Here is a 69,663-nt window from a genome sequence, read left to right as displayed (position 1 = left end):
AGGGTGAGGAGAAGGAAGAGGAGAAGAGATGATGATGAGAAAGAGTAAAAGAAGAGATGAGGAGGAGAAATAGAAGATGGAGGATAAGAAGGAGGAGATGGAGGAGCAGCAGGAAGAGATGAAGAAAAAAAGACAAGGAGGACAAGGAGAAAAAGCAAAAGGAGGAGTAGAAAGAGGAGAGAAACGAGGAGGAGGAAGGATACGGAGTAAAAGAGGAGGAGGTGCAGGAGGAGGAAGAAAAGATGGAGGAGGAAAAGTAGAGAAAGGAAAAGGAGGAAATGCAGGAGGAGAAGAGATGATGATGTTGATGAGGAGGAAGAGGGGGAGGCATGAGGAGAAGGAGATGGAGGAGAATATGGAGGATGAGGAATCGTTGGAAGAGAAAAGAGAAGATAAAAGTGGAGAAGAGGGAGAGGTAGGAGGAGGAGGAGAGGGAGCAGAAAAAAAGGAGATGGAGAAGAAGGAGAAGAAGCAGCAGGAGGAGGAGAAGCAGGAGGAGAAGGAGGATGGAGGAGAAGGAGAAAAATGAGATGGAGGATGATGAGGAGAAGTAAAAGAGAAGAAGGAGGAGAAGAGGTAGGAAGAGTAGGAGGAGGATGTTTATGAGTAGAATGAGTAGGAGATTGAGAAGGAGTGGAGAAAGAGGAGGATATGGAGGAGGAGGAGAAGGAGGAGAAGGAGGAGGAGGAGAGAGATTAGGAAAAGGAGGAGAAGAAGCTGGAGGAGGGAGGGAGAAGAGAAGGAGGAGGAAATGGAGGAGAGATGATGATGTTAAAGAGGAGGAGGAGGAAAACAAGAGGAAAGTGGAGGAAGAGATGGAGGAAAAAGAGGTGGAAGAGGAGAAGTAGGAGGGGAAGGAGAAGGAGGAGGAGAGTGAAAAGAACGAGTAGGAGAGGCAGGAAGAGAAGGAGGGAGAGGAGGAGAATAAGGAGGAGAGGAGGAGGGGATGATGAGGAGGAGAAGGAGAAGAAGGAGATATGAGGAGGAAGAAGAGAATGAAAGAAGAGGAGATGGAGGAGAAAGAGGAGAAGGTGAAGGAGGAAGAGACGGAGGAGGAGGAGAGAGAGGAGAAGGAGAAGATAGAGATGATGAAGAGGAGATAGAGTAGAAGGAAAAGTAGTGGGAGGAAGAGAGAAAGAAGAGGAGGAGGATGAGGAGGAGATGGAGTAGAGATGATGATGTTGAATATGATGAGGAGAAGAGAAAACAAGGAGGAATAGGAGGAAATAGGAGGAGGAGGAAGAGAGGATGGACAAGGAAGAGATGGAGGAGGAGGGGAGGAGAATCAGAAGATGGAGGAGGTGGAGGAAGAAGAGAGAGATAAAGAGGAGGAGGAGAAGGACAAGGAGGAGAAAAACTAGGATGAGGAAGAGGAGGAGAAGTAGAAGCAGGAGGAGTAGGGGGAGAAGGAGCAGGAGATGGAGGAGGAGGAGAAAGAGGTGAGATATTCGGAGGAGATGGAGGAGCAAAAGGAGGAGGAGATAATGTAGGAGGAGGAGAAAGAGAAGATGGAGGAGGAGGAGGAGGAGAGATGAAGATGATGAGGAGGAGAAAATGAGGAGAGGGCAGAGGGGGTGAGGAGGTGGTAAAAGAGAAAAAGAAGATGGAAGAGGAGGAGGAGAAAGGGGCAGAGGAGGGAGATGTAAGAAGAGGAGAGGAGATGAAGAAGTAGGAGGAGGGGGAGGAGGAAGAGAAGATGATGTTGATGAGGAGGAGGATGAGAGATGAGGAGAGAGGGAGGAGAATGAGGAAAAGATGGAGTAGGAGTTAATGAAGGAAGAGGACTGGAAGAGGAGGAAGAGGATATGGAGGAGAAAATGATGATGATGATGCAGAGGAGAATCAATGAGGAGGAGGTGGAGATGGAGGAGAAGTAGTAGGAGGAGAAGATATAGGAGGCAGAGGAGGAGGAGGAGGAGATGGAGGAGAGTTGATGATGAGGAAGAGGAGAAGAGATGAGAAGAGGGAGGGAGAAATAAGAGGAGATGGAGGAGGAGAAGATGGAGAAGGAGGAGGAGGCGCAGGAGAAGTAAGAGGAGGAGGAGGAAGAGGAAGAGAATGAGGAGGAGGAGGAGGTGGAGGAGAAGAAGCAGGGGTAGGAGGAGAAGGAAAGGAGATGGAGGCAGTGGAGGAGAAGGAAAAGGATGAGAGGAGGAGATGGAGAAGAGGTGATGATGATGATCAGGAGGAGGAGGAGGAGGAGGAGACAATAGGATAAGGCACAGGAGATGGAGGAAAGATGATAATGTTCATGAGTAGAAGGAGGAGATATGTGAAGGAGGAAAATGAGGAGAGGGAGGAGGAGGAGGAGAAGGATAAGAATGAGGAGGAGAGAAAATTATGAGGCGGAAGAGAAGGAGGGGGAGTTGAAGGAGGAGAAGGAAGGGGAGATTAAGGAGGAGAAGAAGGAGAGAGATGAGCTGGAGGAGGAGTAGAAGAAGCAGGAGGAGGAGAATGAGGAGATGGAGGAGAAGGAAGAAAAGAAGAAAGGAGAAAGAATGAGATGGAGGAAGAGGAGGAGCATGAAGAGGAGGAGGAGGAGAAAAAGTAGGAGAGAAATGAGCAGGAGGAGGAGAAGAAGCAGGAGGACGATGAGGAGGAGATGGAGAAGAAGGAGGAGGAGGAGGAATGAGGAGAAGTAGAGGGAGGAAATGAAAGAGTAGGAGATGGAGGAGAAGGAAGGGAAGGAGGGGAAGGAGGAGAAGAAAAATGATGATGAACAGCAGGAGGAGAGGGAAAAGTATATGGAGGAAGAGATGAAGGAGGAGGAGGAGGAGGAGGAGGAGGAGGAAGAGATGGAGGAGGAGAGAGATGAGGATGAGGAGGAGGAGGAGGAGGGAAAATGAGATGGAGGAGAAGGAGGAATATGAGATGGAGGAGGATGAGGAAGATGAGATGGAGGATGAGAAGGAGAAAAGGGAGGAGAAATAGGAGGAGATGCAGGAGAAGGAGATGAGGTGGAGAAGGAGGAGGAGGAGATTATGGAGGAGGAGGAGGAGAAAAAGATGAAGGAAGAGAAAGAGGAGAAGATAAAGAAGAATATGGAGGAGGAGAAGGAGGAGGAGAGGGAGAAGGAGCAGGAAGAGGAGGAGAGGAGGAAGAGGAGGAGATGGAGGAAGAGGAGAGAGATGAGCAGGAGGAATATAAGAAGAAGTAGGATGAGGAGGAGGAGTTGGAGAAAGAAGGAGGAGATAGAAAAGAGATGATGATGTTGATGAGGAGGAGATGAGAAGGAGAAGGAGGAGGAGAGGGAGAAGGTGGAGGAGAAGGAGTTGAAGGAAGAGGAAGAGGAGAAGGAGGAGCAAGAGAGGGAGAAGCAGAATGAGATGGGGGAGGAGATTGAGGTGGAGAAGGAGGAGGATATAGAGGAGGAGGAGGAGATGAAGGAGGAAAAGGAGGAGAAGGAGGAGAAGATGGAGGAGGAGAGAGAGAATGAGCAGGAGGAAGAGAGATGAGGAAGAAGGAAGAAGAGGAGGAGATGGAGGAGTAGGAGGAGGAGAGAAATGAGCAGGAGGAGAAAAAGGAGCAGGTGGAAGAGGAGATGGGGAAGAAGGAAGAGGAGATGGAGGAGTAGGAGGAGGAGAGAGATGAGCAGGAGGAGGAGAAGGAGAAAGAGGAGGAGGAAGAGGAGGAGGAGGAGGAGGAGGATGAGATGGAATAGAGATGATGATGTTGATGAGGAGGAGAGATGAGCAAAACAGCAGTATTTTATTCTAAATTTAATGAGTTAATTTTAAGTGACAAGTAAAAATTTTATATATATAAATTATGAGATGATTAATCAAGATATTCTTCTTCTTCTTCTTCTTCTTCTTCTTATTATTATTATTATTATCGGCTGCAGAAGGAGCACAGAGCCTTACACATGCCAGGAAAGCATTCTACTACTGAGATAAACTCTCAGACCCCAGAATAATTGCCCTTCGCCCTCCCTCCTCCCCCCTCTCCTCTCCCCCCTTCTCCTCCTCCTTCTCCTCCTCTTCTTTTTCTTCTTCTTCTCTCTCTCTCTCTCTCTCTCTCTCTCCTGGGGAATTGAACTGAGAGGTGCTTAAACACTGAGCCACATCCTCAAATCTTTTTATTTTTTTTTTTTTTATGTACAGACAGGGTCTCGCTGAGTTGCTCAGGGCCTTGCTAAATTGCTGAGGCTGGACTCTAACTCAACATCCTCAGCCTCCCAAATCACTGGGATTACAGGCATGTGACCACACCAACTCCCTGCAGAATACATTTATTTCTAACTGTGAAAGGTCCTAAAGAGCAGGCAGTTTAAATACCATTTATTCAATAATTAAATTATAAAAAAAACATTTGCCATCATGTGAAAAAGTTCTAGCAGTGTATGTTCAGAAGAAGCCAAGTTAGTTGCCAGGGAAATGTCACTGAAATTAGGAATGTGCACAATGATAAGTGACCTGCCGTTTGCTCTCAATAGGCTGCTTCCTAAGCAAAACACTAATAGATTCCACCTTCCATTCTCCTGGATACTCAAATAACTACAATTAGCCTCTTTTTCAGTATACAGATTTTCTTTTCTTTTCTTTTCTTTTCGTACCAGGTTTAAACACAGGGTTGCTTAACTGCTGAGCCACATACAAGCCCTTTTATTTATTTATTTATTTATTCATAAATTTTAAACAGAATTCTATTAAGTTGATTACAGCCTCGATGATTTGCCCAGGTTGGACTCACACTCGTGATCCTCCTTCCTCAGCCTCCAGATTTGCTGGGATTAGGGGTGTGCACTATTACAACCTGTTACTACACATTTTTATTTCTTTAACTGTTTCTTAAGACTTCAAAAAATTGACAGAAACACCCCCAAAACAGTTACCCCTATGTTAACATCTTATATTAGCATGGCATGTTTGTTACAATCCATGAAGCATTTCTAAATTTGGTCCAGGGGTAACTCAGATTTCCTGAGTTCCACTGGTGTTGATTCTGCTTCAGGACCCACCCACCTCCACGAAGGTAGCATGTCCCCTTTGGCTCTTCTTCATCATGACATTGCCTAGACTTCCTCATCTTTGATGACCTTGAGAGCTTTGAGGATCACTGGAAAGTTAGGCTATAGGATCTCCCTCTACTGGAATTTGTCTGAAGTTTTTCTCATTATCATCCTGGGGTCGCTGGATTCTGGTAGAAGATGAGAGAGTTAAAGGGAAATTTGCATCCCACAATGGCAAGGGTACATGTCAACATGACCTGTCACTGTTGACCTTGACCTTGATCAGCTGGAAAAGAAAGGGTTTGTCAATTTTCTCCAATGTAAAGTTACCAGCATTGGATTCTTTTTGGGGGGAGTACTGAAGATTGAACTCAGTGCATTCAACCTCTAAGCCCCATCCCCAGGCTTATTTTGTATTTTATTATGAGACAGGACCTCACTGAGTTGCTTAGCACCTCACTTTTGCTGAGGCTGGCTTCAAACTTGTGATCTCCCAGACTCATCCTCTCAAGCAATTGGGATTGCAGATGCACCAGCAGGAGGTTTTTTTTTTTTTTTTTTTTTTTTTTTTTTTTTTTTTTTTTTTTTGTTATTGTTGTTTGTTTGTTTCTTTTTCTTCCTTATTTTTGATAATTTTATTTATTTTTTTTGTGCTTAGTGACTTGAACCTGCATGCCAGGAGAGCTCTAAGTCACATTCCCAGCCCCCCAGCAGATATTTGAACTAATATTTTTTTCTTCACTCTAGTAAAATGGTGTTCATGTTCATTGAAAAATAAAATAAAATGAAACCAAAATAGGGCTGCTTCTCCTCCTCTGCCTCCTCCTCCTCCTCCTCCTCCTCCTCCTCTCCTCCTCCTCCTCTTCCTCCTTCTTTTTGAGACAATGTCTTGCTAAATTGCTTATGGCCTCACTAAGTTACTGAGGCTGGCCTCAAGTTTGCTATTCTTCGGCCTCAGCCTCCCCAGCCACTGGGATCACAGGTGTGTGTGCCACTCTGCCGTGCTTAGCAGCAGAGCATTGGAAAGATTTCCCTCTGAATATCTGAGAAGAAAGTGCTCTCCCCCTGAGCAGCACATCCCTGCTGGATTTCTAGACCAGATCATTCCTGAAGCAGTAGATGAAGGGATTCAGCAGGGGTGACATATGGTGTTGAAGAGAGCCACTCCTTTGTTGAGGGTCAGGTGCCCAGTTTGCATGGGCTTCAGGTACATGATTATGCAGCTCCGTAGCTGAGCGACACCACCAGCATGTGGGAGGAGCAGGTAGAGAAGACCTTGCTGTGGCCCCCAGATATGGGCAGGTGCAGAACAGTGCGAATGATGCAGTAGTATGACAGAACCATCACAAGACAGTGCTGACCAGGGTGCATATGGCCACCAGGAAGCTGACCAGCTGCAGAATCCTGGTGTCATCACACACCAGCTCCAGCAAGGGGGTGCTGTCACAAAAGAAATGGTTGAGGATGTGGGGACCGCAGAAGTGCAGGAAGAGCATCCAGGCACACAGCACCCCAAGGACCAAGACGCTGGTGTCCCAGCAGGCCAGCACCAGCTAGCTGCACACCTGGGGCATCATGAGAGTGGGATAGTGCAGCAGATGGCAGATGGCCCACTAGTGGTCCCCAGACATCACAGCCAGCAGCAAGGACTCCACTGTGTCCAGAATGAAGTAGAGCCTCGTTTGCATAAAGCATCTAGCACGGGCAATGGTCCTGTGACCAGAGAGGAGGTGGGCTAGCATCTTCAGGGTTACTGTGGACACGAACCCCTGCTCCATCAGGGAGAAATGGTGCAGCAAGTAGTACATAGGAGTGTGCAGGTGGCAGTCGACCAAAGTCAGGGTGATAATGAGCAGGTTGCCCAGCAGGGTCAGCATGTAATGACCAGGAGCACTGTAAAGAGAAGGAGCTGGAGCCCTCACACATATGTGACCCCTAAAAGCTCAAAAGTCTGCACGGCAGTGAGGATGGGTTCATGAGGTGCCATTGCCCTGGCACCAGGCTGGGGGTGGCTGCTCTCCTAGCCTGGTCCCTGTCTTTGCTCTGGCCTGTCTTTAGTCTCTTGGTCTATGTGGCTTTTTGGAAATGCAGAGACAGTGCCTATCCTGTTGCTCTGTGGAGATGAGACAAGTGACATTTATTACAGTGCTGGTCATGGTGTGAATGCCACAGAAACGCTGGCTTATGTAGCCCACAATGACATCACTACAGGAAGTAATACTTACTTTCATCATGAGAGTTGGCTCCTGCTTCCTCCAAGAAGACTGCTCTCTGATGAGTAAAAACTGGGTGTGGCGCAAATACCTGTCATCCCAGGGACTCAGGAGGCTGATGCAGGAGGATCACCAGTTCAAAGTCAGCCTCAGCAAAAGTAAGGCAGTAAGCAACTCAGTGAGACCCTGTTTCTAAAAAAAATACATAATAGGGTGGGGATGGGGTTCAGTCATTGAGTGCTCCTAAATTCAATTCACAGCAACCCCCGGCAAAAAGAAAAACAACAATAAGAACCACAAAAAAGAGAGATATAATGTGGGACACCAACAGGAGACACATACATACTTGAGCACTGTGTAGTAGTCACATTAAAAGAAACAGGAAAGCCAGGGGCTAGAGCAAACCCCTGTTATCCCAGGAACTTGGGAGGCTGAGGCAGGAGGATTACAAGTTTAAGGCCAGCCTCAGAAACTTAGCAAGACCCTGTCTCAAAATAAAAATAAATTCATAATTAAATAAAAATAAATTCATAATTAAATAAATAAAAATATTCAGAGGTGTAGCTTTGTAGGACATGGCTGGCTGCCCACTTCCCGGTCTTGGGGCTGCAAATGTGGCTGGGATGGATCCTGGTGATCAGCCAGGAAGCAGTGCGGTGGTAAGTGATGGAAGAGGTGGACTACCTCCAGGATAGGTCTGGGACTCTCCCGCCCTCGTGGACAGCCTCGTTCTTCCCTTACAGACTATGGGACAGGTGTGCACATGAACTCGGTCCACCCTCTGACCTTTATCCTGATTGGCTCCTGAGCAGTATATAAGCTGTGTGTACTTCCTCAATAAACGAGATCCTGCTTCGACTCCTCTCCACACGTCTGGCACGTCTGACTGTCCTCCAGCGAGGAAGGGCTGTGTGCAGGCTGCCAGTCGACCTTTATCTCTCTTGGCTCGTCTTGGTCGGGGCATGCTTTCCCGCTTCTCCCACCAGTCAGGAGGAGATGGGGGGCAGAAAGCCCAACATTAGGCACCTGAACAGGGATGCCAAAGCCAGACACCAAACCCGGATGCCAAAGAATATCGGTGAGCCAAGCCAAGTGAGTTTCAAGGTAAGGGTGTCCCTGGAAAGATGGGGCCATCTTATACTAAGTACAACGACCCTGACTGGGAAGCCATTGTTAAGGAGCCTCTTGGGTCACAGCGAGTCAGTCCTCCCGCTGCCCAGGAGGAGAAAGATTTAAAACCTCACTCTGACAATGGCCTCCAAGATCTTTTTGATCCCTGGCCTGGTCCTCTTGGTTCCACACCAAGTGCCCCTGTCCCGGAACACGTGGTAGAGAGATGGGATGGGGAGTGGCCTTCGCCATATTATCACCCCTCTCACCATGGAAATTCTCCACCCTCTCGTGAAAACCAGGAAAAGCCCGGGAAAGCCTCCATCTTATATGGCTTTCCCATTAAATGCTAACCCTGGGCGCCATAGACTGGCCTTATGGTATCCCTGGGAGGCCCAAGGTTTTAAAGAACTCAAAAAGACCTTCTCCGAGGATGGACCTAATTCACCCTGGGCTGAAACCCTCCTCCAGGGTCTGGCGCACCAACAGTGCACCACCCAAGACTGGAAAGACTTACCCAAGGCCGTGTTTCCTTGTCCCCTGTCCCTAAAGTGGTTTGCTTTCTTTAATGAGGAGTGCCACGCTCAGGCTGAGAGGAAACAGGCTGTAAACCCCCCGGTTCCTGTAACTTATGGGATACCGTCGGGGTCCAGTGGTCAATTTTCCACAGGCCTTCAGCAGGCTGCTATCCCTGCCCCCTACCAGGAGCAGGTATGGGCTTTGGGGCTGGCGGCATGGAAAAAGTTGGAGGAAGGCCCCTCAGAGCCCCCGATAGCAGGAGTTACTCAGAGGGCTACTGAGGATCTTGCCACCTTCATCAAGTAGGAGGAAACAACCCTCCAAAGAAAATTCCTCCCAAGGCCCTTTCGGGACCAGTTTGTCAAGATGCTGGTCTGGGAGGGGATAACCACAGACCACAAGCTAGCCTTTGCGGGATGAAAAATAAATCTATGGGGAAGTGGATAGTGGCCCCTAAGGATGTCGGTACTCAGGCCCACCAATCACAGTCGTTGGTCAAGGCCTTGCAGGCCCCAATGGCTTCGCTTGCTGAGGCCCTTACTACTGCCCTCGCCTCTTCCAGTGGCAACTGGAGAGGGGTTTGTTATGGGTGTGTTCAACAGGACCACTTCAAGAGAGTGCCCTATAGGACAAATAAGACCTGGTGCCCTGCAGCGATGTCCCTCAGACTGGACCAAGGGGCAAACTTTGCCTTAGATGCCTTGCTCTCTGTGTAGAAAGGCATTCCATTGGCAGAGGGATTGTAAGTGCAAATTTGATGTTATTAAACTAATAACAGGGCACCCTCCAGCTCTGTCAGCAAGAGGAGGCACCCCACATAGTGGCCTGCCTAGGGTCCACTGGACAGTCCCCATAATCCGGGGAATTAGGCCCAAAATTGACATCTTTAAAGCAGGAGAAAAGTTCCGCTGCTTGATTGACACTGGAGTGGATCTGACAGTATTAAAGAAAGAGGAGGTTCCCCCACTATGGAAGCTGATTCCTGGACCTCAGTTATTGGGGGTGGGAAGCGATACAAGGTTTGGAGAAACCAAGGATTGGCTCACTTGGAAGGATGTAGATGGAAGTCAGGGAGGGGTACGCCCTCTGGTGGCATCTGGCCCGACAGCTGATCTGAAGGAACAGGATATTTTGCGGGAAGCTGAGGAGATCATCACCACAGATCACAAAGGGATATTGATGATATCCTAGAGAAAGAGGAGTGCCAACAACAGTTTGGCCCATCAGTCCCCTTAGCGATTACCGGGGGATTCACTTTTTGAGACATTGAGGCGGAACACTCCTGCAACCCGTGTGAGGCCTCACCCCCTATCCTAGAGGCCACTGTTCCTACCGTCCCCGACATTCAATGGCTTCAGGCCCTCCAGTGTGGGTGGCACAGTGGCCACTTCCCCTAGATTAACTACAAAAGTTAAAGGAGATAATATCAGAACAACTGACCCCAGGGCATATTAGGGCCTCCCTGAGCCCTTGGGACAGTCTTGAAGTTGTCATACAAAAGGCCACAGAAAAATGGAGAATGTAACAGGACTAAGAAAGGTTAGTGAGAGGATGACTGCCATTGGTACCCCCTTGCGAGGGCTACCCTGGATCCCCTCCATCCCTCAGGATTTGACTCTCATGGTGACTAATATCAAGGATTTCTTCTTTTCTCTTCCCCTTGATCCTCAGAACTGCGAGAAGTTTGCCTTCTCCGTTCCCTCTGTTAACTTCCATGGGCCAGACCAAAGATATGAGTGGGTGGTGTTACCCCAGGGCATGGCTAACAGTCCAGCCTTTTGTCACCATTATGTTTCACAAGCCCTGCAACCTCTTTGGACGTGATTGGACGTGATTCTATATGTTTACATGGATATTCTATATTTTTACATCATTATTGGGGAAGCGGACACCAAAGCATTAGGCTCCACCTATAAGACTCTCTTACAGAAGGGAGGATTACATATATCTAATGACAAAGTCCAGACCTTACCCCCTTTTAAAATTCTAGGGGCTGAACTTAAGTTGGACTCTGTCTGTCCCCTTAAGCCTCCATGACTTTTCCAGTCATCCTACACCTTGGTGGAATGACACAAACTGTTGGGCGAACTCAACTGGTTGAGGTTCTGGCTTCACCTGCCTACAGAAGACCTGGTTCCACTTTTCGACTCTTTAAGAGATAAAGTCCCCACAGATGTCATCACAATGACTCCATCGCATCAATTGATATACCAAAAGACTCAGTCAGCCTTAAATACAGCACAATTGGCTCGCTATAGGCCCCAATGGCCCCTCAGTCTTTGGATCCTCCCTGGCTTGGAGCTTTCTTTGGCCACCATTACCCAGTTAGGTGATCTCTTCAGTGCATACATGCGTCTGTGGGAGGGACCCTTAGGGTCTATATTAAGTTAGGCAAAAACCCAATTACTCCTCTGATGATTCAAGTCCGATCCTCGTTAAAAGAGCGGGCTAAGCCCATTTTTCTGCAGCATCTCAGGGGACACCAGGAGTTACCCAAAATCTTGACACCGGGGAACCAAATGGCTGATCGATTGGCTACCAATGGGACTATCGTAGCTAATGCTCAGGCTCAACAGAACCTTCAGATGGCTCAAAAACTTCATAAACTTATGTAAACTGGAGAGGGCTACATCAGAGATTTCCCCTGATTCCCATAAAAGATTTAGAAAAGATCATAAGGACATGTAAATCATGTATGCCATTTTTACAAGTCCCACCCTTTTCAATCTCCCAGGCTCAACCCCAGGGGCCTCAGACCTAAAGTCATCTGGCAAACCGATGTGACCCACGATGCATCTTTTGGAAAATTAAAATATATATATTTATGTCTATAGATGCATATTTGCGTGCTTCTTGGGCAACTGCTCATTCGGGTAGAAAAAATGAGTGAAAGCCATTTCCTACAATGTTTTGCCATTTGAGGATTACCCCTACAGGTTAAGACAGACGATGGGCCCTGCTGTGTAAGTGAATCATTCCAAGAATCCTTCCAAATTTGGAATATTAAACACACCACTGGAATACCATACAATCCAAAAGGTCGAGCTATAATTGAGAGGCATAATAAGACCTTAAAGGACCAATTAATCAAACAAAAAGGGGAAAGGCAACCCCCATGACCAATTAAGGACAGCCATGCTTACATTAAATATGTTAAATTTTTCCAAAGACCAACTTCTACCTGCTTTCCAGAGACATTGGTCTAATCAGACACCTTATTTAAAGGTAGAGGTCTGGTGGAGGGGCCCTCTTCCTGGATCATGGTGCGGTCCTGATCCCCTTGTTAGTGCAGGGAGAAGATTTGGGTGTGTATTCCCGAATGGGGAGCCAAGTAAAATTTGGGTACCTGCTAGAGATCTAAAATACTGTTCACCAGAACAAAAATGATTACCCAAGAGCACCCCCTCTTGAGGTAGGATTCTTTATTCTGTCCTTAGGAGGAATTAAAAGACCACTATGGATGCTTTGCCTGCTTGTGACCGGACTCCTTATTGTCTCCCTCATGGCATTCATAGTGGCCATGGGGAGGGGAACTGGACTTGCTGGCCCCAGTGCACCACGTGGTCAGCACTACCACCCAAGGAGGAGGACTATGCCTGTTCCTACAGAAGGAGTGCTGTTTCTCCTAGTCTCCTCCACTTTCTCAAGATCCAGCCAGAGCTGTTCAACCGAGGGTGGTCTGGCAGCAATATGCCACCTTACAAGATACTGACTGTGAACCCTATGAGGGTGGCCACGGCCCCTACCGGGATGTGCAGATATAAGCTGGGAGCAGAGCCATTTCCCTTCCTTGGGGCTTCCCATTGGGCCTGATCAGGCCCTGCAGGTAGGATGGCCTGAAGAGATACAGTAGTAGTCAGTGACGGGTAAGATCCCCAGAGGGAGACAACATAAGACAGGCACACTCTGAGTAAGGCAAACACCTGCTAATAAAACAAAAAGGGGGAGATGTAGGGCAGGACTGGCTGCCCACTTTCTGGTCTTGGGGCCACATATGTGGCTGGGATGGCTCCTGGCGATTAGCCAGAAGGTGGAGCTGTGGGTGATGACAGAAGAGACCGACCACCTCCAGGATAGGTCTGGGACTCTTCAGCTCGTGCCCTCCCTTATAGACTTTATAGACTATGGGGTGGGTGTACACATGAACTTGCTCCACCTCTCTGACCTTTATCCTGATTGGCTCCTGCGCAGTATATAAGCTCTGTGTACTTCCTCATTAAATGAGATCCTGCTTTAACTCGTCTCCTTGGTGCATCTGATTGTCCTCTGGCGAGGGAGGGCTGGGTGCAGGCCGCCAGTCGACCTTTACCTCTCTTGGCTCGTCTTGGTTGGAGCGTGCTTTTCCTACTTCTCCCAGTGGTCAGGAGGAGACAGGGGGCTAAAAACCCCAACAATTGAGGATATAGGATTTCTCGGCAAAAGGTGCAGCGCTTTCTCTCTCTCTCTCTCTCTCTCTCTCTCTCTCTCTCTCTCTCTCTCTCTCTCTCTCTCTCAGGTTGTTTACTTAGGGTTCCACATTTCCCTGGGGGAGAAGGCTATCACAGCCAACAGAAAAGGCCTTATTGAAAGCCTTCCTGAACCAAAAACTAAGGAGAAGATTCTCTAATTCCTGGTCTGGCAGGCTATCTGACGGCATGGGTACCAAATTACTCATTACTTGCCAGACCATTTTATGACCTAGCAAAGGGGAACAAGCATGAGCCCTTGTTACTTTCAGCTGCACCACTCTTCAGAACCCTCCAGAAAGCCCTCTTAGAAGCACCAGCTCTACAGCAGCCATTTGTTAATAGGCCTTTTACTCTCTCTGTCCATGGAAACCAAGGGCAAGGCTTGGGGGATGCTGGGACAAATGTATGGGTCCACCTTTGCTCCGGTGGCATACCTCTCAAAACAGTTAGATCCAACGGTCCAGAAGACAGTTGGCTTATCCCCCCCCTTGACAGCCACCCCAATGAATGGCTCCTTATATTCAACCATTTGTGTTTCCAGAGGCCATTCATGGTCTTCTCCCTGGAGAAAATCCATGTCTTTAGCGCATGGATATGGAACCTCCTGGCCCACTTTCTCCAACCAACTGACCTCCCTCCCTCTAAACAACGCCCCTACTCAGCTGGAAGTAGAGAGAACGAGTACAGAGCCCCAAAATCAAAACAAAAAAAGGGAGGAATGTTTGTAAAAATGGTACCCAAAGTGCTCCTCTTTCAGGAGTTCAGCTCCATGATGCACTGAATGGCGTGAACTACCACATAAGTGGTGCGAACCATCACCTCCAATCCCTGAAGTGGCAGGAAGTGTGACCTCCAACACCAGGAGACTCATACCCTGTCCTGCCCAGAGATGGACTCTTGGCGCATAAAGAAGTGATAGCCCATGGGGTTGGGGATGTGACTCAAGTGGTAGCGCACTCTCCTGGTATGCATGGGGCCCTGGGTTCGATGCTCAGCACCACGTGAAAATAAAGAGATTGTGTCCACCTGAAACTAAAAAATTAGTATTTTAAAAAAAGAAGTGACAGCCCAGTACCCCTGCACCCCCTAACCCTGCGTTGAACCCATAAACATCAACACCCTGCTCGTGCTCTCTGTCTTGCCTGCTTGACTCCCTTCTCCTCTGTGACCGGTCGCAGTGGTCCCACTAAGATCTTGGACAGGTAAAGGTCTGTTTGGCTTCTTGAATTGGTGGAGGTTTTCCATCTATCCTTTCAATCACCAGATAACTTCATTTGCTAAGAGGGCATGGAGACAAATGTTTTCCCAGACCAGTCTACTTTGACTAAGACAAAACAGAGCTCAGAAGAGTCCTTCTTCAACTTTGGAGCGTGCTGTACCAAGCAGCTGCCTGGTTGATTGGGGACCCAGGTGCATGTGCGTTTCTTGGTAAGCATCTGGCATTGGAAAACACACATAAAAGTTGCCACGACATCCCCCGGGTTCAGAGGAAAAAGGGGACCATCTCAGAATCTGTTTGCCTTTGTGCAGAGGTCGGCCCAACTCAACTGCAAAGTTTCACGCTCCCCACAGCTTTAAAACTGGGACTGCAGCCCCAACCCCAGCCAACGCCATTCTCGCAGGCTTTATTTTTTTAATATTCATTTTTTAGATGTAGATGGACACAACACAATGCCTTTGTTTTATGAGGTGCTGAGGATCAAACTTAGGTCCTGCCCGAGCTAGGTGAGCACTCTACCACTGAGCCACAATTGCAGCCACATTACAGACAGTTTTTAATTGTGGGAAAAAAAAAAAAACAGCCACATGGTGCGAGATGGCAAGTCTCAGCGCAACAGGGCAGGAACTTTCCAGTTCATGCTGGCCATCACCCCAGGTACCACAGGCTGAATTTTGGAGCAAAAATAATTTGAAAGCTGCCATCAAAGTATGACCTGGAGTGATTTATTCTTATTTTTGTAGTGAGCTAATAGTCACTGTAAAATAAGAATATGACATTCAGCTTGCTGCTAAAGACACACGAGCCCAATTAATAATGTGACCCCGGGCTGGGGATGTGGCTCAACTGGTAGCATGCGTGCAGCCCGGGTTTGATTCTCAGCACCACATATAAACAAAGATGTTGTGTCTGCCGAAAAAACTAACTAACGAAATAAATTCTCTCTCTCTCTCTCTCTCCCCCTCTCAAAAAATTCCAAAAATAATAATAATAATAATAATAATAATAATAATAATAATAATAATAATAATGTGACCCTGTGGCTCCATGGACAGCTCAATTGACACCTTGATTTCAAGTCACCAGAATGAGTGTACTGGGCCCAAATTGTCCAGCAGGAGCACCTCCTACTGGAACTTAAAACTAATCGTAAAAAATTTCAAGGAATTGTAGATACTGGGGCATATAAATCTGTTTTGTTTCGCTGATTTTGGCCCAAAACCTGGACATTACAAAAGGTGCCAGCCAACATAGAAGGCAAGGGGCAGGATTCTCAGCCTGCCCAGAGTGCCCAATATCTTCGCTGGGAGGACCAAGATGGAAATTTTTAACTCTTATGTATTAAACACCTTACAGGTAAATCTGTAGGGAAGAGATACTCCAAGAAGCTTTGGATTATTATTAGTAACTCCAAATGCTATCAGGTCATTGGAGGAATTTCATCAAGGGTTTACTCCTAGGGATAGTGGAAGAAATTTACAGGATGGATATCTACTTAGGACCCAGTCTTCTCATCAGAGATTAATTAATGCACCCAACCAAAATTTTTGGCAGGGGCCCTGACTTTTTTCCTTGCCCAAACGACAGCAGAAGAGGTCACTTGGCTCATAGAAGAGCCAATTTGGTTTACTCAGTGGCCCCTGAAAGGCTAAAAACTTAACATAGCTCATATGTTAGTCTAAGAGCAGCTTCAAGCTGGTCATTTAGAGCCAACACTCAGCCCTTGGAACACACCCATTTTTGTAATTAAGAAAAATCAGGTAATTGGAGGTTATTACAAGACCTAAGGGCAATGAATCATGCAATTCAACCTAAGGGGCTTTACAAGCTGGGCTTCCTTCTCCCACAGTGATTCCTGTGAACTAGAATTTGATAGTAATAGATCTAAAATATTGTTTTTTCTCCACATATTGCACCCCGATGACTGTAAAAAATCGCCTTTAGCATCCCCACAGTTAATCTTAAAGAACCAGTCAAAAGACATTGCTGAAATGTATTACCTAAGGAAATATGTAATAGTCCAACTTTATGCAAAAATTTTGTAGCCCAGGCTATGATGCCAGTAAGGAAAAAATTTCCCGATGCATATATTATTCATTTTATGGATTACATACTTCTAGCTCATGCTAATTCAGAGGTACATTTAAAAATGTATTCCCAATTAGACTTCACTACCAGCAATGGGTTTGTGCATTGCACCTCAAAAGGTGCAAGAGATATCTCCTTTTATGTAGGTCATGTGATTAGAAGAACGTACAGTCCATCCTCAAAAATTACAAATAAGAGTCAAGGAGTTGCACACCCTTAATGATTTTCCAAAATTATTAGGAGATTTTAATTGGCTGAGGCCATCTTTAAAGCTAACTACTTCAGATTTGAGTCCTTTATTCTAGATATTACAGAGAGATCCTTCTCAAACTACTTCTTGTCAGCTTATGGTGGAGGCAAGAAGAACTTTAAGGAAAGTTGAAATTGCTATTAAAAATGTGCAGCCTACCAGAATTAATTCTCAAGAGCCTACATATTTATTGATATTTCCAACTGCTCACACTCCTACAGGGGTGATTTGGCAAATACTAGGAGTTATTGAGTGGATTCATCTATCCCACTCTCCTCAAAAGTCATTACCTCCTTTTCATGATTTTGTTGCTCAATTAGTGATGAAAGGCAAAACAAGAAGTTTACAGCTAGTTGTATCAGAACCTAACATATAATTATTCTATTTTCTGCTCAACAGAATTATTGGTTCTTCCAAACTTCTAATTTATGGCAAGTAGCTTTTGCTGATTTTTCTGGTCAGATAGAAAATAATTATCCTCGTAATAAAATTATTCAATTTGCATTAATTACACCATTTATTTTTTCCAAGGATTGTCATTGCACAACCAATAGATGGTGTGCTAACAATGTTCACTGATGGCTCAAGTTCAAGTAAAGCAAATTTTTAGAGTCATGTCCATACAGAGGTTATACAAACTTGTATGCTTTTGCCCAACAAGCAGAATTATAAGCTCTCATTTGTGCTTTAAGCTATTTTACAAATGAGCCCGTTAATATTTATTTGGACAGCTTATATGCAATCGGAGTTACCAAAAATATTAAAACTTCAGTTATTTTATATATGTCATCACAAGAGTTATTAAATTTATTTTATACCCTACAAAGCGCAAATGCAAAAGCACCCATGTTTTATAGGCCACATATGGGCCCACACTAATCTTCCAGGGCCTTTAACATCAGGTAATAATGATATTGATAAATTGGTTGTTATTTGTCAGCAAACGTCTTTGTATGACTTTGCACAAGTTTTGTATTCTTTTTTAAAGAGAGAGAGAGAGAGAGAGAGAGAGAGAGAGAGAGAGAGAGAGAGAGAGAGAGAATTTCTTAACATTTATTTTAGTTTTTGATGGACACAACATCCTTATCCAATTTTTATGTTTTAGTGCATGACAGCGAGTGCGCTACCACTTGAGCCACATCACCAGCCCCAAGCTTTGTTTTCTTTACATCATCAAAATGCTTCTGGCTTACATAAAAAATTATTATAACCAGAAAACAAGTTTTTCAAATGTACATCACTTCCCTAAGTGTGTAATATGTGTGCACACTCCATCTTTACCATCAGGGGTAAATCCCCATGGATTAAAACCAAATAAATTATGGCAAGTGGATGCAACTCACATTCCTCAATTTGGTAAACAATGTTATGTACATGTGACTGTAGATACTTATTCTAGATTTATCATTGCCACGACCCATACCAAAAAAAAAAAATACTCAGCATGTTATTTCTCATTGTTTAGCTGCTTTTGCAGTATCAGGATGTCCTTTACAGATTAAAACTGATAATGCACCAGCTTAGATAAGCTCTACTTTCCAACAAATTTGCCAAGAGTTTCGGATTCACCATAAAGCAGGTATTCCTTATAACTCCCAAGGTCAAGCCATTGTGGAACAAGCTCATTTATCTATTAAGCTACAGTTAAAAAAACTAAGAAGGATAGAGATAAGACTTTGACTGCCCTAAAGAACCTCAATCAAGCTCTGTTTGTTTTAAAATTTTCTAACTTGTGACTCACAAGATCATACTGCAGCTGAGTGCCATCTGTCTCCCACAGCAATAGGCCTTTGAGGCTGAGTTTGGTAGAAGGACTTCCAGACTGGTCAATGGAGACAACCAGATCCAGTGAGGATGTGGGGAAGAGGTCATGCTGGAATTTTTCCAGAAGGTGCTTTTTTTTTTACTATTTGGGTACCTGAATGCACTACCAGGCATGAAGGTCTTAGAACCAAAATTCAAATGACGAAAGATTGACCCAGAGAAGTCTTCCATTAAAAAGAAGAAACCTCAGAGGAAGAGAAGAGTGGCCCAGAAAAATCACATGAAAAAACTGATCTCGTAGATGGACTAAATAAATTGATGTTCTGAGCTACACGGATGATTCCACTCCAAGGAAAGGAATAGATGAATTCTACATAGGGCAGAGGGGTTGGAGGGGAGAGGAAAAGTCAGAAGATTAGCAGTGATTATGGAATGTGATGACACCATTATCCAAGTACATGTATAAAGACCCAAATTGGTGCCAACATACCTTATATACAACCAGAGATATAAAAAATTGTGATATATATGTGTATTAAGAGTTGTATTGCAGAAAGAAATGAGTACATATATAATGGCATAAATTAGCATGAATATACTTTCTGTACAGAGATATGAATAATTGAGCTCTATGTGTGTAATAAGAATTGTAATGCATTCCACTGTTGTCGTGTATTTAAAAAAATAAATAATTTTTTTAAAAAGAAAGGTATTAAAACCCATTGAGGACACTATCAGCCTCCATGGCTATATATCTTAAAAACACAGAGCTGGAAGAGAAGATGCATGAACAAAATGAGAAACCAAGAAAGAATATGTCCCAAAGAAAGATGCTACATTATTAGAATCCATGGTCAGAATAGCAGGATAAATGGGAGAAGGTACACAATTTTTTTTTTTTGTGAATTAAAAGATGATATGAGAGCAAATACAGAAAGCAAAGGATCATTTTGATAAAGAGCTACATAAGCAAATACAGAAAGCAAAAGATTCCTTCAATAAGGAGATAGAGATTCTGAAAAAAAAAAAACAGAGATCTTTGAAATAAAGGAAATAGTAAACCAAATTAAGAACTCAATAGGGAGCATCTCCAACCGAACAGATCACTTGCAAGACAGAACCTCTGACATTGAAGGCAAAATATATAATCTTGAAAAAATAAATTTGACCCCAGTGAAGATGGTAAGAAACCATGAGCAGAAGATTCAAAAATTTTGAGATAATATGAAAAGACCAAATTTAACAACTATTGGGATAGATGAAAGCATAGAGGTCTAAACTACAAAAATGGACAATCTCTTCAGTGAAATAATACCAGAAAAATTTCCAAACTTGTAGAGTGAATTGGAAAATCAAATACAAGGATAAAATAGGACACCAAATGAACAAGATCACTACAGGTCTACACCAACGCACATCATAATGAAAATACCTAGCATACAGGAGGAGCAGAGCATTTCAAAAGCCACAAGAGAAAGGAATCAAATTATATATGGGGAAAACCAGTCAGGATCTCTGATTTCTGAACTGAGACCCTGAAATCTACAAGATCCTGCAACAATATAAACCAAGCTCTGAAAAAAATGAATGCCAACCAAAAATCAAACCCAGCAAAATTAAATTTTGATTAGCAATTAGATTTTGATTCAGCTGTTATTTTTATGACAAAATAAAAACCTTCTGTCATATACAAAATTAAAAGAATTTACAACCAGAAACCTGCACTGCAGAACACCCTTGGCAAAATATTCCATGAGAAGGAAATGAACAATAAAAAATCAAAAAAGGGTAGTATCACTCTAAAGGAAAAACCTATCAGAGAGAAACTGACTTAGTTAAATACCAAAAAATAAACAAAAATAACTGGGAATACAAATCTTGTCTCAATAATAACCCTGAGAGTTTAGTTCCAACACAGCAATCAAAAGACAGGCAGATTGGATTAAAAAAAAGACCAACAATATTCTGCCTCCAAGAGACTCATATCACAGAAAAAGACACCCACACACTGAAGGTGATAGGTTGGAAAAAAATATATCACTTAAGCTGGGGCTAGGGCTCAGTGGTAGAGCACTGGCCTAGCACATGTGAAACCCTGTATTGGATCCTCAGCACCACATAAAACTAAATAATAAAGGTATTGTGTCCATATACAAAAAATAAATATTAAAAGACATACTTTCACTCACATGGAATTTGGAGGCAAGCAGGGGTTTTCATTCTTATATCAAATAATGTGGACTTCAAGTGAAGGTTAATCAAAAGGGATAAAGAAGGACACTACATACTGCTTAAAGGAACCATGCACCAACAAGACAGAACAATTATAAATTTACACACCCCCAAAACAATAGAGCATCTATGTTCAAACAGACTCTTCTCAAGTTTAAAGGCTACGTAGACCACAAGACAATAATACTGGGTGACTTTAACACACCTCTTTTACCACTGGATACATATTTCAAAAAATATCCAGACAGAAACTATAAAACTCATAATAAAATCAATAACTTAGATTTAACTGACATACATAGACTATTTCATCTTTCAACAGGTGAAGAAACTTTCTTCTCAGCAGCAAATGTATCCTTCTCTAAAATAGACCATATGTCATGCCAAAAAAGGAAATCTAAGCAATACAGAAAAGTAAGGATACTACCCTGCATTCTATCAGATCATAATGGAACAAAATTAGAAATCAATGATTAAAATAGAAGCTACTCCTATACCTGGAGACTAAATAATATTCTAGTGAATGAACAGTGGGTTTTAGAAAACATCAAAGAGGAGATTTAAAAATTCTTAGAGGTGAATGATGACTCAGATAACATATAAAAATCTCTGGGACACTATGAAGGCATTACTAACAGGAAACTTCGTTGCATGGAGTTCATTCCTTAAAGAAAGAAAAAGTCAAATACATGACCTGAAATTACATCTCAAAGCCCTAGGAAAAACAATTAATCAACACCAAAAGCAGTAAATGACAGAAAATAATTAAAATCAGAGCTGAGATCAATGAAATTGGAACAAAAGAAGCAAATAAATATTGACAAAGTGACTGGGAATGGAACCACCATTTGACTCAGCTATCCCACTCCCTGGTCTATACCTAAACGACTTAAAAACAGCATACTACAGGGACACAGTCACAATTTTTTTAGCAGCACTCTTCGAATAGATAAAGAAAACGTGGCATTTGTACACAATGGAATATTACTCAGCAATAAAAAAAAATAACATCATGGCATTTGCAGGTAAATGGATGGCATTGGAGAAGATAATGCTAAGTGAAATTAGAAAAACCCAAAATAACAAATGCTGAATGTTTTCTCTGATATAAGAAGGCTGACTCATAGTGGGGTAGGGAGGGGGAGCATGGGAGGAATAGATGAATTCTATTTAGGGCAGTGTGGTTGGAGGAATAGGGAGGGGAAAAGGATTAGCAAGGATGGTGGAATACAATAGACAACAATATCCAACGTAAACATATGAACACACAAATTGATGTCAATCTACTTTATATACAGAGATATGAAAAATTGTGCTGTATATGTGTAATAAGAATTGTAATATATTCTGCTGCCATATATTTTTAATTTTTTAAATTTTTTTTCAAAATGAAAGATTGGCTCTTTGAAAAACAAATACTTTTAATAAAACCTTATCCATGCTACTGTAGAGAAGTAGAGGTGTACTCCAATTACTAAAATGAATGATGAAAAAGAAAATATCACCATGAACACTAGAGAAATACAGAAGATAATTAGAAATTATTTTGAAAATTTGTACTGCAATAAAACAGAAAATATTAAAGTCATCAACAAATGTGTAGAATCATGTGACTTACACAAACTGAGTAAGTTATACTGATCTTTTTCAAGTAATGAAATATAAGACACCATCAAAGCCTACCAACAAAAAATAAATAAATAAATAAATCCCATGACTCAATAGATACAAGACCTTCAAAGAAGAACTAACGCCAATATGCCTCAAATTATTCCATGAAATATAAAAAGAAGGAGGACTTCCAAACTCACTCTATGAGGCCAATATCTCCTTGATTCTAAAATTAGACAAACACAGAAAAGAAAGTGTACTTCAGACCAATACCTCTAAAAAGCAGAAGCAAAAATTCTGAGTAAAATTCTGGCGAATCAAATACAAAAACATATAAAGAAGATGGTTCATCATGATCAAGTGCGATTCATCCCAGGGATGCAAGGTTGGTTTAACATACAGATATCAATAAATGTAATTCATCACATTAATAGATTTAAAGATAAGAACCTTATGATCATCTCAACAAATGCAGAAAAAGCATTTGAAAAAATACAGCATCTCTTCATGTTCAAAACACTAGAAAAACTAGGGATAACAGAAACTTTTCTCAAAATTTTAAGGCTCTGTATGCCAAGTCTCAGGCCAACATCATTCTAAATGGAGAAAAACTGAAGGCATTCCCTGTATAATTGGAAACAAGACAGGGATGCCCTCTGTCACACTTCTACTCAATATAGTTCTTGAAACACTGGCCAGAGCAATTAGACAGATGAAAAAAATTAAACAAATAAGTATAGGAAAAGAACTTAAACTAGCACTATTTGCTGATGATATGATTCTGTACATAGAAGACTCTAAAAGCTCCTCTAGAAAACTTCTAGAACTAGAATTCAGCAAAGTAGCAGGATATAAAAATCAACACCCATAAATCAAAGGCATTTTTGTATATCAGTGACAAATCCTCTGAGAGAGAAATTAGAAAAACTGCCCCATTCACAATATCCTCAATAAAAAAAGATACTTGGGAATCAACAAGAGGTGAAGGATCTATACAATGAAAACTATGAAACACTAAAGAGAAATCAAAGACCTTAGAAGATGGAAAGATTTAACTTGATCTTGAATAGGCAGAATTAATATTATCAAAATGACTCTACTACCAAAAGCACTATACTGGATAAAAAATGTGGCTTATATACACAATGGAATATTACTCATCATTAAAAAAGAACAAAATCATGGCACTTGCATGTAAATGAATGGAGTTGGAGAAGATAAATCTAGGTGAAGTCAACAAATCCTCCCCCCCCAAAAAAAAATGCCGAATGTTTTCTCTGATATAAGGAGGCTGACTCATAGTCGGTTAGGGAGGGGAGCATGGGAGGAATAGATGAATTCTAAATAGGGCTGAGGGAAAAGTGAGTGCACAGGGGATTAGCAAGGATGATGGAATGTGATGGACATATTTATACAAAGTTCATGTATGAAGACTTGAACTGGGTGTCAACATACCTTATATACCAAGAGAGATAAAAAATTGTGATATATATTTGTATTAAGAGCTGTAATGCAAAAATGTACATGTATAATGGCATAAGTTGATGTGAACATACATTATATAGAGAAATATGAAAAATTGTGCTCTATGTGAAATAAGCATTATAATGCATTCCACTGTTGTGGTGTATTTAAAAGATAATAAAAACCATAAAAAATATGATCTTAAAAACCTCTAGAAAAAAAAGAAAGAAACAAACAAACTAACAGAGATAAGATGCATTTGGTGCTACATACCCGATATATCCAGTGGTCTGGAGGCTGAGGCAGGGGGAATCAAAATTGTGAAGCTTACCCTAGCAACTGAGTGAAACCATGCCTAAATTTAAAAATAAATAGGCAGTAGTAATTTTTAAAAATTATGAAAAACTTAATTTTTTAAAATAAAAATTTTAAAAGGAATGAGGATAGTGTTCAGTAATAGGACACCCTGGTTCCAATCCTCAATTTCACAAAAGGAAAAAAAAGAACTAAAAAAAGTCCTTTTCAAAGTTACAGAAAAAACATTTTTAAATTTATAAATTGTATATACGAAAACAAAAATTCTATTCATCAAATGACTCCATTAAAGAGAACAAGGAGAAGTGACAGATGTAAGAAACCAATTGCCTCACCTTTAACCAAACTCTTCTAAGAAAGGAGAACAGAGACTGTGAGAGAAATGCAGGCAAGAGCCGTGAACAGCCCCTTCAAATAGCAGGTATCTAAATGTCCCTTCATCACAAAGCAATCAACGTCTTTAGAAAGGAGGGACTACACCATAAAGTCACAATGAACACAAATTGAGACAGTGTTGAAGAACATGTGGGGTTATCATGAAGGTCCACAGAAACAGATGTGGACCCTATAGCACCTGTTCATATGGGGACACAGCACACTCCTCCAAAGTCGAGACCCACGGCCTGGTGAAAGAGAATGTCCATTTGGTAATAGATAAATAATAAACTATGGAAAATAACCATTTCTGGCAATCAGCCACATTTTGTTTTCCATATTGCATATAGTTTGACAAATACTATGAAACACCATGTCAGTTTTATATAGCTGTCACATAAATGTCACATTTCAAATATAAGCATACTTAAATAGTACATCTGCAGAATTTGAAAAGAATACAATTTCAGATAAGCAAATAAAAGACTGAATTACACATCCTGGGTATAGATGATGGGACTCCTCATTATTATTTTTTCTAAAGAGAGAGAGAGAGAGAGAGAGAGAGAGAGAGAGAGAGAGAGAGAGAATTTTTTTAATATTTATTTTTTTTAGTTCTCAGCGGACACAACATCTTTGTTGGTATGTGGTGCTGAGGATCGAACCTGGGCCGCACGCATGCCAGGCGAGCACGCTACCGCTTGAGCCACATCCCCAGCCCAGGACTCCTCATTATAAAGAGGACAGCCTCCCTCAGGTTCATCTATGATAACACCCCATCAAAATTTCACCATGGTTTCATTTTCATTGAAGAAGGGACCAAAGCAAACAGTTTGAAAATTCTCCTGGAAGGTTGAATTGATATGAAATTAGCCAGGAATTCTGAACTCTAAGAGCAAAAGAAGGAGCTATCATTACCAGGCAATAATGCATGTTATAAAATTATCATATTGCAGTAATTTGAGGACCAAAAAAAAAAAACACAATGCAGAAATTTCATAGATGACTCCATATGTATGTAAATGTCAATTTTATTATAAAGTGCAATGAAAAGGCCTAGCTAAATGCAACCATCTCCAGCAGAGGATTTGATGTGAATGAACAAGGCAACCCAACGTGAGGGTGGTGTGGGAACTGGAGGCGAAGAGCACTAGTAGGGCTTGGGTGCAGGACGTGCGTGGTACTGGATTACACTCCAGCATCCCAAAAAAGCACATATTGAGTAGGATTATGTTTCAAAATTATACCAGAATAGGAGGCTCCTGGATTCCCTTCACACATGGATACACTAAATAAACACCTACTTCTGTTTTTAGTCCCTTTTAAATAAAGTTATAATGGACTGAGAGACCTATGCATTGGACCACTCAGAAAATCTCTACCATCCAAAGGGCAGGCAAAGTTGGGGGACACGTGGGCATTAGTCCTGCCTTGAGCAATGTGCCACATAATTGGGACAGAATACCAAAATCCAGTTTCACCCAGAGTAGACAAAAACTGATTGGCGTCACAAATGGAGCACATGGGACACGAAATGACTTGTAGCTGGAAACAGAATTTGTCTAGTGCTCATAGAAGAAAGAGCTGGATATACACAAGTGTCAGGATGAGAGAAAGGGGGTGATTTTCGATGGCTGTGGAGGGTCATGAGCTTTATCCATGGGACCAGGGCAGAGGGGGAATGAGATCAAGGGTCCCAGTTTATCCCTACAAGGTATTTGCAACAGGATCTGCAAACTGTGGTTGATAACAGTTGAGCTGCTCCCTAGCCAGTCCCTAAGGGTAGACAGGACAAATGCAGTCCACCCAGTAGCCCTGCCTGAGCCCTCTCCCCCCTACCTCAGTAATAACTCCAGGTCAAGTCAGTTCTTTCTGGAAGAAGGATCATCAGTCACTCAGGGTCCCAATATTTTTTCCTTTCCATGGACTCCATCCTAACCCACCAAGCTTTGGGAGCAGTGGCAACTGTGCATGTGCATGTCTCAGAAAGGAGGGGCTTCACATTAGTGTGCAAGCACTTCCCTGGACTATGATCCCCCCTCCCACGAGTGAAGCAAGAGCTGTCAAAAGCACAGCTCCCTGTTTCTTTATAGAATAGGCTCACACCAACTTCTTGCAGTGAGCACAGGCAGCCTGAGTTCTAACCAATTGCATCAGGAATTCAGCCCCCAGCCAAGTAGGACAACTTCTCAGTCTGAGTGCAGCTTTGGGAAAGGCTCCTATCAAACAGTCAAAGGAACCAGTCCTCCAATGACATGGATATGGAGAAAGAGGCTAGAATATAAGCTCAGTGCAGCCATTTTTGAAAACAGCATGGAGTTCTTTAAAAGCTAACACAACAACAACAACTCTGGATGCATTCCCAGAAGAACTTGAATCAGTGTGTTAATAAATGGCTGCATGCCCATCACTGTTCCAGGATCCACAGGAGCCAGGACGAGGGAACTTCTGAAGAGGCTATGGCTAAGGAGACTCCTCCCAGCTGCAGGGCCATCACCTACTCCCCTGAGAAACTACTTCCCCTAAATGCACCTGCTCATAGGTCAACAGGTGGCTGATATGTACCAGATGCTCAGGAGACCTCAGTTGTGCCAAGTGTGGGAACCTCATGTCAGGCAAAGCCAAAACAGGACCAGAAAAATATCACAATGGCATGAGACCTCTAGGACATGCAGTCCACAGTGGGGACATTCAGCCCAAAGGCATTCTGACATGGTGTCTGGCCTGGCAGAGGAAGGGAGAATACACATGCACAAATACACACACACAAACACACACACACACTTTTTCAAATGTCAAGTGGTTCTTGGTGTACTTTTCTCTCATGTGAAATGCTCATAAACAGAAAACAAAACCTTTGCTTCTTATTTTATTACAGTGGAGAGGAAAAACTGTCACTGGAAATGAGAACAGGAGACTGGAATTTGAAGAATTCATTGATACATGTGTACAGGTTTCATCTGGAGACGGGGTTGTAGATCTGACACTTTGCATCTTTTACATTTAGAATATTCAGAGGGACCCAGGAAAGAGGGCCTCATCTGTAATCCCAGCCACTCAGGAGTCTGAGGCCCAAGTTCAAGGCCAGACTCAGCCTCTGTCTCAAGATAAATGATAAAAAGTACGAGGGATGTAGCTCTGTGGGAAAAGACCTCTGCTTTCAATCCACTATGCTCCTCATGCCCCCCCCCCCAAAAAAAAGAAAGAAAACCTCAGGAGGGAGAAAACCCTGAGATCCCTGCAGATCCTAGCCCCCTTGGGTAGGAAAAGGGCCCACAGAGTGGTGATTCTCATGGTCCCAACACTCTGAAACCCAGCACAGAAGAAATTCATGGAGGAGACTTGAGCTGCCAATTTGTACAGGAGATACCCATGTGTTTAATAATGAGAATAAAAGAATCCAACATTTTTAGAAACCCGAGAAATGTAAACTAAAACCCTATCAGAGAGAAAATGAAATGGTATCAATGAAGATAGGAAACCATAGAATTCTAATAAACTTAAGGAGTTTAAGTGCTTCTTAACTATTTGTGGAAACTGTTTTGCCATTAAAGACACTTGATAATCCCCAACCGGAGTGAAGTTAATCAAATCAGTTCACAGGATAATACATTAATAAAAATGGGATATTCAGATTAAAAAATGGTATAAAATACCATGAGTAAGTTTGACAGGGTGCCATATGCCTGTGGTATTATGTATAACTCTGATGCACTAATAAACAATCCAGCATGCTTTACTCTTAATGGAAGCACCCAGTCCTAAAATTCATCTACAAAGTTAAATATATGTAAACTTAGCCAAGAAACTTTTGAATTATAAGAACAAAAAAATTGTAAGGGCAAAAAAAAAAGTTATTACCCAACATGTGCATTGGGAAGCTGTACTGATACAATTGTCATGGAGGAATCACGACGTCAACAGTGTCCACCCAGGAACCCACGTGGAAGTGAACATCATACACTTAATTGCAACGGAAAAGTCATTATCAATTAAACCATAACAAGGCCAATTTCAGCAACTTAGCTAGACCAGCGGGCAGAATAAAAACTAAAAACTACCAGGGACATGGCTGAGTGGTAAAGCACCCTTCTGTTAACTACAAAACAAACAAACAAAAACAATAAAACAAGCTCCACAAAACTAGCTCAGGAATAAGCGAGGTCCCTGTACACCGCAGCTCCTCTCCTGCAGGTTTTTGGGGATTTGATTTTTTATTATTATTATTTTTTGGGGGGAGGGGGTACCAGGCATTGAACTAATTGGCCCTCGACCACTGAGCTCCATACCAAGCCCTAGTTTGCATTTTATTTAGAGGCAGGGTCACACTGAGTCTCTAAGTGCCTAGCCCACTTGAAGAGGTTGGCCTTGACCTCCCAATCCTACAGGATAACCGGCCCTCCCCAGCCTCCAGGATGACAGGTGTGCGCCATCCCGTGGCTTGGAAATTGGATTCTCCCAGTGGTCCCACCTGTCAATCACCACAGCCCAGGAAGACGCCAGGCAGCAGCGCTCACCTGCCACATAGGACCTGACCAGGGGCTGAGGTTGCCCCCAAGGGATGGGGAGGCCGCGAGGGGTCTCCGCCACTGTCACGCTCCCCACCAAGCTGGCCAGGGGGACTGAGGAGCGCTGTCCCCAATGGGCTCAGGCCTGTGTAGGCAGAGAGTGCCCTGAGTCAGGGTCAGCCAGCTCAGGTTCCCACCACAGCCTGTTTTGCCAGACAGCCTCCTTGCCCCTCCTCCCTCCTGAGCCTTCCTGTCCAGGCACCAGGTGCCACTGCACACTCACCATCCCCTGGTGCCCAGCAGCCAAGCCTGCCCTGGAGAGCTTCAGCCTCTGCATGGCAGGGCCACCCGGGATCCCGGGCACGAAGCAAAGCCTGGAGTCCAACTGCAGGAGTCCTGGAACCCCGGACCACGGAGAAATAAATCCCAAACCTCGCAGAGGCCCGCCCCCTGCTCGCAGGCTGCGCTCAGGATTGGACAGTGCTCAGCACCCGGTCTTCTGATTGGACAGGGCGTCAGTCAGTCTCCGTTCCCCCCACCCCCAGCCCAGTGAACCTTCTTTTTGAATGACAGTGGGCTGCTATCTGCTCCAGGCAAGGAGGAGGTCAGAATGGCAGGGTTTGTGTGCAGCTTTTTTCTTTTTTTCTTTTCCTTTTGAGGTCTGGGCATTGGGTTAGGGTCAGGAAAGTTCTGTTGAGTTTTGATGTTAGGAAGTTGAAGTTATTTCTTGAAAGTTTTATCACCTGGACCTCCTCCTATAATACCAACCAAAGCATCTTCGGGAGGCTGACTTGCCCTCTGTTTATATGTGCAAAATTCTCCAAGTAGAACTGGCCTTTTGCCCAGTAGGAACTGCCCAGTGCGTCATGGCAAGCGCTGGTGGAGGCTCACTGGGGGCCTGGCAAGCGCCCTGGAGGAATTTACCACCCAATTGGCAGCATGAGAGCTCATGTTCCTCCAGCTGAGTTGAATGTATCTGGAGCCTATTTTGAGGCTAGAGGCAGAGTATGGCGATCAGCACAGAAGAGAACCCCAGAGAGCAGATCTGGGTAAACCCCAGCTGCACCTGGGCTCCTGCACTCTCTGGCGAACTGGGGGTTGAATTCAGAGGCCTCTACCTCTGAGCCCCTTCCCTAGCCCTAGCTTGAATTTGATTTAGAGACAGGGTCTCATTGAGTTGCTTAGCACCTTCCTTTGGCAGTGGTTGGCTTTGAATTTTCCATCCCTCTGCCTCAGCCTCCCTAGCGGCTGGAATGACAGGCGTGTGCCACTTTTTTTTTTTTTTTTTTTTACCTGCGGTGGCAACAGGATAACAGCCTTACACAGATCAAGGCCACCCTGGTTTCTGACAGTCGCCTGGATTCCAGGCAATGGGATCCTGCCTCCTCCAAAAACCAGAGACATCCTGCCCAGGTGCACATCCTTAGTATCAGCTGAATACTCTGCATTTGACAAGAAAAAAGAAACAACAAAAAAGACAGACCCTACCTGCTTGTCTTGATGCAAACAAAGTCAATGTGTTTCCAAAGACAGCTCTGGTCTTGTCCCCCCAATTCAGTGGTGCAAAAAGTCACATAATACAGAGAAGACTTCTCGTTAAGAGGGGCTCAAGGGTCTCTCTCTTTAAAAAAAAAAAAAAAAAAAAAACAATTTGCGTTTGATTGGGAGTCCAGGAAAGCCAACTCCAGGTTTTCCTAATTTGGTAAATAACTCCATAGACTTCAATGCATCCGGCTCCTCTCTGCCTTGTTAACTGTAGAGGCCTGGAGATTACCTGCCCCCTGGGACCCCTGCACCTGCAGATGAATGGGAGGGTCCTATGTTCTCCATGCAGCGCCCTGAACCTCCACCTTCTCACAGACTCCAACACCTTTGGCAGCATCCAATACGGAAGTGGTTTAGTAAATTCTGGAATGTACGTAAAGACATTTCCTTACATGGCTAAGATAAGTTGGATCCATGGTCCTTTTAAGTACTTTTTATCTTTTTCTGTTTTATTCATCATTTTTAGTTATACATGACCATAGAGTCAATTTGATAAAATTATCCAAACATAAAATATACCTATATACCTTATTCTACTTAGTACCCCATTCGTGTGGGTGTGCATGATGGACCGATTCACTTAGGTATTTTCATATATTTAAATAGGAACATTATGGTTGATTCATGCTACTGTCTTTCCTATTCTTATCTCCCGTCCCTTCCTGTTGTTCCCTTTTGTCTAATCTACTGAACTTCTCTTTGTGCCCCCCCCCCCCGTTCCTTGTGATGTAGATATCACATATCAGGGAAAACATGTGACTTTGGGGTTTGGGGGATTGCCTTATTTTACTTTAGAATTACAATCCCCACATCCATTCATTTACTGGCCAATGTTATGAAGTCATTCATTTTTAAAGATGAGTAATATTCCACCATGTATATAGACCACAATTTCTTTATCTACTCATCTGTTGATGCGCATTTATGTTGGCTCCATAGCTTAGCTATTGTGAGTTGTGCTATCATGAACATTGATGTGGCTGTGTCCCTGTAGTATGCTGATTTTATCCTCTTTATGCTGAGGAGTGGGATGACTGAGTCAGACGGTGGTTCTAGTCCGAGTTTCTTAAGGAATCTCCAACCTGCTTTCCAAACGGGTTGCACCAATGTGTAGTTTCTGTAACAAGGTGTGAGCATTCCCACATCCTCACCAATTTATTGTTACTGTATTCTTGATAATTGCCATTCTGACTGGAGTGAAAGAGAAGCTCAGTGCAGTTTTAATTTGCATTTTCCTAATTGCTAGATACATTGCCTTTTCAGTATTTATTTTTTAAAATATTATTTCTAGTTGGAGTTGGACCCAATACCTTTATTCTATCCATTTATTTTTCTGTGGTGTTGAAGATGGAACCCAGGGCCTCGCACGTGCTAGGCAAGCGCTCTACGGCCCCAATTCCCATCTTCAGTATTTTTACTTTTGCTTCACAGTAACAGCAGCCCAGGTATTTGGGGGACCAGTTTTGCTTCATTTGTGAAATGAGAACATTTCTCTTGAAGGAAGACTGAGAAGGTCAAGGCACATGCCCAGGATTCCAGGGATGAGCAGTACCCGGTTGTCTGGCCCATGATGAGAAGAGTATATGGGTGAGAAGAAGGAAAGATCAGGGGACACCTTGGGACCAGAAACCCTCTTTCCCCCTTGAGGGATATTATACTTGCTGTTAGCTTTTTTAAACAAAATTAAAAATTTCCCTAAGCTACCAGTGCCACTAGATATATAGGTCCCTGGATGGAGCTCAGATTTGTCTTGAGAGGCAAAGAAAAGTGAATAACCAACCCAGTGGTTCTATAACCAACAAGCTAGACCTTGGGCTCCTTGTGGGCAAAACACTGGGTTTTACCCAATAATCAACAATCCAACAGCACCTGACACCCAATTAACAGGGGACAGAGAATTGGATCAGTGGGTGTGGGGTTCTGTGGGTGGCCAGCTGCAGGAGCTTGCCTCTGGGGTGCATTCCTTGCATCTGGGAGGTTTTTCAACACCAATGAGATAAACAAACTGGTGAGAACACAAGCAAAACCCTCTGCAATATTCTAGCCAGGAAAATTCATGAGCACTTTAAAAGCATCTTAATGTTTACCCTCAGTCAAATGTGCATCAATCTGAATGAAACCATTTGAAAAGATTTGTCAACATGAAAAGTTTCTGAAATCTGGTGGCTTGTGGATCACTGCAAATCCATATGAGTCCATGGTTAAATACATAAGTAAAAATAGAAATCTAATAATGAGCATTTTCTTAAGACTTCTGTCCTGAAAACACTGCCCTATTTGCTTTGATAACTAAATGATCATTTAATCATTCCTCTAGCAACACTTGAGGTCCATAAAGAACTGTGGAACACATCTGGTTGGGAAAGAAATGCTGGGATACCAAGAAGAAAGTTACTCTGAACCTCAAAGGAAAAGATTCATAAATCACCAGAATGCAGGAATGCCCACAAAATATTTGAAGTTTAAAACAAGGGCCTGGGGTTGGGGCTCAGTGACAGAGCACCTGTCTAGCACCTATGAGGCACTGGGTTCAATCCTCAGCACCACATTAAATAGAAATATATAAAATATATTTTATATTTTATAAAGATAAGATTTATATTTTAAAAATCAACTCCCTGCAATGCAACATTTCTCCTAGACAAGCTTTCTGTACCCCCAAATACAAGAATGATGTGAGCAAGCTTATAAAAATACGTGAGAAAGTACACAAGTCTGATCTGGCCCCATCTCTAGTCTAGCTTCACTTAAATGTCCCTCTCCAAATAGCAACACCTCAGACCACGTATTTTCAGTCTCTCTCTTTAGGGCTTTCTCACATTTTTTTCCTTTCTTTCTTCTTGTGGTGCTGGGGATTTAACCTGGGAACTTGTGCATGCATGGCAAGCACGCTACCGACTTCACTGAATTCCCGGCGCCTCATTTTCTTTCCTGAATGTGGATCTGTTTTCTAAATAGAACTGACCATGTGCCTGACAAATGAAGTTATTTTCTGCCATGAAAACCAAGGAACTTACTTTTTCTGAGCTGATGTCTCTCTCTCCCTGGAATCCCTTCCCATCACATGAACTCTCACAGCCAGAGTCAGACTTGGGATTTGAAATTGTGTGGGGTTTTTATTGTTTGGGGTCTGATATCACATACATCACTGGAGGGAGGTAACCAGAAGCTATGCATTTCTTTAATAAACAAAGGACAAGGTTTGGTAGGACATGTCTGTAAGGCAAGGCATTTAGGAGGCTGCTGCAGAAGGATCTAAAGTCTGAGGCCACAGTTGGACTGTTAGTAAGACCCTGCCTCAAAATAAAATATTCAAAGTTCTGAAATTGGGGGAGTCTTCATGAACAATGAAGGGTCAGAATTCCTGTTTCAACAGACTCCCTTTAGGATACTGTGTGTAGGTGTGTGACTTTTACCTTCCAACAGGACCTAGAGCAGTTGCTGGTGTCCACCTGTATTAATAAATAGATCAAGTGAAGTGAGTAAATAACTAAAGAAATAAAAGATCTTACACTGTATGTGGTTGTGATCCCAGGCATATGGAGATTAGGTTGTGTTTCTTGGCTCTTGTGTTCTTTCAAGAGTGGATTTTAGATAATAAATAAAATGTAATCAAAGTAGAGCAAAGCTCATTGCCCCATAAATCACTATCAAGAAGGGGGGAGGAAAACAGTGAGTCTTCTCTGAAATCTCTAAAACTCACACCTGCTTCGCTCATCAAGTTTATGGGAGATGCTGTGGGTGATTCCAGAATTCTGCCCTTGGACCAATTCCTACTCTTAACTGGCAGTAGGATGACATCATATTTGTAGGTTCCTACTACAAATGGTCTTGTCCAGAGACACCAAAGCAAACCCCGAGTGTGTGAGTTCCTGAGTGTGTGTGTGTGTTGTGTGTGTGTGTGTGTATGTGAATTTTACTATAATAAAAATTTTATTATGGAAGCTATTATGAAGACAAACAACAACAAGTGTTGGCGAGAATGTGGGGAAAATGGTACACTCATACACTGCTGGTGGGAATGCAAATTGGTGCAGCCAATATGGAAATCAGGATAGAGATTTCTTGGAAATCTGAAAATGGAACCACCATTTGACCCAGATATCCTGTGGAGCAAACCTAGAGGCCCTTCAGTGGATGAATGGATAAAAAAATATGCATTATTTATACACAATGGAATTTTATTCAGCAATAAAAGAATAAAATCATGTGTGTGGGGGAGATTATGGTCTTGTTCTCTTGGTTTCTGACTTTTAGGGAATAGAGTTTTTCTGAGATTCTCACCAGTATCTTTGCCTTTGTCAAAGGAGTATTGCAACATACTTCTGTTTCTTGCTGTCTAACTTTTGTGGTTTTCTAATACGAGGTATGAGGTAGAAGTGGATTTTAAGTGGATATTTTTAATGTAGGAGTTCACTAATTACTATTAGAAGCATCAGATGAGCTCAAAACAGTAATAAAATTTAATATCATCAGTTATTTATGTGCATGAGAAAATAAGTAGCAAACATAAAATTAAAGACAGTTCTACTGACCATAATATCAAAAGAAATACTTGGGAATTTTTCAAGAAATGTAAACACTTGAACATTTAACATGGCTTGTTTTATAAAATATACCATTATCCCTAAGCCACCTTCTTTTTTTTGTGGTGACCTTAACTCATAGAAAAAAGATAGGAATTAATAACTTTCCCCTGTGATGCTGAAGACAGGAGTAAGGTATGGTCTACCAGTGAGCTCTATCATCATCCCATTCTTATTTTTTTTTGAGATATGGTATTTCCAATTAGTGAGGCTAGACTCAAAGTTGTGACCCTCAAGCCTTGGCTTCCAGGGCAGCTGGGGTTACATGCATGTGCCATCACAACCGTGGTAGGGATTTGCCTTTTTTGTTTTCTTTAGTTGTAGTGGACAGAGTACCTTTATTTTATATATTTATTTTTATGTGGTGCTGAGGACTGAACCCAGTGCCTCACATGTGCTAGGCAGGTGCTCTCACCCTGAGCCCCAGCCCCAGGGATTAGATTCTTGAGTTTCATATTACAGGTTGGCTCAGGATAATACTAGGTTTGCAAATGTGTATAATGTCCCCATTTTGTGAGTAGAAGGTAGAGGCCAGAATGAGAGAAAATGTCTATCCTTATCCTTGGAAGAGGAACATCAAATGTGGATTCACCTGCAACTTAGTATTTGAGTATTTCCCAGATATTAAAAATATAAGCAAAAGAGACATAAGGTCAAGGCTCTGAGGAAGGGGGACTAGGTATTTCAAATTGTGAGGCATCAGACTGAGAAAAACAATGCTAAGGTAGCTTTGTATTGAGAATAGGGTCCCTCACATTTAACTGTAGGATCACAGAAGTTATCTAAGAAAATAAACCATTTACTAGGTACGTTTTAAAAAGATGATCATGGGTAGGACTTGGTCATAAGTCATCATTATCACACCCCACCCACACGCTCACACACATTACTTTCCTTTTACCTCTTCCCCTCTTTAGCAGTCAAGTCAACATCCACTCCTCAAGGTGCATTTTTGCATGAAGAGAAAGGACTGAGCCACAGTACCCCGGGGATCACAATGGGCACATCTTTGCCTAGCTTATGGCAGAAACTATCAAAGGAATGGCAGAGTTCAGGAACATCTCTGTCTCTTTTCTCTCACAAACAAATAACTAGAGATTTCAATTATAAATTGATGGATGAAGTGAACTTGGGAGTATTGGGCCAAATATTTGCATCACTGAAAATATAAATGTTCAGCAGCCTAATGTCTTGTTTCTTTTTTATCTTTTTGTTTTTGTTTTTAATGCTGTGGATTGAGTCCAAAGGCACTCAACCTCTCAGCAACATTCCTGATCATTTTTTGTAATTTAGTTAGAGACAGGGTTTCACTGACTTTCTTAGTCCCACCATATGTTGTTGAGGCTGGCTTTGTATCAGCCTCCCGAGACACTGGAATTACAGTCATGCACCACCAGACCTGGCTAAGGTTTTATTTCATTATTTGCACAAGAGCAGTTTTTAATGTAATATAACCTACTGAATGCTCTCAAAATATTGCACTTTGTGAAAAATTCAAAGAGATAACTTATTACCTTTATATTAACAAACTTAAAGAATATGTTTTTCTTATGCCTTGGCTTCTTTTCACTTGATAAAATCAGGTTTGAACATAGTTTTCTAGTTTCTTTATTCTTTTTTTGGGGGGGAGGGGGTATACTACGGATACGTCCCAGTATCACTCAACCACAAAACCACTTCCCCAGTCATGTTTAATTTTTTTTTGAAACAGGGTCTCACTGAGTTGTATAGGTCTCTATTAATTTACTTAGTCTGTCTTTGAACTCATGAATTTCCTGCCTCAGTTGGGATTTCAGGTATGTGCCCCCACTCCCAGTTTCTTCATTCTTTTGTAGTTGTTGCTTTCTTTGTTACATAAATTCAAGTTGAATAACAGTATGTTTAACAATACAGATATAGAGAAAAGCCAGTGAGGTAGGTAGGCAATTGAACATATCCACCAGAAAGTACATTATATATTCCCCATGGCATATTACTCAGCCATCAATACAAACTCCTCTAATGGTCAGCAAAATAGATGAAATTGGATGATGTCCTGCTAAGGGAAGAAATACACAATAGTGTCACATCTCACATGTTAAGTAATATAAAATCATGTGCAAGTACAATAATGATAAGTATGGCTGAGGAGTGTGTGGGGGGCATCAAGAGCAGAAGAGGATGTTTGGATATAATGAATACCTGTATATGCGTATATGTAAACATCACACTGCATCTCATAAGTATTTGCAATTGCTATGTGATGATAAAACCCATCATCTCTCAGAATTATCAAATTCTGCACTAAGAACACAATCCTGCTGTCTTTTGTAATTTCCAGTATATGATGTGATATTATTGATGACGCTCCCTGATAACAACCAGGCTCTTCCTACACATCCATTCTATTTTATTCCAGGCTCTGAACATAGAGTGTACAATGTATTTCTGCATCTGGATAATCTCACTTATCCTAAAGTCCTCCAGCTTGTCTGTGTTATTGGAGAATATTCTTTTGTTTCTGGGGTTTAAACCCAGGGTTACCTTACCAGTGACAGAGATCCACCATCATTACCTTTTTCAGTTTTAAGACAGAATGTTACCAAACTACTAAGGCTGGCCTTCACATTTTGGAAACACTGCCATAGACATCATCCTTATTTTAAAATTGAGTAATAAGTGAGGTGTGGAGGCACATTTCTTTTGTCATGCTAGGGACTCCATTGGCTGAGGGAGAAGAATCATGATCTTGGAGCCAGCTTCACATCTTGGTAACACCCACTGCACCTTAAAAGACCTTGTCTCAAAATAATGGTAGAAAAACTGAAAAGGTTATATATGTATGTTGATACATTTTTGTGTAAACACAATGATAAATCTCTTTTTTGCTATTATCTGTAATATACCATAGGTTCTTCTTCCTGAGTTACTCTTTGGAAATTTAGGTTGTTGATGGTATGGCAGTTAACTTGGGAGGGTAGATATTTTTAAAGATGGATTTTATTTCCTTCAATTGTTTAAGTGGTTAATGTCAGCTGTCCACTTCAGTGGATTGAGATACCCAGAGAATTGGTGTGGACGATCTCTGCAGGTGTCTGTGAGTGTACTTCCACTAGACTGAGTCAGAAAGCATGGGGGATACCCATAATGAACATATATATTGGTGTTCAATAGGTTTGATTTGAAAAAAAGCCAGAGAAGCAGTCACTCACTTATGCTCCAAGCTTCTTGAAGTCCCCTTTGGGGACTTGCACCATTGGCTCTACCTGGGTCTTTTAAAATTTTTTTATTTGTTTTAATTAGTTATCCATGACAGTAGAAAGCCTTTATATACTTTGATTTATCATACATAGATGGGATATAATTTTTCATTTTTCTGAGTATACATATTGTAGAATCACATGAGTCATACAGTCACATACATACATACATAAAGCAATAATGTCTGTTTCATTCTCTTTCTTATTCCCACATCCCCTGCCTTCCCTTCCTTCCACTTTCCTCTACCTAATGTAAGTTAATGTGATTCTTTTTACTTTTGCATTAAAATTCTTAATACACATTATATACCAAAATTTTTGTATCTTTTTTATATAACATATGTTGACACCCACTTCAAGTCTTCATACATGTATTTTGGATGTATGACACATTCTACCATCCTTGCTAATCCCCGTCCCCCTCCCTTTTTCTCCCACCCCTCTGCCATATATAGAATTCATCTATTCCCTCTATGCTCCTCCTGAATACTCCACTGCAAGTCAGCCCCTTTATGTCAGGGAAATATTCGGCATTCGTTTTTTGTTTTTAGAGGGAGGGGAATTGGCTAACTCCAGTTATTATCTTCTCCAACTCCATCCATTTAAACGGAAATGCCACCACTTTATTCTTGTATTGCTGAGTAAAATTCCATTGTGTATATATGTCACATTTTTTTATCTATTCATCCACTGAAGGGCATCTATGTTGGCTCCATAGTTTAGGTATTGTGAGTTATGGTGCCATAAACATTGATCTGGCTGTGTCCCTGTAGTATGATGTTTTTAAACCTTTATGCTTAGACTGAGGAGAGGGATAGGTGGGTCAAATGGAGGTTCCATTCGCATATTTTCAAGGAATCTCAATACTACTTTCCAAATGGGCTGCATCAATTTGCAGTCCCACCAGCAATGTATAAGTGTACCTTTTCCCCACATCTTCACCAACACTTATTGTTGTTTGTCTTCATAATAGCTGCCATTCTGACTAGAGTGAGATGATATCTTAAAATAGTTTTTCTTTCATTTCTCTGATTCCTAGAGATGATGAGCATTTTTTCATATATTTATTGATTGTATATCCTATCCTGACAAGTATCTGTTCAGGTCTTTAACCCACTTTGATCAGGTTAGTTGTTTTTTCATTTACTAAGATCATTTAACTCCTCTGTTTTGGACCACAGCTGCTTCATTTGCTTCCTCATATTCTGAAGTTTCCAGATTCTTTGACTGAGCTATTACCAGTTTCCCAGTGTTGCCATCCTGTAGGCAAACTTTTGGTTACTATTACTCCCATGATTATGTGTTACCTACCAACGTTTTGAGGATTGAGCCCACAAGTGTGTGGTTATATCTCATTGTGATATAACATGAAAGCATAAAAATTTTAGAAGAAAATGAGAAAAATTTTTTTGCCATTGGTATTGGCAATGGTTTTAGATAGAATATGCAGAGACTGTGCAAGGAAAAACAGCTGAGACTATATAAAGCTAAAAATGCTTCTATACAGCAAAGGAATTAATCAATAAAATGTAAAGTATACTGGGTTAAAGAAAACCATTTCTTGCCTTATGTCTAAAAAAGCTCAACATACAAAATATAAGAATCTTACACAACTCACCAAAATTTCATATAAACCCCTCATAACCTAATTTAAATATGGTAAGATTCTTAGATTCTGCTGTAAAAATTTAAAAAGTGTGTAAAGACATATGAAAGTTACTATAGATCACGTATTAGGCTACGTAAAATGATAATTTAGCTTTTCTGCTTTATTTGTCTCACAGGATTATGGGTGCACATTCTTCATTCTTCGCAGGGCATCTTGAGATCAATTAGCAAAATGCCAGGTTCTCATTTTCCCACATTATGTTTCCTCATTATTCCATCTTAATTGCCAAGAAAGTGTCGAGCCTGAAAAACAACAAAATATAGACAAATTGCTAGATAATCATCAACTTTGAAAATTACTTCAGAAATCAATAAATACATTAGTAGACCCAGATGTGAAGAAATATAAAATAGACCTAAAAATCAACATTTAACTTTACAACTACTCGAAAAATAATTGCACTTATGCTGATATGGGAGCACATGCCACTAGCCTTCACTACCTCGAGGCCACAGCAGGAGGAGGATTTAGGCTAAGGAATTTGAGGCCAACCTGGCAAAACCCAGCTCTAAAAATTGACCCGCATAAAAACCGAACAGTATTCACATTTTTTAAAAAGAGCCTTCACGGGTGATTTGTATGAAACATGTAATTAGGATCAGTAACAATAATTCATGATCACGTCTAAATGTAGAAGAAGAAAATTGACTAATTATTTTTGTAAGGCCAGAAATACCAGCTAACACAGCATAAGAATGGAAATTGCAGACCATCTTCTATAGATGTTGATGCAGATATTCAAAACCCCTAGCAAACTGAGAACAACAACAAAAAGAATGATTGGACTTCATGACCAAGAGGGACATTGTCATATGGGAGGTTTCCAAAAATCATTTTGATAGAGAAAAGCTCTGGCAAATCACTTACTAAATTACTGTAAGACCTATGGCCAATTATGACCAGAGGAAAATTCTTTTTTAATCAACTTAATGGCAGCTATGAACTCTTTTCATACTTAATGGTGTGAACTGAAGTATTTATCAATTTATTTACAGGAAAAGAAAAAAATGTATGCTTTTTTAAATTATAAATGTTGTTTGAGAATATTAAATGGTATTTTATACATCAAAAATCAAATAGCATATGCAGATGATACTATTATTTCTATAATTTTTCTAAGAAATTTCCATGAACTAATGAAACATAAGAATTACTTGAATAATGTCATGGGTTAAATGGTCAACATTAAATCATTTAAATTATATACAGTAGCAATGAGCAGTGTTAAAATTGAGGCACAATCTATTCACAAATATAGGGAAAACAATCTAAATGAAAATATTACCAAAAGAATTTTTCACTGCAAAGTAAAAAAATTAGGTGAAAGTAAAATGCGAAAAAGAACATGGAAATAAAATGGTAAAACTGTTAATATTCAATAATTAAAAGTCTAATTTTGGGTTTTAAGGGTTGATAGGCTTCCTCCAGATTAACGCTTGGGGTGGTGCCGTGTTTCCTCCTCAGCTCTGATATGTATTCTATATATATGAGTTAAGTTATTAATTGTGTTATTGAGCTCTATAGTTTCTTTATTTAACTTTTGTTTGGAAGATCTATCCAGTGGTGAGAGAGGTGTGTTAAAGACACCCCAGATCACGTTGTGGTCAATTTGACTTGTGAACTTGAGAAGAGTTTGTTTGAACATAAGTGCCCCATTGTTTGGGGCATATATATTTATGATTGTTACATCTTGTTGGCGTGTGGTCCCTTGAGCAGTATGAGATGTTCTTCTTTATCTATTTTGATTAACTTTGGCTTGAAGTCTACTTTATTTAATTTAAGTATGGAGACCCCTGCTTGCTTCAAGGTACATGTGAGGGGTATGTTTTTTTCCCAAACTTTCACCTTCAGTCTGTCTTTTCCTGAGTCTCCTGGAGGCAGAATATGGTTGAATTTTTTTAAGAATCCAGGCTAATAGCCTATATCTTTTGATATATCTTTTGATTGGTGTATTTAAGCCAGTAACATTTAAGGTTAGTATTGAGGCATGGTTTGTATTTTCAGCCATTCTTGTTTATTTTTTTCTACTTGACTTGAAGTGTTAATTATTGTTTAATTTTTAATTGGTATCTACATATAGGATCCAGCATTTTAATCGAACATGTGTAGTAATCAAATCTGTGCAATTTCTACCTTCTAAAATATCATTTTGACGTTTGAAACCTCTGAACTCTTTTTAGAATGTCCACAGTCTAATAATTACTTGTCTGATTCAAACTATGGGCTATAAAACCTAAGATTTACTTTTCCCTCTTAATGGCTTTTTGGCACTCCTTGCCATCTGTCTCTTAAAACAGATATAAAAAGCTTTTCTCATTTGTGGTTCTTTGTGTTCAACTTTTTCAGCTTCAACATATGAGTGCAAACATACAGGATTTGTGAAATATTAAAAATCACTAGAAAAAGACAGTCACCCATGGTAAATCCAGAAAAAAAGAATATAAATTTTAAAATTGTAGACTATAATCCCAGTGTCTTGGGAGGCTAAGACAGGAGGATGGTGAGTTCAAATCCAGCAACAGCTAGATCCTGAGCAACTTAGTGAGCTGCTGTCTCTAAATAAAATACCAAATAGAAGTGGATATGTGGCTCACTGGTTGAGTGCCCATGAGTTTAATCCCTGGTAGCCCCCCCACAAATATATTAGGGTTCATGTTTAATCACTAAGCCTTAGTTATTTTTTGGTGAGAACTATATATAAATGGCATATGCCAATTCTTATGAATTTATTTTATGTAAGTAAAATATTAAATATTTTTACTGTATAGCCTTAAATTGATCTATATTAGCATGTGAAAAATAACTTAGAAATGCTTTCAAGTGAGGCTGAATGCCTGCAATCCCAACGGCTCAGGAGTCAGAGGATTACAAGGCCAAAGCTCAGTAACTTAACGAGATTCTCTCCCAATATAAAAAATGTCTGGTGAGATAGTTTCATGACTTAATGCCCTGGGTTCAATCTGGTGTACAAAGGAAAGGAGAAGGGTTTTAAAATTGCCTTGTCTCAACAACAAAAAGACATGTGAAATTTAATACCAAAAAGTGCATTCTATCACTTTTCTGTGACACACAAAATCTGCTTCAATTCATTTTAAACATTTGAATCTTACACAATCTAAGTTTTCTAACACTCAATAAATGACATATTTTAATCACGTGTGTCTCCAGGCCATTAGATGAATTTAAGATCAGTGTAGCTGAGGAAAATGCAGTCATACAAACTGGAGTGTGCAGGTGCCATGAATTTGCAGTAATAGTCAAGAACTCATGGATGGGTTGTTCATTGCCTTGAAACTGTTGGAAAATTGTTTGCTGATGGTAAATTTCTGTATCAGTATTGGGAAGAACTTAGACCCTTTCCTGATAGTATGCTTCAAAGAAAGGGACACAATTTCATGCAATAATGAGAACTAATCTTCATACAGGTAGTGTCCAGGGGAAAGCACAGTCTGGTCATTCTGCTAGCTCCAGATTTGAACCACAATTATCACTAAATAATGTGCATCAAGTATAGTTAAAATTGTGTAAATATACCATTGTAGTGTTGTGAAGAGATATCTATAGTTATGTCCCTGCTGAGGCTCCATTGCTGTTAGAAAGCATCCTGGGGAATAAGAATGATTCATAGATGACTGAAATCCAGAGCTATGTACCTTTCCATCTGTGCACATTATGTATTGCATAACATAATCCAGGAGATCATGAGACATAACACAAGCTCTCTTACATTTAGGAGGTAATCTGAGAAACACCTCTCAAATAAGGGTCTATGGAGTGATATTTCCAGCTTGGTCTACAGATGCCCTATTGTCCTGGGAACTCATGTCCTTTATGCACTGGAGAAATCAAGCTGCCTTCTACAGTGGGCATTCTGTGTGGAAGGATATGTAAATCACAGGAAATCTAACACAGATTTCTGAAATAGGTTACATTTGAAGAATTCACATATGGTAAGAAGAAGAAAAGGCCAAGTGAGGAGATGAGAAAAAACAGATCACACATGAAAAAGAAATTTTCAAACAAGAATCACAAGTTTTGTTTGTTAGAGGTGATAGTAAAGTCTCCCTCTAGTATCTCGATCCAGAAAGGAGTCATGTTAGATATGGTGCTGTCACTAAAGTCAGGGGAGGCTGTGTGATACATGCACCATCTTCTGTGTTGTAACCATCTAGTGAGGACTGCTCAGGCAGTGGACACGAGCTGGTGGTCAGGACAGAAGTAGAGAGAATTACAGAAAAATGATACCCTGCTGCAAGTTAGGGTCATTTGGATCCTCTGGGTAGGCAAATTCCAGGGTGAAAGTGAGAGTAAGAACAATCTCTTCTCCCATATGCAGTGGAGCCCCATGCTGTTCATAAGAGGTGAGAAAATAGGATCTGTCACCCCTAACAACACATGTGCAGACTTACAGCTTGGGGTTTTCCTCATCACAGAGCTCAGCTTCACCTCTACTCTCAACCCTCCCCATGTCCTCTTAGTATTCTCCAACAGACAATAGGGAGATGGAGAATTGAGACTGGTCTTGCTTCAAGCAAGTGGGCTTGGGACTGATGTCAGCCTCGGCAGAAACCTCTTACATATAGCTCTTTGTGTGCTGGGAATGTATGAAGAGCACTAGGGAGAAATGACTGACACCTCAGAGAGGGTGACACTATCACCAAGCACCTCTGCCTCAAAACACACCCTCCAGTAACATGATGAGCAAGCCCTGGGCAAGACATGACTGAATGAATGGCAGCTCTTTGTGAGAAGTAGATATGAGAACCATGGCTTGCTTTTATGAATTGTCAGCATTTTAAAATACAGCTCAGGATTCACACTTAAATCTATAATATTTATATTACTATTATTTTAAATTTCTTTTAAGAAAAGCCACTAGAATAGAAATTGTTCTTTAATGTCAAGAAAGAAGAAGTCCCAGAGGTGCTGCTCTGTGGGCAAAAGTGCATGAAGTACTGCATACAGGGCATAGGTTAATGGCATCTGCGTGGCAGGCCACTCCCCATGCTAGGCTTATGAGTGGCAAACTGCTTACCCCATTGGCACAGCTCTGGGCACGAGGCCATGTGTTTCACACCTACTCTTTGATTGCTCCTTATAAGGACAGTTAGCAGACATTGCATTGGTGGCTGTCTATATTTTGCTTAGGCACTGCCTGAGTACATATACATGGTAACTGCACAATAAAATCAGGCCAGCTTCTTGATTGGTCTCTGGAGGTCTTGATTAGAGACTTCACAGCCACACTCTCCTCTACTCTGTTCTGTGGAGCTCCTCAGGGATGAGAGAGCCAAAGCACTTCTCTGCAGACCCCAAGCTCTCATTACTGAGAAATCCACATGATCCTGCAGGAGAGTCTTTTTCCCCTGACTGATATTGCAATGGAAGAGCCAAGTTCAGCTTTCAGCTTTCCTACATTATCTTGCTCTGTGTGTCTTAGGGTCACATTTATCTGTGCATGCTAATGACATGAACAATTATATTTTGGAAAAAAATCTGAAAGTGACCAGGGCAGGATAGGTTTCAAGTGTCCTGAATGTTCCTCTAAGCAAAATTGAATTTACACATTTCTATTATTAAATATTTCAAAAGGATTTTAGTGATTAATACAGAATGGACTAATATATAAAAATATTCTTCCAAATTCTTGTTAATTATATTCACAAGCCTATAATTTTGCACCATGAATTGGAACTTACCAACACATTTATTTGATTTTCTAAAATATTTAATGTACTTTTTTCTGATCATGTTCCCTTGTTTGATATTTACCAACTGAAAGTTCTTAACCATGTGAGATTCCATTCTATAAAATGAGGTTTTGAACATAGAACCTCATTTCCCTCTAAAGATTTTACAATGTACAATTATACAAACCATAATTGTTCTAAGAGTTATGAAGATGACAAAAGCAAGATTATCAATCAAAATATAAAAACTTATTAATTCCCCGGTAATAAGTATACAAATTGTAGTGTTAAAATCTCTACATAACATACCACTTGCAAGTTATGTTCCATGAAGTTATTAAGTTGAAAAATGAAGAAGTAAAACTAACATTCCCTATAAGAAAAATTGACTCATTTTAGCAGGATCTCAAAGAAGCAAACATCTTTAGAAGACAATATCCACATTACACCATGCAGAACATGGTCCTCTGGGCTTCATCACTTCTAAATAGCCCAGAGGACCATGTTTTATATGGTGCAATGATGATATTGTCTTCTAATGATGTTTGCTTCTTAAGAGGCAAAGAAGCTACTGGGAAACCTCACTAGTAGACTGAATTTCCTCCTCCAATGCCCTTTTTAGAATCCACACTAACTCTGCTTCTGACGACACAGAGGTACTTTGTCACCTGAATAAGCTGAGCAGAGCACAAACACTTGTAAGTTTTATGGAAAGGATCTGTTTAAGTTCTGTCTATGCAGATTTGTAATTTTAATGTCTGTAGAAAAGCAAGAAGTTTCCACTGGAGAACACAGAACTGTGGCTGCCCCAGTGGGACATGTAATCTCTCTCAATTTTATTGTCTTCTCTGATGGACAAGAGCAATCCGAAAGATCTGGGCTTCAAATTCTTAAAGTTTCCTGTACTCATCTGGAAAAGGATCTTGATTGAGATCATTTTCTCATGTTGATAAGGAAACTTAAATTACTCTAATTCTGGTCCTAAAATCAAATTATTCCAAACCTGTCCCACAACTTATAATGCCTCTACTTTGATGTAAGGGACTCCTGGCACCTCCATAATTTCCCTGAAGCCCTGAAGTGTGTGATGGGCCTCTCTGTTCCTAGTTTGCACATAGAGCACACCTTCTAGGAGGTAGTGATGGTTTCGTAAGTCATCCTTCCGAAAGTGACAGTCCTGTGGCGCAAGCTCTAAGTGAAATATTAAAATTAAGAAAAAAGAGGAAGAGCTATAGATCACATGTTGTAGAAATCACAAGCAGATAGAATCTAGTCAGAGCTGAGGCAGAGTCCAAGCTGGAGTGCACTCTAAGAAACCTACATGATCAACTCCACCTTCTCTGAGAGAAAACTATGTAATAAGCAGGATCAGTCTCCTGGGTGCTGTATATAAATATACATAAAAGCATTAAAGCACCAAATTAAAAAGGATCCCCATTATCTGGAGTCAAAGAAAGGACAGTCATTTCAAGCAGACCCACTTATGTTCCAGTTGTAGAAATCAGAAAACAGTTCTTGATAACTGCCATTATGGACATGTGAAGGGTTAGTACAAGCATGATAATAAATGAAACATTTGTTTTTTGTAGAGGTAGCTGGAAACTTGGACTTAATGGAAATATATAAAATGAAAACTAATATCCACAGACAGAAATTCCACATGGATAGGATGAGGGAGGTTGGAAAACTGAAGAAGAAAGTCACAATAATTGCTAGAAGCATGAGTCCTTCAAAGCCACATGAGACGGAAACATAAAACAGAAAAAGAGTGCAAGTCATTGAACAAGTATTTCAGCATATGAACACTTACATAAGACACATCAAGGGCCGAGGAAAAGTATCCCCTCATGCAGCTCCCATCCTGGACCAACCACATGAAAATTTTGTGCTTTTGGTGAATTGGGCTCTGCCTCACTCCCTGGCATAGCCCATTAATCACGAATGTGCCACCTAAAATACTGTCCCTTATATACAATCACTTCCTTGGAGGCTTCTGAATGAGCCATGGCAGAGGGTTGGCCAGTACTCCCAACTTTGTGGAACCAAGAAGATATCTTTGGAGAGGTGGAGAATTGCAGACCACACTTTTGTTGTAATGTGGACATGCTGCATAATTAGATGTTGTTGAGTCCAATCTCTTTGTAGCCATGATTTTTCATAGAGAGGAAAATAATTTCATCTCTAATTGTGAGAATTAGGACAAAACATACTGAAAAAGTGGGTTCCAACCAGTTAGAGAAGGCTCTCTGGGAGCTGGGCATGGTGGTATTTGCCTGTAATCTCAGCAGGTTGGAAGGCTTGGGAAAAAGGGTCATGAGTTCAGAGCCAGCCTCAGTTAAAAAAATTTACTAAGCAGATCAGTGAGATCCTGTCTGTACATAAAATAAGGATAGGGATGTGGCTCAGGGGTTGAGTGCCCCTGAGTTTAATCTTCATCATCGTACCACCCCCCAAAAAGAAGAATGTCTGGGGGAGTGAGTCTTGGGCTTTAGATATATAAGAGCTTTCATGGAGGTTCTAAAGTGTAGAACTAGTATAGAATAAGTGTTATGGGCCAAGCTCTGGGGTGGATGTGCATGCATTTTAATCCAGGCGTTTATATATATATAGAGAGAGTATAGATTTGATGTTGATCTATTGATGAAATATTTCCTACACAAGGCATGTATGTGCTTTATTTAAAGTCTAAAATAATAGATTTATATTTTAAACCATCTGCAGCTACATATTGAAAAATAACAGTCATCAGAAAATCATGTATGTGAAGCTAGATCATTTCATGTCTCTTTAGAACATGTAGATCTATAAGGCAAGATAGTAAGAGAAACAATAAAAGTGAAACATTCATTAACTTGGGATGCCATTTAAAAATCTGAGGTGAATGTTGGTACACAATCTGACTTCCATAATAAGACATCTACAGCACAAAAATTAAAAATCAAGAATAAATCAAGGGGATAGATTCAAACTAAAAAGCTGCTTCTCAGCAAAAGAAACAATAATGTGAAGAAAAAACCTACAGATTTTATACAAATAAGTTCAGTCAGAATGGCAATCATTAACAATAAGAACAACAATAAATGTTCGTAAGGTTGTGGGGGAAAAGGAACACTCACACATTGCTCATGAGATTGACTCCAAATTGGTGCAACCACCATGGAAAGCAGTATGGAGACGCCTTGAAAAACCAGAATGGAAAAATCATTTGACCCAGCTATCCCTCTCTTTGGACTATAGCCAAAAGACTAAAAAACAGCACACTACAGGGAAACACCTGCACCAATGTTTATAGCAGCACAATTCACAATAGATAAACCATAGAACCAACCTTAGTTTTCTTCAACAGATGAATGGATAAATAAAATGTGATTATATATATATATTATATTCCCTCAACAATGGAATATTACTTAGCTTTAAAGATGAATGAAACTATGCTATTTGGTGGTAAAAGGATAGAGTTAAAGAATATCATGCTAAGTGAAATAAGCCCCACCCCCTCCCCACACAAACACAAAGGCCAAATGTTTCCTCCAATAAGTGTATGCTAATTCACAATGGGGTTGGGGAAGAATAGATATTTAGATTAAGTAGAGAGGATTGCAGGGAGGGGAGGGAATATGGGAATAGAAATGATAGTAGAATGAAACAGACATTACATATAATACATAATATCTAGAGATGCTAAAGCACTCAACAAGGAAGGGGGAGAGAATAGAAATTCACTGGATTAGACAAAGATGGATTGAAGTAAAGAAAAGGGAAATAGGAATACAAATGACAGTAGAATGAATCAGACACAACTTTTCAATGTTTATATATAAATGCACCACCAGGGAAGGTCCACACCATGTACACCTCAAGAATGTTATGATAACTAAAATTAGTTTTACTCCACGTATAATATGTCAAAATTTTCTTTACTATCCTGTATACCTAAAAAGACTAATAAATTTTAGAAATTACAAGGGATAATTTGTATACTGAGAAGTTTTGTGAGTTAAAAACTCTTCAATGAATGGTAATGTCATTAAGGTTAAATAAAAGTATAAAAGAGTACCTTGAGCCCATACAGAACAACAATGGTAAATAGAGTTGCCCAAGTCAGTCTGCGTAACTAGCTATAATCACAAAATTTTTGGTTTACAACTCTTTTCTATTTGTTTTACAAACAAGCACAAGAACAATACTTACAAGTTGAGCAGAGAGGAAACATTACATAGCAGTGGTATGAATACTATGAATAGTGCTGTGGGCACTCAAAGAAAGCATTCTCAATTTTTTACCCCGTGCAATAAAAAATCATGCAGTTGAAAGATACACTACTTACTGATTAGATAAGACATACATGTGTTTGTGACAGTCAGTATGTGGGCAGCTGCTCAACTTTGCAGGTCAGATCCAATAGATAAGGAAGACACTCTCTTCACACAAGACAGTGTTTCCTTGAGTAATAGTATAAAAGCAAAAGAGAAAGCAAAAGTAACAGACACAGGCAACTGTATTGCCAGACCAGGAAAACCCCAACACTGAACTTATGTACTGGGGAGTCCCAAAAAGCTTTTCAGGGTCCTGACTGGGAAGTGCTGGGCAGAGCATCCACTACACAGGTGAAAGTGTAAAGTCTTGTTCTACCTTGTATTGAAAGTGAGGCCAAATAAATACAAGTTAGAACAAAGAAAACTTCATTCTAACATATTGCATGACCTGGTGATCTCTGAAGAACACCAAGTCCTCCCAAGAAAAGGTCAGATCCTAGAGGAGGGAGTGATAGCCTTGAGATGACTAAATAAATTGGGATTCCAATTAATGAGCCACCAAGACAGATGCATTTAGAAATCAGCATTCTTTATCTGTTTCATCAAGGATTGCAGACATCATTCAATCAAGAAAAGGGAAGATCTTTAGTATTTTCCTTAGACCTCTAGGAGTGAATCTTCCCTCCTGGCCTTATAAATAGTTTAAACTCTCATATGTAAAATAAAGCCAGTTTTCTGCATAAAATAATCTGGAGATAAGCATGAAACCTAGATATTTACCATTTGGAATAAAGAATGGTGTGAATATTATTCTCCTAGAACTTATCATTATATTTCAATATTTATTTTCCCAAATAAAGTTAAATGAAATGTCGGTGGGTGGTGGTTTGTTGACCCAAGAGGCTCACATATAAAGAGAATATTGTGTTTATAATTTTTGAGCAGGACTTGTAGATGAGAGTCTAGAGGTTTATTTCAATCAAAATTGTGTTTTTCTCTCTGTGGTGTCATGGGCTCCTGGAACTGTAAGATCTGAAGAGGGACATGGTTAGTTTATAGTACCTTATAATTACTGGGTTGCAGAGGGTTCTGGGAGACCATGACACATGCTATCTATCATGTTATCCAGTAAGTATAACAAACATTATATTCTAAATTATTAAGTAGAACCAACAGGTCTACAAAATCAAAATATATAATAAAATAAAAAAAAATGTGGGGGCATAAATGCTCCTACAGTATGTCTTTTTCTTTTTACAGTCATCATTTTACATGTTTCTAGCTACACTTTTTTACTGGGTATGCAATACTACAGAGGTGGTTCCAAATTGTGAGGTTTTTCCTACACTAGAGGCGTGTATAGTCACCTCAGTTATGAAAGTCATAGAATTCATGAGGAACTCCATGGTATTTTAAGTCCAAGAGTCAGGATGGGACTATGAACCATATGGATTTCCCAGGAAACATTAAGACTATTTCCCCCTTCAGCAACCCTGCTTTATTGCCTGAATACGCATGTTGGCTCCTACTCTCTTGGGTCTTTCTCCTCTTCCTAATTGGGAGCTTGTATAACTCTCCAGAGTTGTAGATCCCTTAGGGAGTACTGCTACTCTATAAGGTGAAATGTTAAACTCATGTATTATTTTAGCATCCCTAGGTCCTTCCTATAATTTTCTTTATCTTCCCATAATTACAAACAAGAGAGTATATAATTTACATAAATAATATTCTCCAAATAATACTTGATTAAACATATGAAATAATTAATGGAGACGTTATAGCATTATTTACCCAATAGAATGTTATACTATTGCATCGATACATTAGCAAAGTGAATAGTGGGAGATGTGTGAACTAATAACATGATTAAATGCATGACAAGGTTTACATTAAGAATTTCACACTTTATTTAGTATCAAATTGCATCTGTAATAAAATATAAGTGAAAATGCTGTGTAAAACAGGCACGGTGGACCATGCCGTGACCCTAGGGATGTGAGAAGCTTTGCAAGTTCAACGTCATTCTCCATATATAAGTGAGGCCCTAAACAACTTAGCAAAACCTATCTCTAAATAAAAAAGAAAAAAAATCTGAGGATGTGGTTTTCTGATTATGTGCCCCTAAGTTTAAGAGGCTCTTAAAAATTTATATTTTAAATTTCATATAAATCTTAAGAGACTTCTGAAATAATCAACTCTGAGTATTATTATTTCTCCAGTTGTGAAAAATGAGACTCTTTAATAATTGTTGATTTATACTAAAATTATATCATTTTAGGGATGCACAATTCTATACTTGTATTTTATTTTTTCTACAATATCAGCTAAAGATGTTAAGAAAATTTTCAGCAAATGTCAAAAGCAATTACTCATTTTCTACATTTAATTGATTTTTTTCCTCCTAGGTTCCAAATACTTCAAGGGATGGGCTTTAGATAAGAAACTTACTACAATCTTTATATTTGTCAAGGTGTTTTTCTAAATATTTTGCTGTTATCTAAGGTACTCAAATGATACTCTATATTTACTACAGATATGAGGTCAGAAATAAATAATGTCTGAAATTTGAATAGAGTCTTGGACACATTCTTTGGGTTTCTATATGATATAAATCCTGCAGTGTTTTAAAGATGTTTGATCAATTGCCTAAAGTTTGCAAAAATTTTTCTGCATGTCCTCTCACTCGTATGAATTCTGAGGTACTGAGTAGGGTGTGAACAACTATTGGAGACTCTGTCACCTATTTTACATTTATATAATTTCTATGCTATCATATCTCTGGTGTGAAATAGTGTTGAACAACTGTGAAATAAGGGTTGATTCATCTTTAAAAACACTGATGCAATGTTTTCATTGTAAAACTTCTCTCCAGTATAGAATCTATAATGTTTAGTAAGATGTGATCTTCAATATTAAAAGCTTTCCCATTCTTCATTTATAGGACTTCTCTCTAATATGGGTTCTCTGGTGTCGAGTAAGTGATGATTGTTGATTAAAATCTTTTCCACATTTTTTACAGTTGTAGGGCTTATCTCCAGTGTGGATTCTCAGGTGCCAAGTAAGTAATATTGTTTGATTAAAACTTTTGCCACATTCTTTACATTCGTAGGGCTTCTCTCCAGTGTGGATTCGCTGGTGCCGAGTAAGTGATGATTTTTTTTTTAATTTTTTATTTTTTATTGGTTGTTCACAACATTACAAAGCTCTTGACATATCATATTTAATACATTAGATTAAAGTGAGTTATGAACTCCCAATTTTACCCCAAATGCAGATTGCAGAATCACGTCGGTTATACATCCACAATTTTACATAATGCCCAATTAGTAATTGTTGTATTCTGCTACCTTTTCTATCCCCTACAATCCCCCCTCCTCTCCCCTCCCACCTTCTCTCTCTACCCCATCTACTGTAACTCATTACTCTCCTTGTTTATTTTCCCATTCCCCTCACAACTCTTATATGTAATTTTGTATAGCAATGAGAGTCTCCCTTCATTTCCATGCAATTTCCCTTTACTCTTCTTTTCCCTCCCATCTCATGACTCTGTTTAATGTTAGTCTTTTCTTCCTGCTCTTCCTCCTTGCTCTGTTCATAGTTGCTCTCATTATATCAAAGAAGACATTTGGTATTTGTTTTTTAGGGATTGACTAGCTTCACTAAGCATAATCTGCTCTAGTGCCATCCATTTCCCTGCAAATTCTATGATTTTGTCATCTTTTATTGCTGCATAGTAGTCCATTGTGTATAGATGCCACATTTTTTTATCCATTCATCTATTGAAGGGCATCTGGGTTGGTTCCACAGTCTAGCTATTGTGAATTGTGCTGCTATGAATATCGATATGGCAGCATCCCTGTAGCATGCTCTTTTACGGTCTTCAGGGAATAGTCCGAGAAGGGCAATAGCAGGGTCAAATGGTGATTCCATTCCCAGCTTTCCCAGGAATCTCCAAACTGCTTTCCAAATTGGCCGGTAAGTGATGATTTTTGACTGAAACTCTTGCCACACTCTTTATACTTGTAGGGCTTCTCTTCATTGTGGATTCGCTGGTGATAAGTAATTGATGATATGTGATGAAAACTCTAGCCACACACTGTACATTTGTAGGGCTTCTCTCCAGTGTGGATTCTCAGGTGCTGAGTAAGTAATATTTTTTGATTAAAACTTTTGCCACATTCTTTACATTTGTAGGGCTTCTCTCCAGTGTGGATTTACTGGTGCTCAGTAAGTGATGATTTTTGACTGAAACCCTTGCCACACTTTTTACACTTGTAAGGCTTCTCTCCAGTGTGGATTCACTGGTGATAAGTAAATGATGATATGTGATTAAAACTCTTGCCACACACTGTACATTTGTAGGGTTTCTCTCCAGTGTGGATTCTCAGGTGCTGAGTAAGTAATATTTTTTGATTAAAACTTTTGCCACATTCTTTACATTTGTAGGGCTTCTCTCCAGTGTGGATTCGCTGGTTCGGAGTAACTGATGATTTTTGACTAAAACTCTTGCCACACAATTTACATTTGTAGGGCTTCTCTCCAGTATGAATACTTTTGTGCCAATTACACTGTGAGATGCTATTACAAGCTTTGTCACATTCTTTACAGCTGTAGGGCTTCTCTCTAGTGTGAATTCGCTGGTGCTGAGTAAGTGATGATATTTGATTAAAACTCATGCAACAAATTTTACATTTGTAGGGCTTTTCTCCAGTATGAATCCTGTTGTGGCAATCAAGATTTGATTTTGTATTAAAACTCTTGCCACACATTTCACATTTGTAGGGTTTCTCTCCAGTGTGAATCCTGTTGTGGCAATCAAGATGTAAATTTGTATTAAAACTTTTGCCACATACTTTACATTTGAAGGGCTTCTCTCCTGTATGAATTCTCTGGTAATTTTTAAGAATTCGTTTTGGACTGATACCTTTGCAAAATTGTTTACATATATAGGGCATCACTCCAGGCTGTGTCCACTGGTGACAAATAAGATTGAAGCTTTTATTTGAAGTTTTGTCACATTCTGTGCATTTACATGGCATATCTCCTGGATGAACCCTGTGATGTTGAGTAAAGTTCTTGAGTGCATTGCATTCTTCACATTGGTAGGTATTCTCTGCAGAATAAATATTTTAAGGGTTGAAAAATTGTTTCAGGAATTCCCACACTTTTTACATTTAAAGGTCTTTCCTTCAGTATAAATCCTCTGATACTTAACAAGTTGTAACTTTTCACTAAAAGTTTTCCCACATTCTTTAAATTTGTAGAATTTATCACTGTCATAGTATCTGCTGTGTTTAAAAAATATATCAAAGCATTTTCTTGCTCAATATCTTCTGTACTTATAGGGCTCTCTTTCTCTATAAATTGTCTTGTATTAAGAAAGCTCTGCACTGTGGGTAAGAGCCCTTTTACATATGTTACACTTGCAGGTTTTGTCTCGGCTATAAATATTTTAATAAATACTAGTTTTTGATCACTGCATTAAGGCTTTCCTACATTTTTTATCTTGGTAAATTTCCTTTAGAAAAGGACTAAGATTTCTCTATATTTATAATATTTATCACCAATGTAAATATACTGGTCATTACTCAGGGTAGAGACATGGCTTAATGTGTTACTTATAGCATTATCTATATAGTGAACTTTCCAGAAATCTGTATCAGAATTGTCACTGAGCAATAGTGGGAAAGTAAAAACCTTTTTACAATTATTAATATTGTCTATTTGGGCACAAAGAGAAATTAATTTTTGTTTCAGAAAAATGGACATTTTATAAAGAAACTCACAAAAGGGTCACTTTTAGAAATATATTTTCTGTGAAAATGTTTTACTAGAATTTTAAATTAGTGCTACTTTTATAATTGGCCAAGTTAAAAACTGATGCATGGGCTATATTCAAATTTTTCACATTGCCTTTCAGTTCAAAAATAGCTGTGGATTTATTCTTAAAGACACATAAAACTACTCAAAATAATTAGAAGACATTGAGTTTTTGTTTCAGATATTAATTTTCTCTGATGTCTTTTGACCATAAATTTTTTTTATCATAAATAGTGACTACTGATTGATTTTGTCTATTATAATAAAATTTTTGAACTTTACTCTCACCTATATTTTTCCATTGTTTTCTTGGTTGTAAATAGTCAAAGTCACACTTTCCATATCTTCCCTCTCTGTCTTTTATTCCCTGCTCTGGTAAAATTTGTCGAGAATCATGAGAAGTCATGGCTGTCATAAATAAAAATAACAAACATGTTTACTTACTGTACTGGGCTGAGTATATTTTGCAGACCCAAGAAATTACAGCAAAAAATAACTTCAGCAGGGGAGTGGATTACTAAATCCAGTCTATCATTACTATAAAAATATATAAATCAAATACAAATACACACAGAAAATTACTTTGAAAATTTTCCTAATCATCTTTTTGTTCACAGTATCCAAGATGAGTACATTACTATGGAGAGTAATATAGTAGAGAAAAATACATTCTGTTACACAAAGATTTTTCTCTTTCAGAATATATTTTCAAAATCTACTAACCTTCTTCTGTTTCATTAAAAAGTAAAAATATGAAACATGTGAATATTTGGGGACTGTTCATAAATGGGTTCCTGCTTACCAACAACAACAAAAAAAACAATGGCTGAATCAACTGTAAGCAAAGTTATAAATTACTTAAAGGGAATAGTCAATTATCACTTAAAAGAAGTTTACTGAACTAAACCAACACACAGAAAACAGAATAAAAATTAGTCAAGAATTGTTAATAGTAATAATCAGAAAATGTATGTTGAAAGACTTTCTTTAAAAAATGTCTGAAAAAGTCAGGGGTGGTTGTACATAGCAACATAGGAAGTTGAGCTAAAGCATCAGAATTTGAAGGCCAGACAAAGTACACAATGCAAAGTGCTAAATTGCCCTTAAGTCTCTTTCCAGTAGTAATAAACACATCTCAGAAAATAAGAAAAATCAAACATCCAAGCAGCTCAGTTTTCTCCAAATTGTGAAGACTCAAAGTAGGTTGTAATCCAAGTTTAAAAACACAGGATACTGAGAGCATCCAAAAGAAAAAGATGCGTCACCTAGAAATGTGTAACTATATAATTGTGAAATCCTAAGTCGAATTCTCCCAACACAGGAAGGAATTCAAGTCTATCTATATTCAAGGGATGAAAGAATAAAAGTATCAACCAAGACATTATATTCACAGCTACTACCTTTCAAAAGAGAAGGAAAAGGAAGACTTCAAACATATAAAAATACACACACTATTCATCAACACTGGATCTGTTCTCCAAAAAGTACTAAAGGTAATACTTCATAATAAAATGTAAGTGCACACCATTATAAGTCATATAAAATTTTAAACATTCCTTGGCATAAACAATTCTATTTTATTGTAATGATGGGTCTTCAAACATGTAATTTTGCAATAGAATTTGAAAGAAACAAGCATAAAACAATACTGTTGATAGGCATATATAACTGTGACAATAATATAATTTTAAAAGGACACATAAATATATTCAGTTTTTTAATAAAGTGAAGTAAAGTTGATAGTCATACAACGTATGAGAAGGAGATTCTTCATTTTTAGAGATTTTGTTGGCAAATTCAAGATTACAAAATTCTGATCAAAAGAAAACTTGGATATCTGAATTAACTCTAAATATTGCAATTGTAGGTAGTGTACAGTATACTCTAAATCTAAGAACACACACATACTCCAAGCAAAAGGTTATAATAATGACACATACAAAAGTGATCGAAAAAAACCTGGGCTGTCTAAATTATAGTACAAAAAACATAGGTTAAGACAGATAAAGGACATAGAAGACATTTTAAATTTAAAAAAAAACTTTGAAAAGAGGCAAAAGAGAGAAAAGGACCCTTTCCATAGGTTCTGAAATAAGAGTAAACACATTCGCTAGGTACTTCATACTTCCCAAACACACAAAGAAAACGCTGAGATGGTTGGACATAAATCCCCACTTACTGAAAAGGGAAATACAGTGAAGCAAAATGGTAATTGCAAAGCATAAGACTTTGAAAATATTTTGAAACTACTATAGACTCATAGTACCCCTGTTCTTAATCACAAGTGGGATATTATGCTGGTTAGATCAATTTTATATATTAAAACAAAGGTTAATAAATATTTAAGTCATAGTTATTTTGTAACCAACATAGAATAATATTTGAAGTCAAAAGGGTAGGGATTTTTAAAAATCCCTAAATATGTGTCAGTTAATTGAACACTCTTGGGCATGCTGTTGTTCAAAATTGAAAGATTAAATTTAAAGACGTTTATACAACTTAAAGTTAACTAGAGGCTCCCTGTAGTATTCGTCAACCTTCCATTGTTAATTTTTTTTTTTGTAGAAAAATCTATCCGTTAAATTATATGAATATCCCCCAAAATACAAATGAGACTATTTCTCTTCTAAAAAATTATACTAAAAGGTATAGCATTTAATTGTAAAAGCAAACTTGGAGTCAGGTAGACGGAGTTCTTAGTGAGTGTGGCAATAAGCCCTCACATCAATATCAAATTAAAAACATTGCACACCGGTGCTGTTAAGTTGTTATTCGACAGAGCCATCATGGGGGACGCAAACCAAATATCTCTTGAAAAGAAAGATGAGCTATATTGGAATATAGAAACATTAGAACTTTGAAGTCAAAAAAATTATTCTAATTATATATTTACAAATGTATATACACTAGGTTAACTGAAATGTCACAGAAAGAATACTGCAGAATTCTATGAACATGACATCTCTAAACTAAAAAGAAGCTTTCTGAACAAAAGAGAATAGTCATGTGATAAGGAGACAAAAATGAGTCCTTGCTTCCTAGGCATTTGGTTTTTTGTGTTTTTTTTTTGAGATGTAAATTTTGTAGAGATATATTGCATAATAATTTGAATTAACATTACTGAACTGCATATTTGCAATTTTGGAGACAGTAAGTTTTACTTTTTGGTTTTGATTACACCGAAAATTAATAGATAAAGAGAATTGCAACATTTCTCAAAGCTACCTTTCAAATAATGTGGTTTTTATCGTATAAATAAGAAAAAGCTCATCAATATGCAAATGATGAGCATGCATGTAATCTCAGCTACTAGGAAGTCTGAGGCAGGCGAATTGCAAATTCAAGACATCCTCAATAACTTAATGAGAACCTCTCTCCAAATATGAGTGAAAAGGAGCTTGGGGTGTAGTTCAGCATGAGAGTATCACAGCCATCACTCCCCAATACAATTACACATAGAAAAATTCAATTTCTACGTACATGGGCAGTATGAAAAGCCAATCAAGATAAAATACAAAAGTCATGGACAAAAGAGGCTTAATATTTATACAAGCAAAAGCACATATAATATTTTTTGCAATAAAAACAAGAATCATACTTATCTTAGTTTGTGAAGCAATTAACTGATATGAGGAAATGCAGTCTATAACATGGAACCTACTGTACACAATTTTAAAAAGAGGAAAAAACAACCAAATTGTAAATATCCACAGATGTATTATTATACAAATATTCTAACTCAAATTAAACTTACACCATCTCTCAAAACAGCAGTCTTTGTCCAAGTTGACATTCATTCCATGGCAGATAATTTCACAGAAAATCCATTACACATATCAGAAAGAACACTGATAAGGAAATTTTTTGAATAAAATGTACAAATAAGATTAGAGACACTTACTTATGATAGTAATGTATTACAATGGGTGAACCTAGAGGTCTCCAGAAATGTGCAAAACTTTCCTGAAAATAATTAAAGAAGGGCTGGAGTTGTAGAGTAGTGTTAGAAGCTTGTCTAGCATGTGTGAGGCACTGGGTTCAATTCTCAGTACCATATATGGATAAATAGGAAATTAATTAACAACTAAAAATATTTTTAAAATTATGGAAGAGCTGTCAGATAATATTGACACTCAAAAGGCAAAAGGAGTGTTTTGTTGTTAATTTGAATGTATGGAGACATTATTGGAGGAAAAGCAGGATACTACATAATTTTAAAGCACAAAACACAGGACAGGTTTTTCTATGATAACAAGAGAAAAAATTCAAAGCTTCTAAAAAATGTTTTCTGCTGGATAATGTCTCAATGAACTTTTTTGAATTTAGACTTCCTCGTCTACCTCAACTATGTCCTCTACTACATGTGGGCCACAGGATTTGACATCACTGCATTCCTCTAAGTCAACCATATGTCATGTGAAAAATATATATCATGCCACCAATGGAAAACATTAAGAATGAAATGAAACATTATTAATAATTTTTTTGTCAGCACCAAGAACTATCCCATCTTTTTATTGAAAGCATAAATCTGCCACACATTTTTGTGGAGAAGTTCCCAAAAGATATATTTTAAGGGAAGAAAACTAAATAATGATAATTAGGAACTTTGAAGGAAAGTTATGCTCAACCACAAAGACTAGGTTGCTGTAGTTCTCCAACATCACTTCTCTATATAAATTCTGCTGATCAGGATCCAGGCATTCCCATTCCTCCTTAGAGAAATCAATAGCCACATCCCCGAATGTTAATGGCTCCTGAAATAAAAATTGTTAGATCAACAGAACATGGACCAAACCATTATTCAGTTTTTAATATGAATTAAGAGTTAGTGGAACTGACTGTCATGTAGGAGAGTGACTTTAATTATGGAATAAGACACTGTACATTATCTAATTCAGAGGAAAATACATAAGTCTAAAAACAGTATATATATTCCATATCAGAGTGAAATGAAGAATATATACCATAACCCAAGCACTGAATAAAAGCCCAACTCCTAACTTTTCTGCCATCAGTGAATGTGAAATTTGGCGGATATTCCAGATGCAAATCAGACTTGTCAAAGATATTCTCATAAGGTGATTGTGCACAAGGGAGACAAAAAGACTGGTAAAAAGAGCCTTTGAAAAGAGTCTGGTTCTAATTCTCTCTGCTTTTTATCCATAAGATAGATTGAGATCCCCAATACAATTAGTTTGAAGTATTATCCATGACACATTACCAATGTGTAAAATACTCATAAAATATTAAGGTTTGGAGACATGTAAAGTGACACTTCCACCTCGTGAAAAGACAAACTTGCAATATTTCAAGTTGTATAAGCAGTTCAACGAGAGATCAATTTGGTACAATAGAATGAACAATGGGTTACAGAAGACTTCAAGGAGGAGATCAAAAAATTCTAAGAGGTAAACAAGAACATAGACAAAACATATCAAAATCTCTTGGACACTATGAAAGCAGTACTAGGAGGAAACTTCATTGCATGGAGTTCATTCCTTAAAAGAAGAAAAAGTCAATCATTAATCTCATACTTCGTCTCAAAGCCCTAGAAGAACAAATAAACAGAAAAAGCAGTAGAAGGTAAGAAATAATTAAAATTAGAACTAAAGTTGGATTAAAAGAGACAATTAAACCTTGACAAAAAAATTGGTTCTCTGACAGACCCCTAGCTATGATAATGAAAACAAAGAGAGAGAAAATTCAAATTACCAACATACATGATGAAAATGGAAATATTCCAACAGACACTACAGAAATAAAGAGGATATTTAGAAATTATCTTGAAAATGTATACCCTAATAAAATTGAAGACATTGAAGGCATCAACAAATTTCTTAATTCTTATGATATGCCCAGATTGAATCAGGAAGACATACACAATTTAAACAGACCAATATTAAATGATAAAATACAAGATGCCATCAGAAGCTTACCAACCAAAAAAAGCCCAGGCCCAGATGGATACACTGCTGACTTAAACAAGACCTTTAAAAAAGAAATTCAAAAATACCAATACTCTTCAATTTATTTCAGAAAATACAGAAAGAAACAGCACTTCCAAACTCATTCTATAAGGCCATTATCACCCTTATCCCCAAACCAGGCAGGGACAAATGAAAGAAAGAGAACTCCAGGCCAATATCTCTAATGAACATAGATGCAAAAATTCTGAATAAAATTCTGGAAATTAAATACAAAAACATATTAAAAAGGTCGTGCACTAAGTTCAAGTGGGGTTTGTCCAGGGATACAGGGTTGGTTCAACATATAGAAATCAATAAAGTTAATTCATCACATCAATAGACTTAAAAATAAGAATCATATGATCATCTCAAGAGACACATAAAAACCATTTGACAAATAAAGCACCATTTCATGTTCAAAAAATTAGAAAAACTGGAGATAACAGGAACAACCTCAACATCATACTGGCTCTCTACATTAAGGCTAAAGCCAACATCATTCTAAAGGGAGTAATACTAGAGTCATTCACTCTAAAAACTGGAACAAGACAGGGGTGCTATCTCTCACCATTATTATTCAACATATTTTTTGAAACACTGTTCAGAGCAATTAGACAGATGAAAGAAATTTAAAAAATAACTACCGGAAAAGAACTTAAATTAGCACTATTTGCTGACAATAGGATTCTATACCTAGAAGACCCCAAAAGCACCACCAGAAAATTTCTAGAACTAAAAAATGAATTCAGCAAAGAAGAATTTAAAATTAACACACATTTAAAAAAAAGCATTTCTGTATATCAGTGACAAAGCCTCAAGAAGAAAATAAGAAACACTACCCCATTTACAGTAACTTCAAAAAAAGAAAACATAAGATACTTGGGAATCAACTTAACAAAAGAGGTAAAAGATCTATACAATGAAACCTTCAGAACCTTAAAAAAAGAAGTCAAAGAAGACCTTAGAAAATGGAAAGATCTACCTTAGTCTTGCATAGGCAGAATTAATATTATCAAAACGACTATACAACCAAAAGCACTACACTGATTTAATGCCATTCTGATAAAAATCCCAATGACATTTCTCATAGAAATAGAAAAAGCAATCATGAAATTCATCTGGAAAAATAAGAATCCCAGAATAGCTAAAGCAATTATAAGCAGGAAGAGCAAAGCAGGTGGTATCACTATACCAGACCTTAAACAATACTACAGAACAATAGTAACAAAAACATCATGGTATTGGCACTAAAATAGACTGGTAGACCAATGGCACAGAATAGAGGACACACAGACTAACTCAGAAAATTACAATTATCTTACATTAGACAAAGTGCCAAGAACATGCATTGGAGAAAAGATAGCCTCTACAACAAACGGTGTTGCAAAAACTGGACATCCATTTTCAAAAAAATGAAATTAAAACCCTCTCTCTCACCATGCACAAAACTCAACTAAAAGTGGATCAAGGACCTAGGATTTAAACCAGAGGCTCTGCATCTAATAGAAGAAAAAGTAGGCCATAATCTTCATAACATGGGGCTAGGCTGCCCCAAATTCGTTAAAAAGATGCCAATAGCACAAGAATTAAAACCAAGAATCAAAAATGGGATGGATTCAAACTAAAAAGTTTCTTCTCAGAAAAAATTCTGAGGTGAACAGAGAGCCTACATTCTGGGGGTAAATTTTTACCCCTCACACATCAGATGAAGAACTAATATCTAGTAAATAAAGAACTCAAAATGCTAAGCACCAAAAAACCCAATAATCCAACCAACAAATTGTGGAAGGACCTGAACAGACATTTTTCAGAAAAGGATGTAGAATCAATCAACAAATATTTATAAAAATGTTCATCATCTCTTGCAAGTAGAGAAATGCAAATCAAAATCACTCTAAGATATCATCTCACTCCAGTCAGAATGGCAACTCTTATAAAGACAAACAACAAGTGTTGGCAAGGATGTGGGGGAAAAGGCACACTCATAAACTGCTGGTGGGACTGAAAATTGGTGCAAACAACATGGAAAACTGTATAGAGATTCCTTCGAAATCTGGGAAAGAAAACACCATTTCACAAAGCTATTCTTCTTCTCAGAATATTCTCAACGGACTTGAAAACAGCATACTACAGGGTCACAGCTATGTCAATGTTTATGGCAGCACAATGCAGAATAGCAAACTGTGGAGCCAACCCAGATGCCCTTCAGTGCATGAATCGATAAAAATACGGGGCATATATATACACAATGCAATTTTACTCAGCAATAATTAAATCATGGCAATTGCAAGTAAATGCATGGTATAGGAGAAGTGAAGTTAGGCAAACACAAAAAATAAGTATTGAATGGTTTCTCTGATATAAGGAGGCAGACTATAGTGGGGTAGGGAGGGGGAACATGGGAGGAATAGATAAATTCTACATAGGGCAGAGGGGTTGGAGGGGAGGGGTAGAGGCAGGGGATTAGCAGTGATTGTGTAATGTGATGACACCATTATTCAAGTACATGTATGAAGACCTAATTTTGTGCCAACATACCTTATATAGAACCAGTGATATGAAAAATTGTGATATATATGTGTATTAAGAGTTGTATTTTAGGAAGAAATGAGTACATATATAATGGCATAAGTTAGTATGAATATACTTTCTGTACAGAGATACGAAAAATTGAGCTCTATGTGTGTAATAAAAATTGCAATGCATTTCACTGTTGTCGTGTATTTAAAAAAAAATCAATAAATTTTTAAAAAAGAAAGGTGTTGAAACCCCCTGGGGAAACCATAAGCCTACATGGCTATATGTCTTAAAAACACCGAGCTGGAAGGGAAGATACATGAACAACATGAGAAACCAAAAAGAATGTGCCCCAAACAAAGATGCTACATTATTAGAATCCATGGTAAAAATAGCAGGATAAATGGGAGAAGGTACATAATTTTTATGTGAATTAAAGGATGATATGAGAGCAAATATACAGGCAGTAAAGGATCATTTTTATAAAGAGCTACATAATCAAATACAGAAAGCAAAAGATTCCTTCAATAAAGAGATAGAAATTCTGAAAAAATCAAACAAACAGATATCCTTGAAATGAAAGAAACAGTAAACCAAATTACGAACTCAATAGAAAGCATCTCCAACAGAATAGATCACTTGGAAGACAGAACCTATGACATTGAAGGCAAAATATATAATCTTGATAAATAAAGTTGACCCCAGTGAAGATGGTAAGAAACGATGAGCAGAAGATTCAAGAATTGTGAGATAATATGAAAAGATCAAATTTAACAACTATTGGGATAGATGAAGGCATAGAGGTCTAAACTACAGAAATAAACAATCTATTAAATGAAATAATACCAGAAAAATTTCCAAACATGTAGAGTGAATTGGGAAATTAAATACAAAGATCATATAGGACACCAAGTGAACAAGATCACTACAGGTCTACACCAACGCACATCATAATGAAAACACCTAGCATACAGAAGGAGCAGAGCATTTCAAAAGCCACAAGAGAAAGGAATCAATTACATATGGGGAAAACCAATCAGGATCTCTGATTTCTGAACTGAGACCCTGAAATCTACAAGATCCTGCAACAATATAAACCAAGCTCTGGAAGAAATGGATGCCAATCAAGAAGCATACCCAGCAAAATTAAATTTTGATTAGCAATTAGATTTGGGTTCAGATGTTATTTTATGACAAAATAAAAACCTTCCATCATACACAAAAGTTAAAAGAATTTACAATGAGAAACCTGCACTACAGAACATCCTTGGCAAAATATTCCATGAGGAGGAAATGAACAACAATAATAAAATCAGAAAAGTGTAGTATCACTCAAAAGAAAAAACCTATCAAAGACAAACTGACTTAGTTAAATACCAAAAATAAACAAAAATAACTGGGAATACAAATCTTGTCTCAATAATAACCCTGAAAATTTAGTTCCAACTCAGCAATCAAAAGACAGGCAGATCGGATTTTAAAAAGACCAACAATATGCTGCCTCCAAGAGACTCATCTCATAGGAAAAGAAACACACATACAAAAGGTGACAGGTTGAAAAAAAATATATCACTCAAGCTGGGGCTGGGGCTTAGTGGTAGAGCACTCGCTTAGCCCATGTGAGGCCTAGTATTGGATCCTCATCACCACATAAAACTAAATAATGAAGGTATTGTGTCCATATACAAAAAAATAAATATTAAAACACATACTACCACTCACATGGACTGTGGAAGCAAGCAGGGGTTTGCATTCTTATATCAAATAATGTGGACTTCAAGTGAAAGTTAATGAAAAGGGATAAAGAAGGACACTATATTATGCTTAAAGGAACCATACACCAACAAGACAGAACAATTGTAAATATACACACCCCCAAAATAATGGAGCATCTATGTTCAAACAGACTTTTCTCAAGTTTAAGGGCCAAGTAGACCACAAGAAAATAATTCTAGATGACTTTAACACAACTCTTTTACCACTGGATTGATCGCCCAAACAATATCTAGACAGGAACTATAGAACTCAATAATACAATCAATAATTTAGATTTAACTGACATACATAGACCATTTCATTCTTCAACAGGCAAAGACACTTTCTTCTCAGCAGCAAATGGAACCTTCTCTAAAATAGATGATATGCCATGCCAAAAAGGAACTCTAAGCTATACAAAAAAGTAAAGATACTACCCTGCATTCTATCAGATCAGAATGGAATGAAATTAGAAATCAATGATAAAAATAGAAGCTACTCCAACACCTGAAGACTAAATAATATGCTATTGAATAAACAATGGGTTGCAGAAAACATCAAAAAGGAGATTTAAAAATTCTTAGAGGTGAATGAGGACAGAGATACAACATATCAAAGTATCTGGGACACTATGAAGGCATTACTAAGAGGAAAGTTCATTGCATGGAGTTCATTTCTTAAAAAAAGAAAAAGTCAAGTAAATGACCTAAAATTACATCTCAAAGCCTTAGGATGAACAATTAATCAACGCCAAAAGAAGTAAAGGACAGAAAAGAATTAAAATCAGAGCTGAGATCAATGAAATTGGAACAAAAGAAACAAATAAACATTGACTAAGTTACTGGTAATGGTACCACCATTTGACCCAGCTATCCCACTCCCTGTTCTATACCTAAAGGATTTAAAAACAGCATACTACAGGGACACAGTCACAATTTTTTTAGCAGCACAATTCACAAGAGTTAAACTGTGGAGCCAACATAGATGCTCTTCAGTGGATGAATGGATCAAGAAAACATGGCATTTGTACACAATGGAATATTACTCAGCAATAAAAGAAAATAAAATCATGGCATTTTCAGGTAAATGGATGGCATTGTAGAAGATAATGCTATGTGAAGTTAGCCAAACCCGAAATAACAAATGCTGAATGTTTTCTCTGATATAAAGAGGCTGACTCATAGTGGGGTAGGTAGGGGGAGCATGGGAGGAATTGATGAATTCTATTTAGGGCAGTGTGGTGGGAGAAATAGGGAGGGGAAAGGGTTTAGTAAGGATGGTGGAATATAATAGACATCATTATCCAAAGTACACATATGAATACACGAATTGATGTCAACCTACTTTATATACAGAGATATGAAAAATTGTACTGTATATGCGTAATAAAATTGTAATATATTCTCCTGCCATATAATTTTATTTTTTCAAAAAATTTTCAAAATGAAACGTTGGCTCTTTGAAAAACACATACATTTGATAAAACCTTATCCATGCTACTGTAGAGAAGGAGAGAAATACTCCAATTACTAAAATCCATGATGAAAAAGGAAATATCACCATGATCACTAGAGAAATACAGAATATAATTAGAAATTATTTTAAAAATTTGTACTGCAATAAAACAGAATATATAGAAGTCATCAACAAATGTCTAGAATCATGTGACTTACCCAAACTGAGTAAGTTAAACAGATCATTTTCAAGCAATGAAACAGAAGATAACATCAAAAGCGTATCAACCAAAATAAATATAATACCCAGGACTCAATGGATACAAGACCTTTAAAAAAAAACTAAAACCAACACTCCTCAAATTATTCCATAAAATATAAGAAGAGGGAGCACCTCCAAACTCACTCTATAAGGCCAATATCTCCTTGATGCTAAAATCCGACAAACACTGAAAAGAAAGTGTACTTCAGAGCAATATCTTTAAAAAGAAGAAGAAAAAATTCTGAATAAAATTCTGGCAAATCAAATACCAAAACATATCAAAAAGATGGTTCATCATGATAAAGTGCTATTCATCCCAGGGATGCAAGGTTGATTCAACATACAGATATCAATAAATGTAATTAATCACATAAGTATATATAAAGATAAGAAACTTATGACCATCTCAACAAATGCAGAAAAAGCATTTGACAAAATACAGCACCCCTTCATGTTCAAAACACTAGAAAAACTAGGGATAACAGGAACTTATCTCAACATTTTAAAGGCTAACTATGCCACGCCTCAGGCCAACATCATTCTAAATGGAGAAAAACTGAAGACATTCTCTCTAACATCAGAAACAAAACAGGGATGCCCTCTCTCACCCCTTTTATTCAATATAGTTCTTGAAACACTGGCCAGAGCAATTAGACAGATGAAAGAAATTAAAGAATAAGTATAGGAAAAGATGAACCTAACCTAGCAGTATTTGCTGATGATATGATTCTGTACCTAGAAGACTAAAAAACTGCACTAGAAAACTTCTAGAACTAGAATTAAGCAAATTAAAGGCATTTCTGTATATCAGTGGCAAATACTCTGAGAGAGAAATGAGGGAAACTACCCCATTCACAATATACTCAATAAAAAAGATACTTGGGAATCAACAAGAGGTGAAGGATCTATACAATGAAAACTATGAAACACTAAAGAGAAATCAAAGTCCTTAGAAGATAGAAAGATTTAACTTGATCTTGAATAGGCAGAATCAGTATTATCAAAATGGCCCTACTACCAGAAGTACTCTACAGATTTAATGCAATTGTGATCAAAATCCCAATGGGATTCCTCATTGAAATAGAAAAACAATCATGAAATTTATCTGGAAGAACAAGAGACCCAGAATAGCTAAAGCAATCCTTAGCAGGAAAAGGGAGGCAGGCCTCATTGCTATACCAGACCTTAAACTATACTACAGAGCCACTGTAACACAAACAGCATGGTACTGGCATCAAAACAGGCTTGTAGACCAATAGCCCAGAATAGAGGACATAGAGACTAACCCACTAAACCACAATTATCTTATATCACACAAATGTGCTAAAAATATGCACTGGGAAAAAAGAGAGCATCTTCAACAAATGCTGCTGGGAAAACTGGAAATGCATATGCAGCAAAATAAAATTAAATCACTCTCTCTCACCATGCATAAAAGTTAACTCAAAATGGATCAAGGATCTAGTAATTAAACCAGAGACTCTCCAAATACAAGAAAAAGTAGGTGCTAATATCCTTCATGTGGGATTAGGCTACAACTTCCTTAATAATAACAATCCTATAGCAGAGGAATTAAAACCAAGTATCAACACATGGGATGGATTGAAACTAAAGATTTTTATCAAAAAATCTCAATAGAATAGAGAGCCTAATTTCTGGGAGCAATTTTTTACCCCTCATACATCAGATAGAGCACTAATCTCTAGGATATATAAAGAACTCAAACGTCTTAACACCAAAAAAAATAATAATAATCCAATCAATAAATTGGCCAAGGACCCAAACAGACACTTCTCAGAAGAGGATAGAAAATCAGTTAACAATTATATAA

The 69,663-nt window shown here is 39.0% G+C and overlaps 1 pseudogene; it reads right to left on the bottom strand.

The window, feature by feature from the left end:
- Positions 1-9,275: 9,275 nt before the first annotated feature.
- Positions 9,276-55,010, bottom strand: LOC144371403 (uncharacterized; annotated as a pseudogene).
- Between the last annotated feature and the right edge of the window lie 14,653 nt (positions 55,011-69,663).

This window comes from Ictidomys tridecemlineatus, chromosome 16, assembly GCF_052094955.1.
Source record: "Ictidomys tridecemlineatus isolate mIctTri1 chromosome 16, mIctTri1.hap1, whole genome shotgun sequence".
In the NCBI taxonomy this organism is placed as follows: Eukaryota; Metazoa; Chordata; class Mammalia; order Rodentia; family Sciuridae; genus Ictidomys; species Ictidomys tridecemlineatus.
This window is presented reverse-complemented; position numbering and strand designations above follow the sequence as displayed.